Here is a 65,337-nt window from a genome sequence, read left to right on the forward strand (position 1 = left end):
AAAATAAAGCATTAGCAATATTATCACGAAAGATATTCATATCTCCATCTTCACCTCCTAATATATTTGTTGGAACCAAAGTCCCTAAATAAGGAAGGTCTTCGCTTGGAGGGGAAGCCAAAGGCTTCAGGGAGTGACACATGTTTAGAGGGTGAAATAATCTTAATTCCTCTGAACCCTCAGTTATAGTGTGACCCTATTTATAGCCCGTACTCAACCACTCCACGCCAAGATTTACAGTTTCACCCCCTCAACTGCCACATTCCTGATATATTCGGGGGCATTATGGTACTATCAAGTATATCTGCATAATTACAACTATACCCTGAGCGACTATGCGGGCTTCGACGTCCACCAGGCGTCTTCGCCTACACTGGAGGATGAAGTCACAGATCGACCTTCGGCCTTCGACCGAAGGCCCGTCAGAGCCTTCGCCTACTCTGGCGGGTGAAGTCGCGGATCGACCTTCGGCCTCTGACCGAAGGCCCGCCAGAGCCTTCGCTAGCATTTCCTGAAACACAACTGTAACATTCATCAGTGCTCAGCTACCGGCGGACTTCGACTTGCCATCCGAAGGGGTACGGGAGATCATCCCCCAACAGTAACCCCCTACAGGCAAGGTTCATCTTCGAGGGGCCGAGTCTATAAATTGGATGATATAGCTCAACGCCGTCCCCTTCAGCCCGTCGAAGGCTCGTGGGGGCTAGGTTAACTTTTTAGCAGATTGCCTCCTCATATTGTTCATTTTGACTATTGCTATTTTTATTTTTTGTTTGTATTTGTGTTGGTATGACCATCCTGCCCCTGCACAACCGTCGGATCAAGGACGATAAATGTCTTCGCTGTGCGCTAAAATGTCTTTTACGGTTACGGTTCAACTTTTGAGGCGTCTCGTTTCAACCACCATTACCCCTTGTTTTCACCGCTATAAATATGCTCCACGCGGTTGTTTTTTTATCACGTGAACTCGCTAAAGCTGTAGCTCTCGTACAAAGTCTCTCGCGGTCCCTTTGCTTCCGAAGCTCAGCGCGATGGCTCCGAAGGTCAAGGCAAACTGCCCGAAGACTTACTGGATTGGACAGTCTAAGGTGGATGACGAGGTACTGGGTGGGCTTGTAAAGGAGGGCTTGATCAGTGATGTGTTGAAGGTTAGGCTCCCGGGGAGTTGCGAGATGCCGGAGCCCGCAGATGACAAAGTGATCGTCTTCGATGACTACTTCCGTGCGTGTCTCCGCTTCCCATGCGACGAGAAGGTCACGAAGGTTTTGAAATTGTTTGAAGTCTACTTGCATTAGCTCACGCCAAACGCTATTGTACGGCTTGACCTATTCGCTTGGACAGCCCATTCCGAAGGAGCGAAGAAGTCAGCCAGGGCCTTCATCACCGCCCACCGGCTCCATCATCAGCCAAAGCCGGTCTTCGCCCGGAGTGTGCAGAGCGAAGCCCATTATGGATGCTTAAACTTTGCCTACCGCGCTGGCCTGACCACGCCAGCCGTGGTATACAAAAATAAGTGGCCGAAGGACTAGACACAGTGATGGTTCTACCACAAAGTGGACCGGGAAGATTTTCTTGTTTCCAAATGTGAAGAAGTGAAGGGTAACCACGCCCCGGATGTGCAGTTGAAGGCCTCTCAATGCCGGCACTTGAGGCCTTCGCCAGGTGTGCGAAGTATATGTCAACTCATGATCTTGTAGAAGAGTTCATGGCAGCCGGAGTATGGCCCCTTAGCTGGGACTGGAGCATCCCGGAGTATGGAGACAAATGGATAGAGGGGCTTTGCCGTCCTCACCCTGCTGTGCAAGGTTTCACATGTACTATCTTATCACGTTCCTAAGTGCATCTTGGCTGTCATTTGCTTACACTTCTTGCTCTGTGGCAGACCTAACCGTGGCCGAAGTCGAGGCCAAGGCTATGATGCTGCTCGGGAAGTTTACCCAGGGCGAAGTCCAACTATGCGATGAGCAAGGTCTCGGCCGATGGCTCAACCGGATTTTTGAGTTTCGGGGTCTTGGCTAGATGGATAGACCGAAAGTGAGCACACCCTTACCGGGTCGAAGTGGAGAGGGCTCCCCGGACACCGACATCGGCGGAGAACCACTGGCTGGCGGCCATAGGAAGCGAAGAAATGTGAACCCCTCGCCCAGGGGGGGGGGGCAAAAAGAAGAAAGCACTCGCCCTAAGGAAGAGACTTCATGAAGTGGCCTTCGACGAGCTTTGTGAGGAATTGACTCCCGAATGTTCACTGGGCCGCCGAGCTGTACCCCTCCGACAGGAACCACCGGAGGGGACACAGGACCCTCGCTCCTCATCGCCGAAGTCGTCCTTTTGCACGCTGTGGACCTTCCACACTAATTCTTAGCGACGACGAGGAGGAGCCTTCGGATCCGCATACAACTGTTGAGACAGCGGCTGGGGAAGCTGAGGTCGAAGGGGCCGAGAATATTGAGGCGGTAGTCGACTCGTCATCCTTCTCTTCATCCTCGAGTTCCTCGTCTGACAAGTCATTCGGTGGCCACAGAGGCATAGAGACGGAAGAGGAGTCTTCTCAACCCATGCCCCACCGTGGCGGGAAGGGGCTTATGAATCACGACGGCTTAATCGAAGCAAAGTCCATTGAAGCCGAAGCGTTCAAGATTTCATCGTTTGAGCCAGCTCGGGGGAGGTTAGTGACCCGAAGAAGATTTTTAGCACCTTCGTCCTACCCGAGATTGAGATTTCCCTCACGTGAAAGTCTGCTACCGAACTCATCGATGCTTTGGACGTGGCTATTGCAAAGGTATTTGTATATATTTTATTATGTTTATTTATTTATCACCGTGCTACATTGTTTCCTTTGTTACTCGTTCTCATACCCGCGTGCTGTCACAGGCTATGCTCATCTCGCGCGCTCAACACAAGCAGGAGAAGAATTTCAAAGCCCGCGCAAGGAATGTAGAGACGCAGAGGGACATGTTCTAGGCCCGGGCGGAAAACTAAAGCCCAAAAGCGCAAATTCGCACGTCAAGTGAGGGAGGCTGAGCTGCGCTTGCAGCGGCTTGAAAAGGAAGTGAGCTCCCTTCGCTCAGGGAAACAAAGCATTGATGAAGAGGTCACATGCCTTTGGCAAAATCTAATGGCATCCGAAGCTCAAATTTCGGAACTGCAAGCACTCTGCACCGCTGAAACAGCTAAAACTTAGCGGTTGCACAAAGAGCTAGGTGAGGCGAAGGCGCTATTCGAAGATGCCCTCACTATGCTTGGAGAGCTAGAGCCGAAGGTCGTTGCAGCCTGCGAAGCCATTAGCAATACCTTTGACGGGATCGGTGCTTCGGCCGTGCCTCCAACGCTTGATATTGTCGGGCTGGGTGGACTTATAGGATGGATCAGTGAAACCAGCAGAAGCTTTCTGCCTGTGGCCCAGTTGTATGGTGACTTCTGCACCATGGTCTCAGCCTGGAGTTTAGTGCAACCAATTGAAATGACCGGTTGTGACCATCATATCGCACTTCAAAAACACACCTTTAGTTACCCGACGGTCATGTCGACTTCGGCCGTGTCGAGGGCGTCGAAGGACATCGCGTGGTCATTCACCACTAATTATTGGTGTAAACATGGCCGCGAGCTCACCCGCTGGGAAGCGGAAATCAATCGCCAGCGAGTACGTGTTTTGCATATTATATATATATGTATATATATATTATATTTTTTTGGTCGTTTGCGCATTCATCAAACCTTTTTGCTACAGGCAAAGGCGAAGGAGGACCCTTCGGCTAAGGTGACGACCGCGACAGTCGAAGAACCCAGGAAGATGTGACGAAAAAGTGCGAAGCGTCGTGTTGAGTGAACATTTTGTTATCGACTGAGGCATTCTGTAATATATATATATATATATATATATATATATATATATATATATATAATTTTTTTGTGTGGTTAAATGTTTTGACTATCTTCGCTCCCTGCACAGGTCCTCCCCTCGGATACTGCGCAGGTAGTCGAAGATGCTGTTACCATCACTATGATGTTGGACAATTTTTTCATGTTTTGGTCTAGCTGGGACTCCTTCCACTGCCGCCATTCAGCTATCGATTTTGAGAGGTATTGGAGGGCGAAGTGTATGGCTTATGATGCGATGAATGCCAGATCCAAAGCGTTTTGAGAGTCTTTTAGCCCTTCGGTTTTAGATACCTGTAAGGCTGAGCGGGAGTCCCATCAGATTGTGCACGGAGACGTTGAGCCTCCACATATTCTCATCGACCCAAAGCCCAAGCCAGAAGACGACAACAGCAGGCTCCTGCCCCACCAATTTCAATTTTGTTACCGTCAGGGGCCTTCTACGCAAATAGTGTGACATACCGAAGGTGGGAGCACTCTACATGTATCTTCGTCCACCACTTCATCTTCTTACGTTGGATCCCCATTAGACCCAACGTTGTCTTTTCATGCCAGTCAAGGCATAGCCTTTCAATTTGGCTTTAGCCGATGGTATAAGGATTTTGTTGATCCTGGTGTTGATGATTTTGCGGAATAAAAGATGTTGAGACGATTACTATGTTTTGTTATTATACTTGTGCTTATTAAGTTGGGTCTTCGACAGCACCGCATGCAAAGAGTGATCTCGACAACGCCATCCCGTGCCTGACTTTAAAGTCTTAGGGACGTTTGGCAGCAACGCAAGCGAAGCATCGTTCGGGAAACACCATCCCCCTCCCCCCCCCCGACTTAGAGCCGTAGGAACCTTCGGCAGCAACGCAAGCGAAGCATCATTCAGAAAATGCCATCCCCCCCTCCCCGACTTTGAAGCCATAGGGACCTTCGGCAGTGGGGACTTTGTTCTTAATGGCCCGGTAGTGCATAACTTGATTTCGCATTGTAATTGCTATTTTTCTTCCGAAAGTTTGTTTCTCCTTCGGTGCGAGGGTAGGCACTCTTAGCCCCCGACATAGCCGAGAGGTGCGGCGCCTTCTTTTAGGTTGAGCAGAATTTCAGCTTATTTTTTTTTTCAAAGGTTTTTTTATCCTTCGGTGCGGGGGCATGCACTCTTAGCCCCCGACTTAGCCAAGAGGTGTGCCGCCTTCTTTTAGGTCGAGTAGCACTTTGGCTTTTTTTTTCTCTCAAAGGCTAGTTTATCCTTCGGTGCGGGGGCAGGAACTCTTAGCCCCCGACTTAGCCGATAGGCGTGCCGTCTACTTTTAAGTTGAGCAACACTTTGGCTTATTTTTTTTTCTCGAATGTTTGTTTATCTTTCCGTGCAGAGGCAGGCACTCTTAGCCCCCGACTTAGCCGAGAGATGCATCACCTTCTTTTAGGTTGAGCAACACTTCGACTTTTTTTTTCTCTCAAAGGTTTGTTTATCCTTCGATGCGGCGGCAGGAACTCTTATCCCCCGACTTAGCCAAGAGGTGTGCCGCCTTCTTTTAGGTCGAGCAGTATTTCGGCTTTTTTCTCTCTCGAAGGCTAGTTTATCCTTCGGTGCGGGGGCAGGCACTCTTAGCCCCCCGACTTAGCCAAGAGGTGTGTCGCCTGCTTTTAGGTCGAGCAACACTTCGGTTTTTTAATGATTACAGACAGTCATAACTCGATCGTAATTAATTTGCCATAGGGGTGAGGATGCCGCAGAAAGAATTTTTTACAATGTGGACAACTTCAAAGCAACCCATGATCGAAATTTCTCCGAGGGTTTAAGCCCATCCGAGATCGAAGGGTAAGGTGTCTTTCTTTGACACTTCGCATCTCGAGTTTTATAGCGGGTTCTTGGCGCGCTTCTCGTTGATTGGTGTGCTTCCTTGTTTCGAAGGCCTGCAACACTTGATGATGAGTTATGCATACTCAACAAAAGTACATGCTTTCTTGGGGGTATGTCTATATATATTAATATTTACAAATGTCGCTGCCTCGTTAAAAACCTCACGCCCTAACAAAGGGTTCCCCCTGTGAGGAAAAGAGTACAGCACCCGTACACTGTTTTGATTAAATGAAAAGAAAACAAACTTACATAAATGTTGCACTGGTTCGCGTGCTTCGCCCATTGATGCGAAGACTTCCTCGGTTACTACACATAGAACTTGCGAAGGTTGTCCGCGTTCCAAGTATGCGGGAGCTCATCACCCTCTATAGTAGCCAAGTGATAAGATCCGGGCCTTAACGACCTCTTCACTAAAAAGGGGCCGTCCCATTTACTTTGCAATTTTCCCATGGCTGAAGCATTGTTGATTCTTCGCAGTACCAAATCCCCAGGGGCGAAGTCCTTTGGGGGAACTTTCTTGTCTCTCCACCTTCTAGTCTCCTCCTGGTATTTGGTCAAGTTTTCGGCGACCTGCATTCTCATTTCCTTGAGCGCATATTTTGATGTCAATTCCTCACTTTGTGCTAATTCATTTGCGACTCGAAATGATCTATTTTTACACTCCTCTGGAGTCATTACCTCTTTGCCGAAGAGCAGACAAAATGGTGTGAAGCCAGTCGGTCTTGTTACCGTTGTTCTTACAGACCATAAGACCTTCGGCAACTCTTCCATCCACTTTCCTTTTGGCAAGCCTTGCAGACGTCTTGCGACACCGGCAAAAACAATGTCGTTTTCCCTTTCCATGGCTCCATTTGACTGTGGGTGATACGCAGACGCGAAGTGGACTTTGATTCCCATGTCTTCGCAGAATTGCCTGAATCCTTCACTATCAAATTGCGTGCCGTTATCAACGGTCACTTCGTGCGGGATTCCGAAGCGGCAGATGATGTTCTACCACAAGATTTTTTGGATATTTCTTGACGTTGTATTCACCAGCGGCATTGCCTCCACCCACTTGGAGAAATACTCTACTGCGATGACAGCGTAACGCAAGTTTCCCGGGGCGGCTGATAACTGGCCTACAATGTCAATTGCCCACCGTGCAAACGGCCAGATTGGTGGTATGAGCTGTGTCTTTGTTGAAGGCCTGTTTGATCCCTTCGCCAAGTACTGGCACTGCGTACAACTTCAGACTATATACTCCGCATCGCTGACCGCCTTTGGCCAAAAAAATCCTTGCCTGAATGCTTTTCCAACGAGGGCTCGGGTGCCTACGTGCGAGCCACACAGTCCTCCATGTATTTCTCTCAGCAAATTTTGCCCTTGTGCCTGGGATATACATTGCAGCATATGTGCATAGACTCCCATCTTGTACAAGTTGTCCCCCACAATTTTGTAGTTCCTGGCTCTTGGGGCTATGCGCTTCGCCTCAACATTATCTTCGGGCTCATAGTAGCCGCGAAGATAAGCCATTATGGGAGACTGCCAATCTTCGCTCTCAATTATAGCGACTGAGCCTTCCTTCTGCGAAGGGACCTCTACAGCTAGCCCCCTCAACATCTGATAGAACACATCTAGCGGTATTGGCAGATTTTGTGTCGCGGTCTTTGCGAGGTTATCTGCCTCGAAGTTGTCATTTCTTGATATACTCTTTACTGTGAATCCTAGGAGGTGCTTTTCCATGCCTCGAACAGCCACCATGTATTTAACAAGCTCTAGCTCTTTTGTCTGAAATGTCTTATCAATTTGGCTTGCTATTACTTTAGAGTCCGTCTTTATCAATACCCTTCGGGCGCCCAAAGCTCCCGCCTTGTGAAGGCAAAGGAGGACTGCTTCGTACTCCATGACGTTGTTTGTCGATCGAAACTCGAGTCTGGCAGCGTATCTCAACTTTACTCCTGAAGGCGAAGATAGTATTGCCGCCGCACCCGAAGCCCCCAGGCTCCGTCACAATATGCGATCCAGAGCGGGTCTAACGGTGCTTCTGCTGGAGCTTTGGCCTGCGGCGTCCAATCTGCTACGAAATCCGCTAATGCCTGAGACTTTATTGCTGTTCTTGCAACGAAAACTATCATGAATGGTGCGATCTCTGCAGCCCATTTTGCAATCCTCCCTGTAACCTCACGATTTTCAAACATGTCGTGAAGGGGTAGGGAGGTGGGCACTGACTCTGTACGCTAGTTGCCGGATGGCCGCAGCCATTTTTTGTAGGGGGCTTAGGCCGAGCTTGCCGTTGCATCCCTCTTTTGCTGAAACCATGGGTCATGCTGCTCCATAGCAGCAACAATTCTCAAGAACAATGGACGACTCATCCAAAACCTGGTAGGATGAACAATCATTATTACAGGTCGCTACCTGCATATGTGCTGCATATCGAATATGATTTTACCTACGCCGGAACAATATATCACCATACACTGGGTTATTGGCGAAGCAGTCACTGAATAGCCTAGCAGCACCTTCCTGGTGCCCACGGTCTATGACCGCGTGGCCCGGGATGGAGCCACGCTGACGGCTCCGACCCTGCGATGCAGCCTGTTCCTCCTCGATGGCGACGAGCAAAAGCAATTCATCCTCTTCGTCGCTCGAGTCCGACGAGAACATTAGCATACCTTTAGAGTCTGAAGAGCTCATTGTGTAAATGCAAGATAGGAAAGAAGTTTGCCTCTCACATATGGCGGCCGGCCCTTTTAATAGGGACTCGAATCTTCGCATGGAAGCCACCCGTGCCTAGCTTCCCCTGCAAGGAGAAGCACCCGTACACAATTCCATCCACGGGAAGACTCATGCCCAAGAAGCCATCTCCCATGTGCTTCCTGCCAACCATGACAACATTTGTGTCCACGACGACGGGGCCGAAACGGTACTGGTATTGAGCGGTTTTTTACAGTTTCATCGTCCAAATAAATTAGGTCCCATGCGTAGCGATCGTTTTGGTCCCCTTAAAAATAACATGTGCGGCGCACAAGTACCACATATACGTACCGTATCGTAAAAAATAGTGGTAGTTAAAAAGAATGATAGGATATTAGAAGTTTGTTGGGGAAGGAAACGGAGAAGGAAATGTTGTTGGAGTGCAGGAACCTGAAGGAAATGAATCCGAGAAGATAATCCTGTCGTGAAGGGATTTTGAAGTGGGTAGGGAAGAAAACCGTTGGGTTGGTCTTATACCGATCCACCAAAATCATCCTGCTGTCCAGTCATGGGAGGATATTTTCTTTTAGTTTTCATTCTCTCCTGGGCATGCTTACCTTTCACACATTAAGAGCAAGAACCACGGTGACTGAGGGATCAAATCTCCTAAAAAAACCCTTTGAAACCATATTGCAACCCGGTTTTGCTTCATCATCAAGCTGAGCCATCATATTGGTTTCACAAATATCCTGAGCGCCATTACCCTTCCTTCCACCAACCACATCTTTCTTCCCCTTGTCCTGCTCGGTGGAGCCACCACCAGACGAGTTCCCTGAACGTGAAATCCTCTGTGATCGATTCATTGCCAGATGCAGCTGCAACGCCAATTCCTCATCCAGCAATGCCGGATCACCACTTCCTCTCCCATCAGACCCATCGCCCCCAATGCCGGCGAGGGCAAGCACGTCCTTACCCCGCTTGGAAGCTGATTTCAGCTCCACAGCCTTCCTCACAGCGTTACCCCCAGCCACAGAGGTGGGATCCCTGGCGTAAGCCTCCAGATTCAGCCCCAAATTGGAGCCCCCGTTCTTAGATCTCAAGGTCGGGTAGCAATCTACAGAGAGGAAATTCTCCACATCGACGGGCTGGATCAGGGCCGTGCGGTGCTCCGCGGGAATGCAGGATTGGTGGACGCAGCGCTTGAAAAGTTCAATTGAGGACTACTTTTGTAATCTTTTGGTAAAGCTGTATGCGATTTTGCTCACTGTGAATGTTGTTTTTTTTGCTCTCGCACTATTCCAAGATGGTCACTGCTTTGTCTTTGTGTGTTTTCCACCACACTGGTATGAGATGTTCAAATGGGTCTATCTAACACATATCCATATAGGCATGATCTGGCTTAGTTTGGTAGGCTCATCAGTCACCGTACCATATCAGGCCAACTTAGGTACAATTACGAATCGGCGGCACGATGGGGTCCGGTGGAGGCACGGTATATGGACGGCCTAGCGGCATGATGGCACACGGTTGGCCTATCGGCATGGTTGAGCACGATCACTTCGCACTCCGGCGGTACTTCAAACATTAAAAAATAATAGCTATAAAATTAAAAAAAAATAGAGAAAATAAAAATAAAAATGAGCTTTATTCAATGGTTGACTCGTTAAAAATCTTTCTATAACCTATGGCTATGTTTCAAAAATTACATAGTTTCATTATAAACTTAGAATTTTGTTCGCAATGTTTAATATGTTTCCTTAAATGTTTCGTTTTATTTGTAGATCTAGTACCTAATTCATAGCTGGATATAGTACACTTAGCAAATCCTATATGTTCCTCATTAATTTCTCTAAAGAATGTTTTAAAATGTTGCCACACCCATGACCAAGCACACGATTTCACGGTCTTTTGATCCGTGAATTGAAATATGGAATTGATTTGTTGAAGTGGGCAAGCGCCTTTGGCTAGCAAGTAGAAAAGAAGAGATGGGTGGGTGATGGCTGATGGGAATGGGATCATGGGGAGTTTGGCATAGATGGAGGGTGGCAATTTATAGGCTAAGATGAGAGAGGGCGATGGGTCCTGGGTCGCTTTTGAAAAAAAAATAGAGAGACATAATTAATTCTAAAATGAGCTTTATTGATAGGTTGTCACATTACAAACTTTCAAGAGAGGCCGTCGCGACAAGGGTGGCACTCGGGGACCCCGACGGCGGCCGCGCCAGCGCCACCCTTATCGCGACGGCCTCCCTTGTAGCCGGTTGCTCCTCCCCAGTCGGGGGGGGGGGGGGGTTCGGGGCAGAGCCAGCCTGGGCTCTCGACTCAGGGATAGGGGAAGGCCACGGTTGCTCGGGAGACGTCCAGCCTCCTGGAGAGTCCTTGTGCAGCCTGGAACGAAAACAGATCAACACCCAGCCTAGAGACGAGCAAAACGAGCTCGAGGAAGAAAAGGGGGCTTACGTGGTTTTTGGCCCGCGGTACCGCCATCGGGACTGCGGGATCTAGAATTCTGGGGCCTTCGGTCTGGGTTCCGGCCTTCTCCTTTTCGGGGTAGGGCTCTGGCCCCCGGGCCGTTGTGAACTGGTCCCAGCATCCGCCCTGGAACCTGCTCCCGAGGGCTAGCCAGTTCGGCCGTCGGCCGTCGCGCTGCCAGCCGTCGGCCGAGGTTCTCGACGCAAGGATGACGGAGGTGATGGCGACGAAAGAGGACAAGGACAGTAGGGCGATGGGCGACCGGGGATGCTTCCCCTAGTCGCCCCGGCTTGGCGATCTGCCATTGTCAGCGGCAGCGCCCTGCCCTCCGTTGTCGTCTACCCTGGGAATATGCAGTGTCCCGGGGTCTCGGTGCCCCGTGCGATCCGTCGGCCCCTGGGCGTCAAAGGCCAGCATCGATTCCTGTAGAGTCGCCTGGCCCGGGTCTGAACAAAGCGCCAGGTCTTCGCGTGGCAGGACCGCCTGGGCAAGGTCTTCAACGTCGGTCACCACCTTGAGCAACACCGCCAGGGCCCCCTCGTCGAGGTTCCCGCCCTCGCCTATGCACGTCCTCATCACATCACGAGGCCCGGTGTACATCCAGCAGGACGAGCGTGTTCCCTCAAGGGGGCCAGCCGGCGGCATAGGAAGTCGGCGACCACCATTAGCGAGGTAAGCCCCGCTGAAAGTGCATCTAGGCCCCCTAAGTGGGTTTTAGCTTATTGATGACAAAATGATTAAGGATCTAATATGTTTATCTAAGTCATGAACAGGTCTTAGTCTAAATTGAGAAGATTTATGACGTTTGACACCCCTCAAAAAGAAAAGAGAAGTAATGAGGAGTACTCAATAGGATTTAAATTTTTCTATCTTTGAAATTGAGTCTACGATAGCCGCTCTATTAAGAGGGTTGCATTTGATTGCTTGTTTAGTGTCTCAATGCTCAAGATAACCTTTAGGACCAATAAGTTGAGAGACACACTCACCCACGGACACCAGGAAGTTAGACAGAAGTTCACTGGGTCCGGAGTCTCCGAGATAGACTCCGGCAGAAGGCGCTCGGTTCCGAATTTCTTTTTTCCCCGGAGTCTCCGGTGTTCACCGGATACTCCGGTGTTGGTGAGTTTTTAGGCCGGAGTCTCCGAGGGAGACTCCGCCAGAGGTCGCTCGGTTAAGCATTTATTTTTTGAAAAAAAGACCGGAGTCTCCGGTGTTCACCGGATACTCCGATAGGAGAAAATGTTTTTACCGGAGTCTCCGGAGACTCCGGCAAGGGTGGCTCGGTTAGTATTTATTCTTTTATTAAAAAGACCGGAGTCTCCGGTGTTCACCGGATACTCCGGTACCTGGAGAAGCCAGAGGGTCCGGCAAGTCTCCGGACTTTGTCTAAGTGGTAGCCCTGTCAGGACCGGAGACTCCGGTATTCATCGGAGACTCCGGCAACTTAACAGAACCGTTACGGCTAGTTCTGACACAGTTCTGTGACCGTTCTGATGCCGTTTTGGATTTTAGACCGGATACTTCGGTGTTCACCGGATACTCCAGGTTAGGTGTGTCAGAACAGTAACGGCTAGTTTTTTAGAGTGAGCTATATATACTTCCACACCCCCTAGCATTAATTGATTGCTGTTGCTGCTGAGCTCTACACTCATAAAGCCTTCCAAGAGCATTCAAAGTCCCTCCAAACATCTCTAGTGCTTAGTTTTATGCAAATTTAGTGAGATTGTGTTTGGAGTGAAGTTAAGACACTTGAGCATTGAGTTCTTCATCAAGCATTCGCTGTGATCATTTCTCTTGGAGCCTTGTGCTCCTAGACGGCAAGGTGTCACCCGTAGAGCACCCAATCTTTATGGAGTGCCACGGGAAGTTTGTAATCGACATCAATTTGATTAAAGAAATTCTAGCTTGATTTTTGTGGTCGCTAGAAGAGGATAGGGTTAGAAAAGACCCGGCTCTTTGTGAGCTCCTCAACATAGACGTAGGCACTTCTTTGTGAGGTGGCCGAACTCCGGGATAATTCCTTGTGTCTTCATTTGTGCAATTTACTTAAATTGTGTAGCTTTGAGATTTATCATACAATTAGTCTTAGTGATCATCTTGCTAGTAACTATTGTTGTTTAAGCTTTGTGCTATCAAGTAGAATTAGTATCTACTTTTAGTTTCTAGCTGTTCTCGTTAATTCTTAGTTGTTCTCGAGATCTTGTATAGACCGGAGACTCCGGACTAGACCGGATACTTCGGACCAGACCAGAGTATCCGGCATCTGTTTAATCCGCTGTTTAGTTTTATTTTTCAGAAAAGCCTATTCACCCCCCCCCCCTCTAGGAACTTTTAAGTACATTCACCCGCCCAGCGAGGTCTTCGATGCGGTTCAGCACTGGGCGCAGACGGGCATCCTCCTCGGGGGCGGACTCCCAAACCCGTTTGTTGGGCTCCGCCGGTGATCGGGGCAGCAGAAGGCGGTCATAGGGGCTGACGTCGATGTAGACCCAGTCCAAGCGCCAGTCGTCCCACTTGCTGAGCAGCACCTGCTGGATGTAGGTGTCGCCGGCACCCTCTCGTAGGAGGAAATTGCAGCAGCCCACAACCTCCACATCGTCCGACCCCTTCTTCTTCCCGGCCGCTCGGAGGATGAAGAAGTGCCGAAAGAGCGCCATAGATGACGACACCCCTATGAACATCTCGCAGAGGTGGGCGAAGACCGCCAGGATCACCACCGAATTCGGGCTCAGGTGGGCCAACTGGACGACGTAAGTGTCCAGCACTTGCATGAAGAACGTTGAAAACGGCGGCACCAGACTGGCAGCCACGAAGGAGGCAAAGATGACGATCTGCCCGGGCCCACGCGGGGTGGGTGGATGGGTGGCCGGCGTCACCACCGATGCTCCCCGCTGGCCAGCCCTGACCATAAGCTTCCGCACCTTCTCCACGCCCTCCTCGTTCAAAAGGCGGGATTTTGGCATAATGCCACCGATGTTCGACGCTACCCGACGGTTGCCTCTTGCCCTTGGCATTTTCAGAGGTGGGAAGTGCGCTGGAGGTGGCTGGAGTCAGAGTGCACTGAAGGCTGAAGAGAAGTCTCCCAATGCTCAAGAATAACAACGGCAAGAATGGTGATTGAGGAAGGTAATGGTCCATTGCCTCTCCCCTTTTCTATCGCTGGGAGTTCAAACGCCTTATTCCTTGGTGCAATAAGTGAGGCACGCCTTCCTCGATCCTCGCAGAGGCCTGGGGTGTCTCCCGCCTCATCATCGTCTTCCTCGAAATTCGAAAGGGCACGCGCCCTTTCGGCTCCTCCTTGGGTTATACCAAGAGCTTGGGTCTAAAAGTTGCAATGCCCGCAAAGACTTAGGCACCGAGCGACAGAAAGCCATATGGCACCAATGCTGTGATCGGCCTCGAAGAAATAGGGCCTCACCCTTAGTCTCTGGACCATCACCTGCCGATGGGCCCGGGGGCTGCTGTCGGTGATATGGGATCCAGGGGTTCCCGAGTCCTGAGGCCAGAACAGCGCAGTGCCACATGGAGCCGCCTACCCTCGGGGACCATCTCCCCGAGGGCCCCAGGGAAGCCAGGTCCGGGAGCGGGTGCTCGGGGCCAAGAACAGTTGGTCCCCGAGTACTCAGAGCGCCCTGAGGACCCGAGAAGAGCCAGGTCCGGGAGTGGGCGCTCGGGGCTAAGAGTAGTTGGTCCCCGAGTACCCAAAGCGCCCTGAGGACCTGAGAAGAGCCAGGTCCAGGAGTGGGCGCTCGGGGCCAAGGCCAGTTGGTCCCCGAGTACCCAGAGTGTCCCAAGGACCCGGGAAGAGCAAGGTCTGGGACTGGGCGCTCGGAGAAAAGAACAGTTGGTCCCCGAGTCCCAGAGTGCCCCGAGGACCCGAGGGAAGCAAGGTCCGGGGCTGGGCGCTCGGGGCCAAGAACAGTTGGTCCCCGAGCACCCAGAGAGCCCCGAGCACCCGGCAAGCCCCATGCCGGTGGACCCCGTAGGGACTCCACGATGAGGTGTCGGTCGGTGGGAGACCCGATGCTGCATTTAATGGGGAGCGTGGCCGGTCACATCCAACCACTCTCCCCCACACCTGCCGTACTGAATACGCTAGTCCCTGCCGCCGCCTGGCAGGAAGGTGTGGGCACAATTAATGCAGCGGGTCCCATCGCATGTCCCCTCGCGAGGCCCATAAAGAAAGATGGCCTGAAGATATCTTCGATGGGCTTGAGGCTTATCGCTTATCGTCCTGTTGCATCAGACCGTGTCAGACCTACTCTGACCAGACGGGCATGAGAAGGTACTCAGAGGCTGGCCGGTGGGCGCCCCTGAAGACCGATGGGACCGTCCGAGGGATGTATTTTCAACCCTCTGTAACATCAACTGTAGACCCATGAATGGTCGCTTTCCATTTATTGTTTACGGGAACTTGGGCTCTCGTTCTGGGCACCTCCTGGAGGGCCTCCCCCGGTAGATAAAAGGGGGGGAGGGAGCACCTTGTAATAGAGGGGCAAAAGATACAAAGAGGGACCGGGTAACACAGCTGATAGAAGAGCAGAAGCTAGAGATAGAAAAAAGGATCTGGAGATCGATAGAGATCCAGAGAAAGGCATTCGAAGAGCATTGATAACATACTAGACACACAGGAGTAGGGTATTACGTCTCCGTGCGGCCTGAACCTGTTTAAACCCTTGGTGCATTCATTACTACTAGCCAACAACGATTCATCCCACCTAAGTCCCACACGCATTAACCCCACGTACGAGGTAGTTCCAGGACCAGCCCCCGGCCGAATCTCAAAGGGGGTCCCTCAGGATCCCTGCTTGCGGTGTTCATCCACCGACACAAACCTTTCTAGCAGAGAGGGGCGAATTGGACTGCTAAAAAATTTATTCATACCGAATTCTATAATAAGTAGCAAACTTAGCTTAGATGAATTGAAATACGACTACACAATCAAACTAGATAGAAGCATGAAAACCATGTAAGCTAGAACACAAAATAAATATGAAAAGTAAAGCTTGTAAGTAGGTAAAATGTTCAAATATAAATACAGGAAGTAGGGAGATGGACAAAAAAAAAACACCGATTTTTTACCGAAGTATCGAAAAGTTGGCACTCCCTTCTAGTCCACGTTGTAGCATCCACAAAGGATATCGCTCTCCTTTGAGTCACAAAGTCTCAAGTGCTTACTCATGATTGTCAATTCTCCATCTCCGGATTTGCGGACATCAAACCAAGCACATAGCTCTTCTTGGGGCTCCCATAAGAACTCCAAGAGCTCACCGAGACACCTCCAATCACCAAATATCGGCTAGGTATTACCAACTAACAAGAGTAATAAATCAATAGCTTCACTTGATCAAGATAAGCCTAGACTACAGCTAGATATACCCTTGCTACTCTTCAAGCACTAAAGATGTCCTTAACCTTCAATTAAGAACTTTGGAATTCACTTAAGTGCACTCTCTTGCTTCTTGATGACACACACAGTGTATGAGCTCTTCTGGGGTCGTAAGTAAGCCAACTAAAACCAAGTGAGTGGGTATTTATATGCTAGAGATCCAAATATAACTGTTGCCTAACAACCCACTTTTTCTGTTAACACCGGATGATCTGGTGAGTATCTCCTCACAATCACCAAACAATCCAGTGAGTACAACTTTCAAAATCACATTGTGATAGCTGTCATTAGCCGTTACTGCTAATAATAGTCTGGTAGGTATCCAGTGAGCACACCTTTAACACCGGACTATCTGGTCAGTTGACCTCTAATTTTTAAACAATTGCAACCTTCTCTGAAAAATTGCTCCGGTGCTTGTTTTGTCCATCACCGGGCTATCCAGTGAACTCAACAATTTTAAACTGTCCGAAGCAATTTCTCTACAAAAATTAGTCTGGTGATTCCTCTTTGCCTTTACTAGACAATCCGGTGAGTGTAGCTTCTTCTGGAACCAAAAATTTCTCTTTGCAAGAAAAGCTCTGGTGCTCTCATGGGGGTAACACCAGACAATCTGGTGCAACACTTCAAAAATTTCAGGACACATGCCACCAAAATGGTTCCGGTGATGCCTGCATGTTAATCATTGGACCAGCTCGCAACTGATGACCCGTACACTGAAAAAGGAATGAGAACATCCTAGCGTTGTTCTCCTTGTTTGTCTAAAGCGCTGCAAACATGGTCTGTTGTTGCTGCTAGAGTGACTGCATGACCATCATTTGCTGCTCTGCTGGCGAAGCATATAAGCCTGAAGCTTCGCTTGCATCTCTGCCTAGGCTGCCATTTGCAGCTACATCATCATCTGTTGCTGCTGCATCTGCTGAAGAACGAGGGTAAACTCTGAAGGTGGTGCAGCAGGAGATAAAGAAGGTGTCATCTCAGGTGCTGAAGAGAGTGGAACTGAGGTCTTCAGTGCAGCCTAAGAAGAACCTCCTGCCTCGGTGTCATGAGACCTAGCGACTAGAGGGAAGTACTCGACATCCTCCGAGTCTAGTCACTATCGTTGTCTATGTCAAAGAGGGCATCAGGGAGCTCTGCCTCAGCCTCTACTAGGGTATAAGGGGAAACCACTCATGGATCGTCACAAATCTAAGTTTTCTTTTTATATTTGGTGACTTGTAAGAGGTCAAGTCACGCAAACGGATCCCTCCCTGGGGCTGAGGCTGCTCTATCTGCTCTGGCTAAAACTGTTCCTCCTCCTCCTCCTCTAGCTCTGGCTCCCGATGAACCCTCTTCTGGCTGCCTATTGACCAGAAGGCGTCACACCCATCCCCGTGGCAAAACGGGTGCGGGTGGACCGACGAGGAGGTGAAGCGACGTCTCTGAGCTCAAAACCTCATTGAGCGTCTGTTGTATCTACCACTACAATGGCATGATCAATCTTTTTCTGAGCCTTTTACTTCTTCTTCAGCTACTCAACAGCCTTGCCCTTGCCATTATCATTGTGCTCATGACCCATCTGACGGATACAATGATGATAACAAGGTAAGAGAGCACTTCGGGTTTTAAGGATTTAAAATGAGATTACGTGAAATTGAACCCTAAGCATGAAATTGATATGAATTGGGATGAACAGGCTATGGATTTGAGATAGAGACATTGGAAATTGACCAACTTCAAGAAATTGACTTCAAATTTCAACAAATTTATCAGATTTGGCATGAATTTGAGGTAAATTTGCACAAATTCGCTCAAATTTTGAAAGAATTTATCGATTCAAGCACAAACTTTAATCGACATGACCCTAACTCAGAACAATTTAAAGGATTTGCAATACATTGTAGAAAATTTGCACCGAATTGATCCAAATTTGATGAAATTTGTATCTAGGGTTTGCAAAATTGAGGAATCTGCCGAATATGTGTTCACCATAGTGAAATTGAGAGAGAGGTCGATGGTGAGAGAGGAGCTCGATAGCTGGCGGCACTGGACAGTGGCGGTGGTGGCTCTGGGCTTGGCAACGGCTGCTCAGGGTGGCGTGGCTACTACGATGGAGCGGTGGTGAGCTGACGGCAGTGAACGGTGGTGAGGGCGCAAGGTGCACGGGCGGCGACAACGAGTGGCGATCTGGGCAGCATGGAAGCACATCGATGATGGCGAGAGGTGAGGGTGTACGAGCGGCACTGATCGGGAACAGAGAAGAGAGCCGACCGAGAAGAGCACTTATATGACAGGTGGGTCTCACAAAATTTGCATGCACCGAAAGGTCTGGTGAAGCTTAGACGTAGCTCCGGACAAGGCACTGGACAAAAATTTGCAGAGAGCCTTTCAACCTTTAGTCAAAACCAAACTCAAGCATTGGATGGTCCAGTGTGATTACACTGAACACCGGACAAACTCTCGAAGAATTTTCAAAACTCAACAACGGATACTTCGGTGACACTACATTGACCATCAGACTAAATCTCAGACCTTTTGATTTTCACTGCCACTGACTGAATACTGAAAGGTCCAGTCCAGAACACTTTGCCAACACCGGACCTTTTTCTGAGTGAAATTCCATTTGCAAACACCGGATTAACCGTTGATTCTAAACTGATCACTGGACACATGCACCGGACCTTTACATAGGAAAGATGATTTGGTAGAACTAAAGACCAGATGATCCGTTGAAAAGAAAGGAAGGAGCACCAGATCATCCGATGAGAAGGAAAAACTCACTGTTGAACTAAAATTTCTCACTAAGTCCAAACTTCGAACAAACACACAACAAAAATACATGTTTGGAATTGTTTGAGTGAAATCCTTACCCTCTCAAACACTCATTTGCAAATAGTTACCAAAGCAGCTATAACATATATAATTTTTCAAAAGACAATAAAAACCAAATAAAAAGGAGGGAGAAAACTCCAAGGAAATATATAAGTCATATTTCCTATAAACTTAAATATTAAGACTTTAAATTCATTAGGACATGACTCAATAGGCATTAAGCACTTACGTCTACCTAATCACACTTACTAAGGTGTATGTTTACATCAAGAGCAAACACACAATCTCAAAGAGTGATATCCTCCTTTGTTACTCCATCGTCGATTTTATTTCTATCTCCATCCTTTCTCAGCTCTCTATATGTAGAATACTCAACCGCTCATCACCATCATATGCAGAACTTCTAGAAAGGGATGGCACCACCAACCACCAATCCGGCCCAGGTGCCAGAAGGAGTTGTAGTGTCGTCGTCGAACATTGAAGAAGGTAGCCTAAGCCACTACCTCAATCTAGACCAAATAAATGCGAGGCGATGAGGTAATTCATAAGTTGAAGAATGCATATTTTTGACATATTATTGTATAGGTTCTTAATATCTTTTTTTTCTTATACGCAAATGCCTGATGCTCCTGAGGGTCATGACAATGAGCAATCCCAGGAGTGACATCATGCCCGAGGTCCCTCAAAGATGCTTACATGACGATTTGTGATCACGGATATCTCACCAGCAGGGAAGTCAACTATACCAAAGAGAATTCTAGGACCATACAAGTCAGTCTGTGGTATAGCTATTAAGGATCATGTGTCCATCAGCTACAAATTGTAGACTGGCGAACGAGGTGATCCGCACATGGTTCCTGATTCAATCAAGAATGACACCTTGTGACCTAAGATATTAGAGAGGTTCAAGTTCCCTATAGAGACAGATATGAACGTAGTTAAGCATAAGGTGCTAATGTTTATGGGCCTTTCATTTAAGAATTAGAAGGGCACACTGAAAAAAACCTATGTGCAGAAAGGTACAATGCTAGATTTTAGCAAATGGCTGCAATTGGAAGATCATTGGTAAGCCTTTGTGAAGTACAAGTTGTCGGAAGAAGCACAGAGGTTGAGTGAGGTGAACAAAGCAAACTTGAAGAAGAACCTCTATACCCACAAAGTCGGTAGTCGTGGGTACGTGAGGAAAGAACGACAGTGGCAACAATAGCTAGATGAACTATGAGAGAGAGGTGTTAAACCTCAGACGGATGGCTGGAGCGAACGATTTATGCGCTTCCTTCTTGGGAGGGGTGCTACTTGTCTGATGGAAGCTTATGTTGTACGACCTCCAAAGACCAGGAAGTGATGCAAACTCTTGCAAAAAAGCTTGTGAAAGCTCACGAACAGTCTACACAAGGCTCTTTCAAGCAAGACAAGGATAGAGACGATCTCACCTTGGCACTGGGAAACAAGAAGCACGATGGTCACACACGGGGCGTTGGGTGATGGGTTGGAGATATGGATTCCTAGGTAACGTTGACAGTTACAAGAGTCGAAAGAGATCCCAAGCAGAGCGAGATACAGAACGAGAGGCACAACCAGCTAGGATGATGGAAATGCTTGAACAAGTGCTGCAAAAGGAGAGAGAACATACAGAGGAAAAGATAGCATAAACAATACAGCAAGCCCTCTTATGTCAACGGGGCGCCATTGTGAGTGAACAGAAATGGCCGGCAGCATCTCCTAATGTTGCGCGCTCCAGCCCTGATGGTCGTCAGAGTAGCTGTGCATCCGTGGGAGTTCCGGGAGCTAACCCCATCACTTATCCCATGGACCTTATAACAGTACAAAGACCATATGAACTACATATTGATGCTAGAAACATTACCATCAAGGTGGCTTCCAGCGTGGCTTATCCCCGTGGCTCCTATGAACATTTGCACGGACGTCCAATACCAGAGAGCTACACCGTGGTCGAAGTAGATGAGGCAGTTGACCAGTATCATTATGTTGAGGTGGACTACCCCGCAGAGGAGGGGGTGAACACTATAGAAGAGAACGAGCACACATTCATCGCGTGAGAGACTAGCCTGTCAGCTATGCACTATAGAGGAGCAAGAAATAGTGTCTCGTAAGCGTGTCTAGGAGAAGGACGACGAGAGGCTGGCCCGTCAGTGTCCTATGGATGAGCATGAGAGGGTGGCCCATCAATGCGCTACGGAGGAGACCAAAGGCTCAAACCATAGTGGCGTTCAGACGTCCGACTTTGATGTCTTTGACACATCGGTGAGCCTGGTGCATAGGCAACACTACGGTTGATCAAGCGTGGTTGAGTCTTTCGCTCCACCGCCATCGGCCCCTTGGCATCCCTAGACGTACACATGCCATCAGCCATCCGTGCGGAGACACGATCCTCATTGCTGGAGAGGTAGAGTGATGCTGAACTAGCCCAACTCGACTAACTTTTTAGGGGGGGTGACCTGTGAGAACTATTATGTATATATGTGTGTTTATCGATTCCCAACACCTTCATTGTACGACATGAATTACTATGTATTAGTGAAGGTGCCTTCATTATATATTTACATTAAATATATATCTCATTGTATGCATATATTGAGAGGGAGAGAGACGGAGAGATCGAGGAGCGAGAGGAAGGACGGAGAGGATAGAGAGAGGGAGGACAGGGAGGAGAGGGGAGGGAGACAGGAGAGGCAAAACACTACCGGCTGAAGGCTCCAGCGGACAGTGATACCTTGGGAATCACTACCGGTTGAAACCACTAGTCAACAATGATTCCCAGGCATCACTGCCAGCTGAAACACTTTCACGGCCGGTCCTCCATGCCAGTAGTGATAGTCCCTAATTATCACTGCCCGTTACCCACTACTGACTTCAAAATCGGCAGTGAAGTGGGTTTTGGATCCAGCAATGATGGGGGGTTCTGCAGTAATGCACGAGGAGCCTACTTCAAGCCATAGATGGACTTGACAAGGCGACAGACGTGGTCATGAATGGACAAGTTGATGAAGCTAGATGGTTCCTCATAATAGACAGCCTTGGAGAGAGATTCATGGAGAAAGGAACTGTTGACGGGCCAGACACTTGCAGCCGCAAGGGAGAGCACAGTCCAAACCGTAGCGGTTTTGACAACTTGACTAAAGGTCTTGCCATAGTCGACGTCCGGTTGCTGGGAGAACCCACAAAGGACCCAACATGTCTTGTAGCAGTCGACGGAGCCGACGGGCTTGAATTTGTGCCGGTACACCCATTTACCTTAAACGACATTGGCATCGCATAGACGAGGGACAAGTTCCTACATGTTGTTGCCTGCAAAGCTGAAAATTCATCAATCATCACGGAAGGCCAATTGGCAACCTTAAGAGCCATGTGATAGCTCTTAGGAATGGGAGAGAGCCATTCTACGTGAAGGTTGAGCCAAATCACCGGCTTACGGATGCCTGCTTTGCCACAGTTTAGCATGCGATGTTCATTAGCAATAGGAGCAATAGGAGCAACAGGAGGAGGCGTGTGTGCGGTAAGAGCAGCAGGCACAGGCGGTATTGCAGATGCGGATATGAGTGGCTGAGCAGGCATGAGCATGGCATGCATTGCATGCGCTGGAGGGAATGGGAGCGGCTCAGTGGGTGTTGGCGTGGTGTGCACTGCAGTCACAGGGGGGGTTGGGGGTTGGAGCAACTCAGTGGGCGTGAGCGTGTGTGCATGGGCGTGCGGCAGGGTAACGAGCATGGCAAGTGGCACGGGCGCAGCGCGTGGTGTAGATTGGAAGGGCCACTGAGGAGCGACTGTTGAGCTAGAAAGAAGAACGAGATCATCCAAAAAGTAAAATTTAGAGGGAGAAGGTGGTGATTTTTCTGTGAAGAGAAAGGAATTCTCGTCGAACACAATGTGATGAGAGATGATTATGCGATTGGTGGAGAGGCCAAGACACTGGTAACTCTGATGATTGGAGGGGTAACCGAGGAACACAAAAGAGGTGGACCAAGGAGCGAGTTTGTGGAGGGCAGTGGTGGAAAGGTTAGAGTAGCAACAGCGTCTGAAAACTCGAAGATGATCAAATGAAGGGGAAGAGCCAAAAAGAGCTTTGTGAGGAGTTTTGGAGCATATTGATTTTGTGGGATGAAGGTTGAGTAGATGGGTGGCAGTGTGGAGAGCTTCTACCTAATAAATCGGTGGCACACTCACATGGAAAAGAAGTGAGCGGATGATCTTATTGGTAGAGCGAATAATACATTCGGCTTTGCCATTTTGCCAATGAGATGTATGGGCAAGACATGTGAAGGAAAGTGCCAAAAGAGAGAAGAAAGAGACGTGCAGTGGTGCTGTCGAAAATTCATGACCATTATCACATTGTAAGGATTGGACAGTGGTTGAGACAAAGAGGAAATGTCCACACATAGTGACTATAGTTGTCGAGAATGACGAGATAATACTTGTAACCAAAAACATTAGGTAGAGGGGATGTCCATAGGTCGCAGTGGAGAAGCTCAAAGGGATGAGTAGTGCGAGAGGTGGAGACATCAAAGGGAAGACGAATGTGTTTGCCAAGTTGACAAGCATGGCATAAAGATTCATTGATTGACTTTTTATTACATGGAATAGAAAAGGCACTTGCTAAGTGCGACAAAGCTTGGCTATTGGGATCTCCTAAGCAGTGATGCCACAATGTCGAAGATGACGTCGTGGCTAGGAAGCATGCGTTGTAGATGGTGGAAGGAATGGGTGCAAGTCGCCCTGGGTGTTGCACGTGATGATCTCGTTCTTGGTGCGAAGATCCTTCACAGAAAGACTGAAAGGATCAAATTCAATGGAACAATGATTATCATAAGTAAATTGGCGCACAAAAATAAATTTTTTGATAATACTAGGAGTGACCAGAACAATGTTTAAAGAAAATCAACGTGCTAGGGTGTAAAAAGAAGTGAAGCCAGAGTGGGCAACGAGAATAAAAGAGCCATTGCCAATAATGACATGAAGTGAGATTACTGGGATCGGAAGTCATGTGCGCATATGCGCCAGAATCCATGTACCAATTATTAGTAGTTGGAGGAGTCAACAACATGGTGCTAAAATGGTTCAACAGCTACTGCTGGTCAAAAGTGTATGTTGGTATGGAGTAGCTTAGGGAAGGAGTTGACACATTGGGAGGCGAGGGCGCGAAAGCATGGAACGCCAGCGTTGGGGGCTGTCCGAGAACTCCCTGGCCAGTGGGGCGAGGTATCGAGGACCATGGGTCAGGCCATATCTAAATGGACCCTGCCCATGGGTTCTAGAGAGACTGCAGGGGCGCCTTGCTAGAGGAGTTTGTGCCACTGGAGCCGTTGTTCCGATTGCCGCGGTTGCCATTGTTGTGGCTACGGTTGCGGTTAAAGTTGCCGCCATTGCCATAGTTCCCATTGGCATTGCTGTACGAGTGGCCACAATGGGTGTAGTTGCTGTCGGAGCCAGCGGATGAGGAGTTTTTGTTGCCACTGTTGGGGGAGTGATTGGCAACCAACACGGAGGCCAAAGGAGTGTTAGAGCTCTTTGTCTTCAATTTCTCAAGCATGAGCGCGGAGCAAACCTTGTGGAACGAAGGAACGGGATGTTGCATGGAGAGAAGCGTCCGCGTGTGGGAGAAGTGAGAGTTTAGCCTATGTATGGTCTTGAGGATGAGGCTCCGATCAGCAATGACGGTGCCGATGGTGGTGAGGTCATCAACGAGGGCCTTCTGCCGTCGACGATACTTGACGATGGATGATGTCCCTTGCATTAGGCTGTGGAACTCCTGCTCGAGGTAGATGGCACGTGTCTCAGTGTTGTCATGGAAGAGGCCCTCGATACGCATCTAGAGGGTGTACGTGGACGCGAAGGAGTCCAGAGGTCGAAGGAAACAGAGTTATAGAGCCACAACCGAACGAGGGCATCCAGATGAAGCCAGGCCGCATCGGGAGCGGTGTTGAAAGCCAGCACACGGATGTGGTCATCGAGCGTGTATTTTTGGAGAGCGAACTCGAACAACCCACGCCATGGAGAGTAGTTAATGGAGGAGAGATCAAGAGTGATGGGGACTAGAGTTTTGACGCTGGTGACGGTGACGGCGGCGACAAGGGCCTAGAGAGGCGTAGGCGGCAGTGTCTTCCTTTGTTGTGGCAGTAGCCTCCGCAAGCGCTAAGGTGTTGGAGCGTCAATGAAGAGGATCGGAATGCTAAACTGATACATAAAGGCGATCAGAATTGTCACACTTGTTGATTTCATTAGAGTCTATTAGCATATATGCAGTACAAGATGACTCGGTTAGAAAACTGAGTTATTACGTACCAAAAATATAGCCGGACAGATCGGTAACAAATCAAGCAAATTCACCTGGCCTTCCGTTGTTTCCTGGCGCTAATCACGAATGCTGCACGGGCACAGTTACGTGACATGCATGACACTGTTTACCTGGCGCGCATATTTAGTTTAACAATTAACAATTGGAGTTATCCCCTCCAATTATTGACCATCTTCCTTTCTTTCCATTCTTCCTAGGAGCTTCGCCCACCACGATCGCGAGTTTGGCTCATCCTTGTCCGCGCCTTCGGAACTTAACGAGGCAGAAATTTTCCAGAATTATTTTCATTTGGGTCTGTAGCTTCTTCTGTTTTCTTATCAAAATTTTAGTTCCTTTTCTTCAGTTTGATCTTCCATGATGCGCATCGAGTAAATAAAGGCCGTGAAGCAGACAGCGTGTGACCTTGGATCACAAAAGGTGTTCGTTGCTCTACTGTTTTCTTGTGAGCAGAAGTTTCAGGTTTGTCGGCCTCTGGCCACTGCTTCTAGTACAGAATTCGGTGCCCCGAGCACATGCGCCAATCTGTCACTCTGTCAGCGAATGACCGGACAACTAGAAAGCAGATGGTCTATGGCCTCTGGCTCTCGGCTCCACCCCAGGGTCTCAGCAGCCTGGCACGTTTCTGCTGACAAGCTACAAAATGCCAGTGGATATTTCTTTCCAAGTGTCTCTGTGCAGATGCAGTCATCCTAATCTCCTGCAATATATTTATGCGTTAGCCTCCTACCTGGAGGTGGCGCAAATATTTCATATGGTTAATCCTACTTCCACGAGTCAATGCCGGGATGAGAAAATCGGTTCGATGAACATACCATAAACAGTTTTCATAAACAGTACCCGTGACTTTCCTGTGCTAAGTCAGAAGAACCGGACGTCAATGGCATGTTATTGCTCTGTCAGAATTTCTCTGTTTATTTTTCTTACAGTAGCATTAGGAGCTCATGCCAAACTTAAGGTGCCTTGAATTTTCAGATTGGATTCTTGCGTGGTGCATGCGCTTTATAACACTAGTGGGAGTATATGATTAAGCCAATCTATCCGTTGTCCACAGGTTTTGCGGAACTAATATAATACATTAGTGTTGGTGTTGCACTGCACAGCCAAACGTTTCCAGATCACATGCACCTTATAGCAACTCCAACAGTACATCTATATTTCACCATCTATATCCTCATATGAATTACCATCTATAAAGATTCCTTCTCTATAATACTCCACCACTCCAACAGCACATCTATATTTCACCCTCTATATTCTCTCTCTTATTTTTTAATACTCGTAACGACTATATTTTTGTAACGGCTATATTTCTAACGGCTATTTCTCCAACGGCTATTTCTCCAACGGCTATTTTTTCAATGGTTATTTTTCCAACGGTTATTTTTCCAATGGCTATTTTTTTATATCTATATATGCAAGTCCATTTTTTCAGAAGTGAAAATAAATAAATCTGCACAACATCTGATGACTGGAACCGATAATAGATAAGCAAATGAGAGACATGCCAGGAAAAAAGAAGGAATTAGGCTAGCAATACAAGGGAAGACAATAATTATCAGCACGGATATGGAATGAGCAAAAAGTCATAAACATGATTGCACGATCACTTTGTAATACTTAAGTGTTCACGACCTTAGGTAACTGCTAAATCAATTGCGTATTAAAATATACAGTCAGATTAGAATCTGAAAACTAAATTAGATAGAATCCTTCACAAATAGTCCACACAACTTATAGTTCGCACAACAAATAGTTCATACCACAATGCAAATAGCACAACTAAAAAACATAATAATCTCAACCCGATGCGTTGTATTGTCGAGCAATGATCTCACCCTGCAAGCTCATATAATATTGTTGTTGTGGCCCACTCATACCACTAATATCTATGTTCATAATCCTCTCTTCATCATGCTTTCTCTGTTGATCTAGCTTTTATTGTTCTAGTGCTACCTTCTTTCTTTCTATTTTCTGCTTACTTTCTTCAAGTGCAATCATCTTTTCTTCCATTGCAAGTGCTCTCTCATAGCGAGCATCTTTCTTGGCCTCTTTCTTGTCTTCCCTCTCAATCTTTTTTGACCACACTTTATCCAATGCTAACATGACAGCACTACCATCTGAAGAGGCAGAACTTTTACCTCGTCGTAATCGTTCTTTCTCGACCTTCTTACCAATTGGTCTTCTTAATGGATCATGTTCAGGAGTACAAGCCTCAACTTCATCATCGTTGGAGGTCGTACCTGGAGATGAAGTACCCGGACTTGCATTGGAGGTCGTCTTTTGTTTTTTCTGAGATAATCTAGAAGTCCACTTTGGATGGTGCTCTAAGATTCTCCAGCAATGCAATAATCCAAATGATCTCCCTTTAGTATCTTCCGCTTGGTACAAAGTACATGTCTGAACAATCTGCAAGTGAAGATGTCTTATTAAACTTGCATACAACATATAAAGCTGTAAGAAAATTAAAGAGATAGGTGCATACCCTGTCTTGCGCTGTCATACCGCTTTTTCTTCTATTCTGAATCCAGTCATAACATCCACAAAACTTGTTAACCTGTATATCACATTCTTAATGAACTGAATAGGGAATATATGGCACAATATTTACAAAAATATATAGAGTAGCTAAACACAGTACTACACATTCATGGAGTATTCAGAGACTTGAATTTCAGAGCACAGAAAAGAAAGTACATTTGCTATCTTAGATAGTATGCAGGCAGCTTGTTTCTTTTTTGTTTTTTCAGGAAGCAGCTATCAATGACACAGGGAAAGAGAAATCATTCGTTGTCTGAAATTCGTTTTGGCAATATTGCTCCATCTGACGGGGAGACAGAATGAACGGAATATTGCTACTATTGGCAATGTACATTAACCTTTTTCCTACGAAATTTCAACACTGCTCAGCCAAAGCACATCAACTGGAAGTCTAGTTTCCCTGTTCAAATGCATTACCTCAAACGGCAAAACAAATCTGAACAATGAACATATGAAAAATTAACCCAGAAGGAAAGCAAAACAGAGGAAGAAACCACATCCCGGTAATTTGCTAACCTTACTGGAGAGAAGAAACACATGAATTGGTTTGATTCGGGCATCAAGTGGCCAGATCTGGGGAGGGGAAGGACCGAAGGAGCGGGAGTTTGATGGGGGCCGAACCTGTAGGAGAAATCGTTGGCGGATGGAGCGGCAACGGCACACCCGTAGCAGGAGAAAGCTCGCGGGGGCTCACAGGCAGCACGCCGGAGCTTCTGGTCCTCTGCCGGATGCGTATTTTTCCACCTACCGCTCTCCTCTCGCGACGAGGTGGAATGGGTAGCTGGTCAACGGGGAAGGGGAGGGAGGAAGGGGAGGAAGGCGGGAGTGAAGCGGCGGTTGCTCGATGGTGGCCGGGAGCACACGCTACATTTGGCGTGCGGTGAGGGTGTGATTTGGAGGGTCTGGTAAAATGGCGTGTGTGACAGCGTGTCCGTTGGAGCGTGATTTTTACGTAGCTCACGTTATTTTGGCTACGGAGGGTGTGATAGCGTGGCTCTTGGAGTTGCTCTTACTAAATTCAACCACCTCAGCGTGTTCGGATACCCACAGGTTCCACCGTTTTGCTGCAAATTTTGTGATCTGAATTGTCAATTAATTCGTATCACCAGGGGTTTTTTTTTTTTCTTTCGACGGTTTTACGATCCTGATCTTCGATATCGTCCTCTCTTCCCAAGCCAGTGTCGTGAAGAACAATTAATAAATTTGCAGAGCAGCCAGCAGGCACAGCACAGCTGAATCACGAACAGTATTTGGGGTTGGTCTCACGAAAAGAACACAGCATTCACTTCATTATTACGTTTTATTTCCATGCTCCCGTGCCGGACGATACGCGGCTCATAGACACGGCTTATTCATGTACCAGCTCGTACGTAGCCTCGCGCGCGGTAGGCACCAAGAACCGGACGCGCCTGCCCGGCCTCAGCGGCTGCGAGGTGCTCAGATGGAGATGCTGTTGGGGATGCCCTTGGCGGTGAGCCCGGCGGCGGCGCCCTTGTGGTCGGAGGTGTTTGGGTACAGCAGCATGTACGGGAACTCAGCGGGGCCGTTGCGGTTCTTGAGTTGCGGGTCGCGGTTCGCGCCCACCACCTTGCCCTCGATCTCCACCAGCCGGTCGCTGAACCGTTTGAACGCCTCCAGCGCCCTGGCGTCCGAGGTCCAATGCGGCGTGTCGCGCTGCCCGAGGTACACCTCGTCGGAGGAGTGCTTGGACAGCACCTCCAGCAGCGAGATGCCGATGATGGTCTGGATCTGGCTCGTGATGGTGTGGATGAAGGCCAGCTCCGGGTCGCGCCCCAGCTCCGCGTACGCCTCGGTCCCGGGCTCCGGCATGGGCCGACGGCTCACCGTCGGACGGTTAGGGAGGTACCCCGCGTACGGGTACTGCCCGAAGTTGACGGCCGCGTGCAGCGCCGACGCGATCCAGATGATGGTCGTGCAGGCGCTGGCCAGCTCCGACACGGCCTGCATCTTGGGCCACCACGGCGCGTCCTTGAGGTCGCCGTGCCCGACCTCGCGCACCTCTTTCCACCACTCCTGCAGCTCCGCGTCGCCCTGAAGCACGGCGTCGCTCGGGTAGTAGATCGCCAGGTACTCGCTCACCCACTGCTCGATCGCGTGCCAGATCGCCAGCCCGTCACTCGCGTACGGGTAGTCCTCGATCAGCAGCCGCACCTTGTACGGGCTCGACGGGTCCGCCACCGCCACGCCTCTGCATTCACGATTCATCAGCACGTACCAGCGATTAATAACGGTTCTTGATGCACGTCGACGTTCTTGATTCTAGCAGTGATCGATGCTTCTTACCTCTTGATGAGGTCGGCGGGAAGGCCCTGCTCGGTGAAGTTCCAGCTCTTGTACACGACGGAGGACATCCCCAGGGCGTACTTGGCCGGGAAGACGGTCATCTCGAAGATGCCGCCGCCGTTGATGAGCGTCTGCCGCGCCAGCGCGTTGATGGTCATCGTGTCGCGGTAGTGCGGGTGGAGGAGCTTGTGCACGGGGTGCGTCACGCTCAGCTGCCGATTCGTCGCGATCACGAACGGCTCCATCACCGCGTGTGTGTTCAGCCTGAGATCGATCGATTAATTCATTTCAGGATTAACTCGTTGTAAATTCACGTTCACGTCCAAGGAGACAGTACTGTTGTCAGTCGGTCCGTACCAGTGGCTGATGAGCTGGTGCCAGCCGGAGTCGTTGACGGCGACGTAGGCCTTGGCGAGCTGCCACACCCAGGCCTCGATGCCGCTCGACGACGGCGTGTAGACCTTGCTCTTGGCCGTGGTCAGGCCGCCCTGGATGTGCGGCTCGCTCAGCTCGATGGCGAGCGGCGCCAAGCTTCCGTCGCCGCGCAGGAAGAAGAGCGTTCTGGTGGCGTAGATGAAGTTGCCCTCCAGGTTGTTGACGTCGATCAGGAACGGCATGAACCGGTCGTGGTGGTCCAGGATGTAGAGCCTGTTGCCGTCCAGCGCCTGCTGCACGGTGAGGCCCTCGAGGTTCTTCTCGATGTGCCCCGCCGTGATGGTGCTGGTCTGGTCGCCGTACTTGCTGGGATCAAGCGTGCTTTTAGGTGGGAACTCCTGCAACCGACCGATCGAACAGAGAGAGTTGTGCATCAGGCGCATTTCATTTCAGGCTGGTGAAGCCATCCATTCATGCACGCTAGCATGCATCTTTGCAAAGAGTATAATTCTATCACCGTGAGGCGCGTGATCATCATCGGGTTGACGCCGGCGAGCACCTCCCGCGCGAACTCCTCGTCGGTCCTCCACGCATCCTTGTCCTCTGTTTTGCACACGCAACAATTAATCAGCTTGATTTTCGAGCAACCTCTCACTTGCACGTCCGTGACAGATGATTCATGCCTTTGATGATCTGCGGGATGGGGAGCTTGAGCAGGTAGTCGCCGCCGGCGGGGAGGAGATCCTTGACGAGCTGGAGCGGGAAGAGCCTGCGCATCTCCTCGAGGGCGGGGATATTGGGCAGCTTGAGCCCGCCCTCGTAGAGGTTGATGATGTCCTGGAACGAGTCGAACTCGCCGGGGGTTGTGTCCACGTACGTGCGCACCGCCGGCACGATGCCCTGCGTGATGGCCTTGATCGAGTACCCCAAAAAGTCCGACATCTTGAGGTGCCCGAACCGCTCGTCCCGCGGCACGTAGATCTGCTCCAACAGCGACAGCCGGCTCTCCGAGCTCGGGTCTGCATCAAGTCAAAGTCAGTCAACTCTGCAACAAGGACTCTGGCTGACAGTGGGCCCAGCTGACAGCGCAGTCAGCAAGATGGGCCCTGCTGACGGTGCGGGTATCTGGACCCACATGTCCTGGGAAGTGGAAATCCATTGCAGAGGGGAGAGGCGCGCACCGGTTTTTGTGTGCTTGCGGCCGGTGCGGCAGCGGCGAGGGTACGGGTGGTCCGCGGAGCCGCCGAGGACGGGGCGCGGGTTGCCGCGGTCGGGCTCGCCGAGGTCGTTGTAGACGTCGTAGCGGTACACGCGGTCGTGCTCCTGGTAGGGGCCCTGCTGATCGTCGCCGCGGAGGTTGCGGAGCTCGTCGTCGCGGTACGGCTTCAGCGCCGCCGGCATCTGGCTCGGCAGGTACGTCTGCGTCGTTTTGGTACAAAATTAAGGCGAAATCAAAATGTTGAGTGACTTTTGGCAAATAATCCTGATTGATTGATTTTTCTCAAAATATAAGCACATGTTAACAGCTGATTTGCTACCACTCAGCTTGTTTGAGATTTTGAGTTATTCCACAACTAAGACTTGACCAGACAAACTCGATCGTCATCATTCTCTAGATTTTTACCATGTCAAAGTAAACTTGAGTGCATTGGCATCCATCTTTATAAAAGTTCCTCGGGGCGATGGAACGAGGTCGTCGACGTGCACCATGAGCTGATGAGCCCATGACTCACGTGAACCCATATGCCTCTCTGTGTCAGAAGACCATTCTAGTAGTAGTCGCACATCACTCCCTTACCTACCGTTGCAGTTACACACTAGTAGCACCAGTTCATTAAAAATCTTCTTCACCGAACCATATCCTTTCCTACCTACGCCAATTAACATAGAAGACTGTACTAATAATGAATGATAATCCTTAAAAAAATCGGCCACTTGCCAATCACTGACAAGACTCATGATCATGGACGAAGACAAGAAGCGACCGATGGAGACTTACATCGTTGGCGAAGAAGACGCGGTTGTAGCGGTACTTGGCGACGGGGTAGACCCATGAGTTGGCGACGAAGGTGACGGTGCCGCGGCCGGGGACGTCGTCGAGGGTGATGGTCTTGAGTAAGAACTCGGCGTTGTGGTAGTTCTTGACGATGACGGCGCCCGGCACACCCAGCTTCTCCACCTCCCAGTCGAAGGTCACGCCGAACTTGGACTCGCCGGTCGTCAGCGACGGCAAGCTCGTCAGCCACTGCTCCAGGTTCGCCTCCGCGCCCACCCTGCCGCGGTTGCCGTTGTCTGCACACACGCGTTCCGCCGAGATTAGTTGGGTGCTTAACTGATAAAGAATCTAGTTCGAAGTAAATAATTTCGGATCTCTTGCTTTTGAGCTGCTACTGTGTCCTTTTTTACTTTATCGGAAGCATCCAGTGCTCTGCACCCGAGCTCGCTGTCCTTTTCTCGGTGTTGCTCTCTCTTCTTTCCATGTCCCGTCAAAGCTATGACCGAACTAGCCATGGCCGCCCACACAGTGCTTTGTATGGGGGAAATGGCACACACAGAAAGAACTTAAAAGAAACCGAGAACTTGAGAGATCGAGGGGAGAGACACGGGGAGCGTCCTGTGCTTACTGGGGTCGACGAGGGTGGAGCTGATGAGCTGGCAGGTGACGCCCTTGCCGAGGAATTCGCTGATGCCGTCGATAATGGTGGCGCCGAAGTCGTTGAGGTCGAGCACGTTCTTGCGCATGAGCACCACCGTGCCCTTAATCCGCGCATGCTTGTTCGCCCCCGTCAGCTCGCCGATGATCCCTCCAATCATCTTCACCCCCAACTAGCTAGAGCAGGTATTTACTACTATCGCGTTCGTTGGTGTGGATGGATGCGTGTGAGAGCAGGCAGAGCGAGCCGGGAATTTATAGCGCGCGAGGGAATGGAGCTGAAATACTGCCTCGTGTTGTGCGTGCAGTCCTGCCGGGCTCGTGACACTGCTGGATTGAGATCCTCTGCATTGACTTCTCCAATACGCTGCATTAAGTGAATACGTATCGTCTGATTAAAAACGGAGAGTTTAGATCATGCGCTACAGTAATATAAGAACAGTAGGTCATGTCGCTACAATAGATGTATCGCTGTTGCTGCAGTATTTACTACAATAATAACGATTAATTCATACAAGCTACTGTAGTTATTGACTTATTACACTGTTTACACAATGATTATTTGTATTAATCGTAATTAAGGTAAATGATCCGTGCCCGACACTGCTCGGCGCAGCGCGGCCCCCCCCCCCGTACGTTCCGGTCCCCCAGCTTGCATCGTCCCGCATTGCGCTGCGCAGCGTGTTTGCATGTGCGAGTACGAGCGGTAGCTTCGCGGTGGGCGTCTCTGAACGTGAAACTCGTGCGCCGACGACGCGGTGGACCGCGCGCGCGGGTGGGATTTGGAAGCGTCCGCAGGCTGCCGCGCGGGAGATGGAATGGATATAAATTTTATAGGATTTGGTATTATAAAAGATTATCTCTGAAACATATTTTTTTTAAATTTAATTGTTAGGTCACGAGATAAATGGTATGGATAGATCTCATAAGATTTTTTCTGTACCAATTCTGAAGAATTTACTTCTCGGTAGATGGGGGCGTCAAAGAAAGGCTCGCTTGCACACCATATTATTTACGGTCTACCGGTGTACTACGTGCGAAGAAGATGCACGGATGGAGCCGCGACGCGTTTTCGTGTATTTTGACCTTTGCTCAAATAATCAGCTTATACTGTCCATGTGTTGCAAGCATCTCTTCCGTCAAACGAACAAAATGCTCAAGTCAGAATGATCAGGCTTTGAAACGTCTCTGAGAAGAGTTGAATAGCTCTTACCTATTGAGCTGCATCTGTTGCAGTCTTCTCCTATGCTTTGCACCTTTTATTTTGGTTCTTCTTTTTCAATTTTCTACTTCTTTTCTACTCTGTAAATTGGCTTTCGCTTTTAGTTTTATGAAACAGATTAGATCCTGCGCCCAGTTCCAAAACAAAAAATGTTGCAAGCATCTATCTTATTTATGGGACGACCGGGATATCGATTAATTTTGTTCCTAATCTAGAATGAGTAGCTTGCATTTTGCTATCGTTACTTACCAACAAACCAGGGCGATAGGATTTTCTGATAATCAAGTCATCAAGGTGTCAATTAATTGGTGGTTACATCTTCCAACTGCTCGTCTTTTAATTGCCGAATATTGTAGTGTATGACGTGGTTGCCCCAAGGATACTTACTTAGCTTAATAAAGAAAGTTTTATTCCAAGTGAATAAGTTCCGGTCTCCGCACCGAGGTGCACGCAGCCTACATACATCAGCTAAAACTATGACAAAGGAAGCAATCAAATATTCATAGTACTTCAAAGTTCTTCCCTCGCAAGAAATTTTAAAAAACAAAACACTCGATCGATAAGTTGAAGCTGCCAAAGTAGGCAGAATTAATTTATGGCCTGGTTGAAAATGTGATTTCCCCCCCTCCTTTTGAATCCTAGGTAAGTTTGTTCGATTGTTTCCTGCAAAATTTCTATGCAAAAAATGGCGGGCCCTAACTACCAAAATAAGGGCATATACAATCGGTTCGGAACAGCTTTATACAATCAGTTTTTGAATTGACTGCATTCAAGCAATTGTAGTAACTAGATATTATTACAGTTGGGTCCAAAACCAATTACAATACTCATTAAATATTGCGTATATTATCATTTCACCTATACACTTAGATGACTTTAAATAAAAAATGCCAACTACAAAGTTATAAAACTTATCGAGAGCAATATTTTTATATAAAAATTATCTCCATGTCACTCCATATAAAAAGTTATAAATCTCTGAAAATAAGCTATAAATATTAATTATGAAAATATTATCCGTAACGGCTCGTGATAGAAATTGTTCGGGACATTATCCCTAACGGTTCCTATTTGGAATTGTGCACTACTATAGAAAAAAGTTATCACTGTCGGTTCAAAACCGATAATGATACTAGTAGTATCATTGCTAGTAATAGAGTTATCATTATCGATTTATGTTACAAACCGGCAGTGTTAGCTAGTCCCAAATATGATGTTTTTGGGAATAAAAAAATTGAGCTCGACTTATGTGGGAGTCGATTCATTGAATTTAGAAAATTACACGCCCAAATAGTCTGTGGGACTCGGACCCGCAACTTACCCCTCGCGTAAAGCTTCCTCACTATCTCACCTCACAATTTTAGCTAATGGGTATGGGGTAATTATTTTTTTTAACTTTTTCTACATAAATATTTGTACGATTATTTGGGTATTTATATGGCTTCAAATAAAAATGATATCCACTGCAAAGTTGTAGATCTTATCAAGAGATATAATTTGTATATAAAGTTTGTCTCCATTCGACACCATATAAAAAGAGTAAATATCACAAAACTATACTTTTCCTCTCCTATTTTACAAAACCACACTTACTTTGCATTATTTTATCACAAAACTACACTTCTTTTGTTTAACTCTCACAAAACTATATTTTTTCTCATATTTCATAAACCACACTTACTTTGCATCACATTATCACAAAACTATACCTTTTTGTTTAACTATCATAAAATTATATTTTTTCCTCCTATTTCACAAAATCACATTTACTTTGCATCACTTTATCACAAAACTACACTTCTATTACTGTGAACAAATCTGATAAGGTAGGGTCACATGTCATATTTACATGCTTCAATCCTCACCGTTTGCTGACATAACTGACTACGTAATATCATAATTACTTGCCAAGTTAGCAGATCCTGCATAGCCTTTAGCCTACTTCTCTTGGAAGCTACCATCTAGCACGAGTTGAATTCGTGTACGTGAAAAATTGGCATTTTGTGGGGGTTGGTGTGGCACCATTTAGTCGCTCAAAGGTCATATAGAATTTGCTAACTTGGCAAACAATTGTCACATGACGTAGTCGACCACATCAGTAAACAGTGGGAGCTGAAGCCTGTAAGTATGACGCGTGAGCCCATCTTGTCAAATATGTTCATAATAATAGAAAGTGTACTTTTCTGATAAAGTGATGCAAAGTAAGTGTGATTTTATAAAATAGGAGGAGAAACACGTAGTTTTGTGATAGTTGAATCAAAAGAAGGTAGTTTTGTGATAAAGTGATGCAAAATAAGTGTGGTTTTGTGAAATAGGAGGGAAAAAGTGTAGTTATGTGATAGTTAAATAAAAAAAGTGTGGTTTTGTGATTAAGCTATGCAAAGTGAGATTTTTTAAAATAGGAGGGAAATGTGCATTTATATAATAGTTAAACAAAATAATGTAGTTTTATGATAATCACTCTATAAAAAAGTTATGAATTTTTAAAAATCAATTCGTGCACTGTTCGGTAAAACAACTATAACTTTTGTATATTAAGTCTGACTTCGACATTTGACTTTTACTTTCGAAGCTAACAAAGAGGCACATAAGAAGAAAAAAAATACCCCTAAAATGGCTTAGAAGACTAACATGACTTCTGAAGTTTTTGTCAAAAATTGACTTTCTGTAATTTGCTCAAATTTTTTAGAAACATAGTGCTACATCTGAAAGTCAGTGCTGCACAGACGTTTCATCAATCCGAGTTACAAAACTCACGATAAAAATATTTTAAGTTTCACTTTTCAACTTTGTAGCCCTGTGTGTGGCATTTTCAATCTTACCTACTAGTGTTATACCAGATCCGACAGTTTACTTTGTACTCTAGTGCGTGTTTTTTTTCTTTAACAATTTTGTAGAATTAGTTTCTGATGTTAAAAAAGAGTTTTTTTTACTATGGAACCATGACCTCATCCTTCGTACGAAACTTTCTTATCATCTTACATCACAGTTTTAGTTGATAGGTATAGGGTAATTTATTCTTGTGACTTTTACTGCACAAATCTTTAGAGAATTATTTAGGTTTTTATATTGCTTCAAATAAAAATATTATCAACTACAAAGTTGCGTCGAGTGATACAATTTGCATATAAAGGTTGTCTCCATTCGACTCTATATGAAAATATTATGAATTTTTAAAAATGTGTTGTATTTTATTGTCACGGGCGGTTTATAGCTAGAACCGGTAGAGAGTATCACTACCAGCTTTTTAATTGAACTAGCAGTAGTACTTGATTATAGTGTTGTTTTTTCCCAGATTAGCCATTAATCTTGATTTTTTTAAAGAACCAACAATGATATTTTGTCACTATCGATTATTTTCAAATCAGTTATAAAAGAAAGATAGGGATGGCACTTTCTATAATAATGATGAGAGATATTTATTACCTCTCAGGTTCTAGTTATATAGGTTTTCTATCGCGGCTTTCAGCTAGAACAGTGAGATAGAAAAAACCTCATATGGGTTTTTTTTTCAATAACGTGACAAAATATTCAACGTTAGTTCACGTGGCACGGTAGCAGAACCTGATTAGGATACGAGTACGACAACAGAAGTAGCGACTTGTAAATCTCCTAGTAGACTTCGATATATTTTCTGCACCAGCTCGGAGTAAACTATAAGAGACAAATGAAATATCATAAGCAGAACGCGATGCACGCATCGCCGTGTCAGGATACTGCGACAAAAAAGCAGTTTACTTCATTTATAAGCTAAAACTATCGCCAAACAAAGTATCAGATGCTCGAGTAGTACTCCATATATAAGTTCTCCACAATGTCAAGTATTAGTAAGGTATTCCATATCTATAGCTATATCGTACGAAAAAAAGAACACTAGATCAATCAATATATAAGTTCAAGCCGCCAATGTAGGTAGAACACAAGACCAGTTAAGAATTAAGGCCGGCAATAGAAAAGAAACGAAACTGAGCCAACAGCCTTTTTTTTACTGAAAGAAAGAGCCATGCATGTACGTATCACATATCAGTATCAGAATTAAGAAATGGTCCTAGAGAAAGCGACATCGCTTGTCGGCTTGTGTTAGGCGATCAGGATAGGAAAATGGTCCTAGAGTCCAACAAAAATCAAAACACCAAGACCAAATTACTTCCTCCCATAAAAAATAATATACTTTTTTAAAAAAATCAAATTTGATATGTTTTTTATTAACATTTAATTAAATTATAATAATATCTACTATATAAAAAATATACAACTAGGTTCACAATTTAAAATGATTTTATACTATACACATTTTATAGTTATAAATGATATATTTTTTGAGAAAACTTTAATCAAAATTCAATTTCAAAGACCAAGCCAAAAAATACACATATTATTTTTAAACAGAGCAAATAGTATAGATCACTGATAGGCCTGAAATGTGGGCCCTCGATAGCTTTCAAGGTCGCCAAACTTTATCCGATCTATGATCGACGCAGCCAGACATGGGTGGACGAGAACCATGTTACGTTACACGTACGTAGCCCTCATTTGAATCATCTTCAAAGTTATGTGTTCTCCGTACGAGTAGTGGCAACTAAATTGTCGTTACATGAAAATATTTGACGCCGGCCATATATTGTTGACCCAGGAGAGTTTGGAACACTAGCGGGGATCTAGAACTAAAATTAACCTATAAGGAAGATGTTGTTCTATATTACTCCCTATGATAAAAAATATATACTTGAACATCATATATACAGTATCTTACCAGTGTCGGTTCAACAGTAGCTATTACTAAAAAGGTATCAATACCGGTTCTTAAACTATCGTGTGTGAACAACGACTGAGTAGCTAAGAACCGGTACTTATAGTCACTATCAGTATCGGTTATTAGATAGAATCGGTACTGATAATGGTAGTATTAGTATCGATTCTAGCTATGAATCGGCACTAATATAGTCATTATCAGTGCCAGTTTATGACTAGAACTGACACTGATAATCAGAATCAGTGTCAGTTCTAACTATAAACTGCCACTGATAGTAAATATTGGTATTGGTTCTAGCCACGAACCGTCACTGATGATTGCTACTGTCATAATTTATTTTAAAAAATTCATAATTTTTTCACACAAAGTCATACGAGAAAAAAAATTATATAAAAATTATAGCTCTCGGTGAGATGTACAACTTTGTAGTTGAAACTTTTTAATTTGAGGTCATTTAAATTCCCAAATAATTATAACAAAGTTGCAACAGTAGTCAGATGGATACAAACTTTATATCAACATTGTAGAACTCAACGAGAACAACTTTGTAGTTGACAACTTTTTCATTTGAGATCATTTAGATGTCTAAATAGCCATTCAAACGTTCAATCAGAAAATGTCAAAAGGATTTATTTTGCTACTATACTCATGAATAGACGATAGCTGAGATGTTTGAAGGGTCGCGCGCGCATACCTACTCTGAGGTCATGAGTTTGAGTCCTGGTTGCCGCATGCCAGCAAATATTGCGTGACTTTGCGAATGATGGACGTGGTCGGGTGAGCAGCCTCTAGTCAGGTGCATCTGGTCGCGAAAAACATATTTTGAAGCTTTTTTTTGCCTGAAAAACATTGAATCGGGACCGACTACTACTGTCGGTTAGTAGCTCTAACTGACACTGATAGTCCACTATCAGTGACTATTAGTGCCAAGTAATCAGTATTGGTTCAAAATCCGTCACTGATGGCGATTTTGAACTGACACTGATGAGGGTTCTGTAGCAGTGATATTATGTTTTGATATAATCTCCAATGTGTAATTTGACCACTATTTTCCTTTAGAATATATATGTGACGATAGGTCGTAAAAAATATATTTAGTATATATTCTATAAATTCGGGGTAGCAACAGGTCGGGTCCGGACTAGATGAAGCGAGAATGCACCTGACCCGAAACATGAAACTTGACTTGGACCCAAAACAAAAACTAGGTGCAACCCGCCCTTGGCCCTAGCGGGGACCCGAGACCCGACGAGGGACCTGTAACCAAAAACCTCCGCTTCCTGCACCCATCCTCTTCACCCACTCCTGGAACCCGCCCCTCCCAACGGCATCACCGTGGGCGGCATAGTGCCTCGTCGGGGTGCATGATGAGGCAGTGCCTGACGACGACATGGTTGCGGTGGCAGTCTAGAGCGACGGGGTGGTGACGGTGGGCAACGTTGCGCCTCGTTGGGGTGTGGTACGAGACGGTGCTAGACGACGCCTTGGCCTATGGTCGTGGTGGTGGTCCGGAGTGACATGCTGGTGGCGGTGGGCGACACAGAGGCGTTATGCCTCGTTGGAGTGCGGGACAAGGCGGTGCTCGACAGCGTCGTGGCCATGGTGGCAGTCCAGAGCGACAAGGCAGTGGTGATGGGCGGTGCGGCAGCGCTGCGCCTCATTGGGGTGTGGGATGAGGTGACGCTCAATGGCGCCATGGCCGTAGTGGTGGTCCGGAGTGATGAGACGTTGGCGGTGGGTGGCATGATGGTGCTGCACCTCGTCGGGGTGCAGAATGAGGCGGCACGCGACGTTGTCGTGGCCGTGGTGGCGATCCAGAGGAACAAGGTGGTGGCGGTGGGCGACCTTGTGCCTCATCGAGGTGCGGGACGAGGCGGCACCCGACAGCATCGTGGCTGTGGTGGCGGCTTGGTGCGATGACCAGTGGGGCGATGGTGGTGGGCGGCGCGACGGCCCATGGAGCATGGAGTCATGGATAGGAGTTTGGAGCATGGGGTTAGCCCATGGAGCGTGGAGTCCATGGGCTATGGGCTACTGAAGTAGTACTAGGCTTTCCTTAATTTAGATCCCATGGGGCACCCACGGGGATATAAAGCCTTGGCCTCAAACCCGTTTCGGGTCAGGGCCCCTACCTGATGGCCCCGTGGGGCGAATTCTGCACCCGAACCCACCCTCGTCGGGTCTGAAATCCACGAGGCCCCAACCCAGCCTGTTACCTCTCTTACTATAAATGTTGTATATCTATAAGGGATGTATGATGATTATACATATCTTACTCGATTCAGTTTACATCGTGATCACCACAGAGGAAGATATGGAGATAAAATAAAAAGAAGATAATCGTAACGAATAGGGAAGCTATCCTCTACTCAGAAAGGGTTTCTAGATATCCGGGAGATCAACAGTTTGGAAAGATTACACCCGAAAGAGTGGGTGCCATAGTCGCTGAAAAGCAGGCTTATGAGAAGCACACCAATGATACACTTGATGTTAGCTGTCTCATGCTTGCCACAATGAACTCTGAGCTTCAAAAGTAATATGACAATACGGATGCTTACAATATGATTGTGGGACTCCGTGGCATATTTGAGAACCAAGATAGGGTTGAGAGATTCAACACCTCAAAGTCGTTGTTTGTGTGTAGGTTGGCAGAAGGTAGCCCAGTCAATCCACATGTGATCAAGATGATTTGTTACATTGAAAGTCTAGAAAAACTCTTAGCCCAGAGTTGGCTACTGATGTGATTCTCCAGTCGCTCCCTACGAGCTTCGAGTTGTTCATCCGAACTTTCATATGAATAGCATGGAGAAAAGCATGGCTGAATTGTATGGGATGCTAAAGACTGCTAAGGAAAGCATTAAGAAAAGCTCTAGTCATGTGATAATGGTTCAAAATGATAGTAAGAGAAAGAATTCGGATGAGATCTCAAGCTCCTAGCCTAAACCTATTGGAAAGTCCAAGGCTATCCCTGCTACTAATGATGCTTGCCACCACTACCATAAGCCTAGCCATTGGCGGAGGAACTATAAGCTATACTTGGAAGAACTCAAGAAGAAGAAGGGAAGTAAGACTTCCACTTCAGATATATTGAAATTAATCTTACTACTCATCCTAACGATTCATGGATATTTGATACTGGTGCAATGATTCATACTTGCAAATCGTTGCAGACACTAAGAAGGACTAGAAATATTGCAAGAGGCAAGGTGGATGTTCATGTTGTCAATGGAGCAAAAGTTGTTACGATGGCTATTGGCACTTACTCCATGTCATTACCCTCAGGATTAGTTTTAGAATTAAATAATTGTTATTATGTTCCGGCCTTGGGCAGAAACATTATTTATTCTTCATGTTTAGAAGAAGATAGTGGTTTTAAAGTCATAATAAATAACAAGTGTTGTTCAATTTATTTAAATAACATGTTCTATAGTCACTGTCCATTGCTGAATGGACTCTATATTTTAGATATTAAGGATGTTTCTGTCTATAACATTAATGCAAAGAGGCTTCAGCCTAATGATTTGAATCCCACTTATGTTTACCATTGTCTCTTGGGTTATATAAATAAGAGGCACATGGAGAAGCTCTATAAAGATGGTCTCCTAGCTTCATTTGATTTTGAATTATTTGATCCATGCGAATCTTATTTACTTGGCAAGATGACTAAGACATCTTTCACAAGTCAAAGTGAGAGAGCGAATGAATTGATAGCCCTTGTACGTATATCTATATGTGAACCAATGAGTTCTACAACCAGAGGTGGTTTTCAATACTTCATTACTTTCACCGACGATTTTAGTAGATATGGTTACATGAGGCACATGTTTGAATCCTTTGAAAAGTTCAAAGAGTTCTAGAATAAGGTACAAAATCAAATGGGCAAGACAATTAAATTTCTATGATCAGATCGTGGAGGTGAATATTTAAGCCATGGGTTTGGTGATCAGCTAAAGTAATGTGGAATCGTTCCACAGTGGACTCCGCCAGGAATGTCTCAATGGGATGGGGTATTCGAACAAAGGAACCGAACTTTATTAGACATGGTCATATACATGATGAGTCAATCTGATCTTCCATTGTCCTTCTGGGGATACGCTCTAGAAACTGTTGTGTTTAAATTAAGCAGGGTTCCATCTAAAGTTGTAGAGAAGACATCGTATGAGATATGGACTGGGAAACGTCTCGTGTTATCTTTTCTTATGATACGGGGTTGTGAGGCTTATGTAAAACATTTGATGTCTGATAAGCTTAATTCCAAATCTGTTAAATGCTTCTTTGTGGGGTATCCTAGAGAAACCAAATGATATTAGTTCTATCATCGGGAAGAAGGCAAAGTGTTTGTCATCCGGAATGGTGTCTGTTTGGAGAAAGAGTTTATCTCAAAGAGAGTTAGTGGGAGCACAGTGCAACTCAAAGAAATTCAGGAACCATCGGAAAGCGTTTTAGCTCCTACTGAATTTCAACAGGATATGTAAGATGATGTAGAACCTGTTGTTGAGCCACCAGCCCCATTCAGGTCTGAAAGGGCATGTCGCGCAACTGAATAGTTCACGCTCCTAACCACGAGGCAGCACGATATATTATTGTTGGACAATGATTGTTGGACAATGATGATCCCAAGAACTATACAGAAGCAATGGTGGGACCGAACTCTAAGAAATGGCTTGGAGCCATGAGATCCGAATTAGAATCCATACGAGTGAATTAAGTTTAGAACTTGGTTGATCCATCTGATGGTGTAAAAACCATTGAGTGTAAATGGGTTTTTAAGAAAAAGATAGATATGGATGGAAACGTTCATATCTATAAGGCACGATTGGTGGCTAAAGGTTTCAAGCAAATTCAAAATATTGATTATGATGTTTTGTCCATCGTAATGCTAAAGTCTATTCGGATCCTCCTAGCGATTGCTGCATATTTTGACTATAAAATTTGGCAAATGGATGTTAAAACAGCTTTCCTTAGTGGAAACCTAAATGAGGAAGTGTACATGACACAGGCTGAAGGTTTTGTTGATGCGAAAAATACTGGGAAGATATGCAAGCTTCAAAAGTTCATCTATGGGCTGAAGCAAGCATCTTGGAGTTGGAACCTTCGTTTTGATGAAATAGTTAAAGGGTTTGGCTTTATCAAGAACGAAGAAAAACCTTGTGTTTATAAAAAGGCTAGTGGGAGCATACTTGTGTTTCTGGTCTTATATGTAGATGATATATTGTTGATCGAGAATGATATTCCAATACATATTGGATCTATCATGTATGTCATGCTTTGTACGCACCTAGATGTCTCCTATGCTCTGAGTGTTGCTAGCAGTACCAATCAAACCTAGATGAAGCTCACTAGGTAGCAACCAAGAATATCCTAAAGTACATCAGAAGAACTAAGGATATGTTCCTGATCTATAGAGGTGAAGATGAGCTCATTGTAAATGGTTACACTGATGCTAGCTTTTAAATCGACAAGGACGATTTCATATCACAGTTTGAATTTGTGTTTTGCCTTAATAGAGGCAGTCGTCGTCTAGGCGTGACTTCTTGTTTTCCGTACGATTCGTGCTAATATTGGCATTCTCGGGCAAATTGACATATCTCTATCATCATGTACATGAAACATCTATCGTCGAATCTCGAAAGGAGAATTGGTGGTGAGTTGGAAAAGTTCCACACTAGAAACGGTTGCCGATTCAACGACGGAGGCCGAGTACATAGCAGCTTCTGAAGCTGCAAAAAAGGCTGTTTGGATCAAAAAAAATTGTTTCTAGGTTGGGTGTGATCTCTAGTGCATCTATTCTAATGGACCTCTATTGTGATAATAGTGGAGTTATTGTACAAGCCAAGGAGCCTAGGTCGTACCAGAAGTCCAAGCACATAGTACGGCACTATCACCTCATCCGAGATATCATAGATAGAGGTGACGTAAAGATATGCAAGGTGCACACAGATTCGAATATTGCTGATTCGTTAATGAAGCCTCTCTCGTAGCCCAAGCATGAGGCACACTTGAGCTCTATGGTATTAGATTCTTGCATGATTGAGTCGTGTGCATGTGAGAGATGCCTATGTTTATGTGCTTTTGAATAATTATTTAGTTGGTTCCTTGAATAATTATCATTTACATTGATCGGCAAGTATGTGACTTATTTGTGAAACTCTTTGTTGTATTATGATGTTAATTCTAAATTATCCCTAATCTCGTATCATTATATGGGACAAGAATGATTCATAGATTAGCGAATTGATTGATAGATGATCATGTTTCACGGATCATAGATATGGAGATATCAAATCAATAATGTGGACACATGTTAGAGAACATGGTGTGGGATTGACACACCTTGAGACACTGTTGAGATGTTATTTATTGTGCTATCAGTTGTAATCTCGAATGGTGTACCTACAGAATCATTTGACCTGAGATCATCATTAATTCTCAGAATGTGAAGTAACACACTTAGGGACTTCCAAACGCTACTCTGTAATTGGCTAGTTATAAAGGTAGCTTTCAGGTATGATATGAAACATGTCTTGGGATGTAAGCGATCAAGATAGAATTTACCCATCCTAGATAATGGGAGAGATATCTCTAGACTCCTCGATATGGATGGATTAAGAAAGTGCATGGTCATACCAATATGATTAAAGAGTTAATCACAAGATAGTAATCCACTACGAGATCGAGTGAATGGTTGATCTATCACAAAGGTGATACGTATCTCGCCTTGAGCTTGATTGATATCGTATGGTAAAAGGATTGGTGCAGGAGTATATCAAAGTTCAGCAGATATGATCTTTGTGTACATTCGGGAGTCAATATATCATGTTAGGTACAACTATTGACTTGCAATTTGGAAATGGTTTCTGGGTAGCGGCCGTTTACATATGAACCTAACAGGTCGCACACTTAAAGTGATGGAATTTAAAACTTGTATGATCGACTCTAATACAAGTGGGAGATTGTTGGTGATATACCCTAGAAGCGATCGTATATGCAGATTGGATCTATAAGTGGGATTTAATATGATTAAATATCTATTAGAATTTAGAGTCATGATAGACTTTAACGCAATTAAATGCCTATTAGTATGCTCTATATAAGTAGAGACATGGGCCGTGGGTGCATAGATTCGACCATCAAAACCCTAGCCGTCATCTCTTCTCAAACTCCCTACGAAACCCTAGCCAGGCATGGTGCTAGCATACTGATGTATGACATTTAATCTATGTACATGTGGATACTATAGAGCCACTGCTACCATTGCTGCAGTGTTGATCTGTGACAAGGACACTACGATAAAATCGACTACTTTCTCTTCATGGTTGACGAGGCAGTCGACGTGATCGACTACTTTCGCTTCATGGTCGTGGAGTTGCTTGGAGCTTGGAGCTGGTCGGAGAGCTGCCCCTTCTGCATTGACATGCACAACATTGGATCTGTCTACTTCAACTCTTCTTACACTGTGCTGCACGTCTTGTGTTAACGATCTGATATTCTACTCGTATGATTTCTTAGTTGAACGCGATAGAGAAAATTTTGTTTTACGTTAGTATAGTCTATCAGTTCACCAACACAACACATGTAATACCACTTGAGACAGGATTTCCTCCGATTTCAAGAGACCGGGGGGGGGGGCTTGTTGCATCCAGTTTTGAAGTTGAGGGATCAAACTTAAACTACGAAAATAGTTGAAGAACTAATAGTGGAGTTTTTTCCCCTACTATACCGGAGTCGATTTCTCTTTTCCCAACACCGTAAGATATCTAAAGCATGCATCCGTGTTGGGTGATGGGTCTAGCTAGCTATATTGTATGATTGCAATTCGAGATCAAACATCACACTGCAAACTTCCCAAATCACGCGCGCGCACATGCAAATTCGACCGAGACGACCAAAGCGGTGACCCGACCAAGAAGACATGTGAGAGGCACGACGAGGTATTTGCTTGCGCACATCAAGGCACGTCGAGCTAACCAGCGGAGTTAATCTATAATCAACCCGACGATTTAGACCGGCACAGCTCAAAGCTTTATGTTTCGATTTTGAGGTTGTAAGATATAATAAAGTGATTTAAATCATTATTTTCAGTTAAAATAGAAGTAAGATGGTTAATTCAAATATTTTTAGTGCATCTATAACTCTATCTCTCTAAATTTTTGAGCTAGTATTATCTAGCTCCAAGATTACATTGGAAGTAGCCTAACTCACCGGTCTATTCATAATGTCCCATAATAAACGAAGCACAAGTGACATTTAGTCTTAGATTCATATGTTATAGACTATCTCTTACTTAAGAGGCTATCTTTCTCTCTCCTTGACCCTTCATATCATCAAAAATCTAGTTGGCAACTATTATAACACTACTATAGAAAATATCATTATTGTTGATTTAAAATTAACATCATTACCGATTTTTAAATTGTTAGTGAATAAGCGCCAGTAGTAATTATAGATTACCACCGTCGGTTCCAAAAACAGTAATGATTGATATAATTTATCATTAATGGGGTTTTATCTTATTTCGCTCGATTTATATACTTATCACTGCCGGTTCTAATTACAAATCGGTAGTGATAAAAAAACAAATATTTATATATTAATTTAAATAAAATTAGTATTCCTAATGATCCTAAACAGGCCCTTAATTACTGGTGACCGGCGCTGGATTCACTAACTTACTTGGAGGCTTTTTCTGCGAGGACATTAATTTGCCGGTGGATTATTTGATCGATCGATCGACCTTGGATATATCACACATGTAACAGGCATGTCACGTTCTCAATGATCGATCGACATGATAGAGCTCTTGTCCTCCATTATTGTCCTGCTTACGATGGCCACCCATGCATGCACATGCCCTGTCGTATCTTGCAGCTATGTTCGTACGTGTTTTTTTTTTCTCAGAAAAATGGCGAGATGGCTGCATTAACACCTTTCATCTAGCACTAGCTCACATGTCGAAACCCAGCTAGTAGCTACCCATAGCCATAGGTTTACCCTACGAATGCCACCTTTTATCACGTGTGTAGCGAAAATTATGATTGTGATTTTAGTAATTAATAAAAATATAGTTATTAGGAATAACATGTTTGTCAAGAATATAGTAGATTTTATGGATGTAATACATTAAGAAATCATCAAAATCGGGATAAAGTTTGAAAGAATTAAAAAAGTCCCAGAATAAATAATCACACCGAATAGTCCGGTACTCTAGTATTAGATGAAGGGCGCAATGGCGATACTGTTGGAGATGCTCCAATGTCACTTCAGATCTTGCTTCGTGTCCAACCTGTACTATTTGCTATTCTTTTGGGAGAGATCCATGACCATGCATGCGCTCTAGGATACAAGGTTTAGCATGTTTATTTTAGTCGAAGATTGTGGAAAATATTTTTTAAATTATGAATTATAAGAACCTAAATTTTACAATCTACATAAGCTAGTGGAAGATAGATTACTGGATTTCTATAATTTAAGGATTTTGTAGGATCGAGAACGACGATTAGAAAGGGGTGAATAGACGTCTCACTAATTCTTGGATAGTATTTTTCTATGTTCTCACCTAACATACCTCGAAATAAAGAGTGGAAGCAAGAAATCTAGAGAAATAAGAGAAAATTATATTGATCATGAAAAGACCATGGCTCCATTTGATGGATCCGAACACTAGGTTCCATGCGAAACCAATCCAAATATCATCGCTCACTAAATCTTGCAATTTGATTGAAAAACACTTAAATCCAAAGAAATAATAACCAGATGAAAAAAGTCTCCAAATTGATGAATCTATAGGATAACGATGGTTTAAAACCAACTCATATGTGATTTTTATCCTTGTAGCAACAAGAAGAACAACTTCAACCAGGTGAAAAATTTCAGTTCAACAACAAAAACGAAAATTACCATAAACACCAAATAACTTGCAAACAAAGTAACAAAGCCAATAGACGAAATCTAGAAGGAGATAAACACAAGCACGGAAGAAACCAAGAACTTCATTACGAGTAGAGGAACACCTTATTTTCAATGGATTACAAAGTATTTTTATTTACAAAAAGCTCTAAGCTAATACACAGACTAAGCTCTTATTTTCTTCTCTTCTAAAACCCTAGCACACTACTCAAATGGTTGGCTCAAATGGCTCAACTAGCCCTCCCCTCTATTTATAGTCTAGGTTCCTTGAACCCTAAGTTTCCTATGTTATTTTCAAAATATCTCTCTTCTAATACACTCATGCATACCACCAAGGTTATTTTTATTCATATTTTGCCTTCATGACCTTGCTTCGTCTCGACGTAAGCTTCGCGATGATGCCATATGCACTTCATACTTTTTCACGATTTTGAGACCAAATCACGAAATCACCTCGCACGCTTCTCAAAGCGTGACTTACCACCAATTGCTTACACTTTAAGCAAGACACTCGATATCGACGCGTGTATTCCATCTTGGGATCTCTACCGTTATCAAGTCTCTCCTGCTCGATCCCTTGGATCGCTTTATCACTTATACCGGCATCCCTTTCGCTTGACTTTATCAACATGCCGTATTCATCCACCTTCCCGTGCCTTGCTTGCCCTTCATGTGTACAGCTAGAATTAGCCTTGACTTCACTCGCCCTCCTCGATCGTCAGGCACCAAACACCCTACTTAGCCTCGATCATCCAACCGTCGACCGTTAAGTTGTATCCATTACCTACACATAACAAGACAAACACACACGTTTCTCTAATTCCATCTTGTCATAATAAAAAATCATGCATAAACAAGCTCATACAAACCAAACTCAACTCAATTTAGACATTGTCAATAATTTAGACATTGTCAATTTAAACATATAAACTAAGGTACATATCAACTTGATTTCTCAGACTGGATTGTTAAAAGTTAGATTGCACAATTTGCGTATTTGTTTCAGCTTGCAGATTGTGACCGGCCCTAACATTTTCTAAGTTATTAGATTGACCTAAAATTTTAAAAAATAAACAAAAGAATCACATCTACTTAATTAAATTAAAAAAATAAAGTATTAACATAGAATTACCTATTAAATATCTATTTGCGTGCACATGCGTGTGTATCCTGTGTACCCACATGAGTATCAATGGGATCTCCTGTGGTTGTCGGATGGCGAGACGGAGCCACGCGCGCCCGTCCAACCGGGCAAGCTATAGCTCGCAGATGGTTGGTAACAAAACTCAAGAGTCTCAAACTGCGTGTGCAAGTCTTCACCAACGAGCGAGGGGGCAAAAGGTAGAGAAGAGGAGGAAGAGGTTGAAACATATAATGGCACAGAGGGTTTACCGGATGCATTGGGCTATTTTGTTTCTAATAGTTATTGTATATGTTTGGAGAACTGCTATACTTACGACCCAGCCGCCGGACCGATGGTTCTGACGTACTGTAGCCAAGGTACTGTAGCAGGAACTATTGAATCAACACGGAGTCGAAACCCCGTCGGACGGCCTGTCGTATGCATAGCATTTGCGATATGTTTGATATCCTGCATGCAGTTCCAGGGGACGAAGCGTTGACGAAAGACACCAGAGGTTAGGGAATGTACTGACATTAGCTATTTATAATAGTTGCCAACTAGATTTCTGATGATGCGGAGAATAAGGAGAGAGAAAGATTTTGTCTTGAGTGAGAAATCGTCTATATAACATACATGAATCTAAAGTTAAATGTCTCTTATGTTTTATTCATTACGGACAGTATAAATAAATGTCTATGTAATAAATATCTTAGAGGATGTCTATCTACTTTTACATCACATATACAATAGTATAGAAATAAGATATTCGATACATAATTGCTTCCACATCTCAAAATATAAGCTCATATTCAATTTTTTATTGCTTCTCATTGGTTTGCTTGTTTCATAAAACACATTAACATAGACATTAAACATCCCAATGCATTTTTAAGCTTGTTTTTTATATTATGCCCAGCTTATATCTCTAGGAAGATACTATCTCTCTGTCTCTCTTCTTTAATTTATTGCTTGCTCACCGCAAATCCTATGTGGTCGTTATTAAATGTCTAAGATACTGTTCATTGTGGAGTATTGGGAATAGCTTTATAGGAGTTATCTTTAAGGCCACTCCTAATACATTATTTTTTAGTGATGTCTAAGAGAAGAGTAAGAAATTATCGTTAAGACCACTCTCATTACTTTATTTCTTAGGGGATGTCTAAGATGAGAGAGAGAGTAACAAATTGGTGTGAAGAAATAAGCTTCCGACATATGTATGTGTGCTGCTAGTTTTTTAGTCTCTCAAGATAATTAATTATCTCACAAGAAGATGTCTTCCATCTAGGATTGCTCAAAGAGCTATTTCTTTCATAAGAAACATGTTTATTCTCTCTCATCTTTAAATTACTTGTCATATCAAGTTTTTGCTTAGCTGAATTTAGTAAAAGTGAGCATAGAAATGGAAAACTAATTAATATCTAAGAAACAGCAATGCGGGACCACTGGGAGACACCCAATAAACAATCTTCTAATGTATGCATGTGTGTGGAATAGGATCAAGGAGGGCCCCCAATTGTAGTAAACAATCTTCTAGTTTCTTGAGGTCTCTCAATTGTAGGATCAAGAAAACTGACTAGAGAAGGTGAATAGACGGTTCTAAAAATTCTTGTAAGATTTAACTAGTTCTAATGCGGAACTAAAATAATCGATTACAACACATATAAAACCTTCAAATCTATGTCTCAAAAAAGTGAACATTCTATGTCTATGTCAAGGTTCCCAACCTAGGATGACAAGTAAGCAATTATAATTCTAGGAATGTAAATTGCACAAAGTCAATAAGCTTAAGTAGACAAACTACAAAGGAAACAACGAATTTTTACCGTGGTCTCGGAGACTTGCCGATCTCACCTAATTCACGTTGAGGTGTGTTGAAGCCTCTAATCGCTCCTCTATAAAGTCATCGATTCTCACACCAAGATAGACTTGATCTTGAGTCGGGTTAGTCCAATGAATCACTCACTACCTCGATTCCACTAGAGTTGCACTTTAAAACTCCGGTAAGAGGTGCACAAAACCTCTCACAATCACCACTTGAAGGGCTCAACGGTGCCACCACCTCAAAACCGTCTAGGAGGCGGCAACCTCTAAGAGTAATAAGTTGATGATGCTTGCTTGAAGGCTCACTAGTGCCACAAAGCTCATACAATACTAAACAATACACAAAATGCTCTCACACTCTCAAATATGCAACCACTAAGCCAAGAGAGGGAGATGAGAATTCCAAGTGCTCAAGAGATCAGAATGGATGAGCTAGAGCTTGGCCTTAGACCAACAAGGGGACTATTTATAGTCTACAAGTCAAAATATATCTGTTACAAAAAATTCTGACACTTCTACTCCCCTAGCAGTCAGACCGCAGTACATATAGAGGTCAAACCGTCATTAGCCCAATGGCTACTTCAAAGTAATAATTGCTCTGGTTCTAAACCACTTTTGAACTGCTATTCAGACTGCTGATGGTCATGGTCAGACCGCAAGCCCTAAATAGAGACTCCAAACTCTCTATTCGCTACGACGGTTAGACCGGCATGGCCACGGTCGGACCGCAAGCAAGAACAGAGAGTTCAAACTCTTTGTTCGCTATGGTGGCAAGATCGGCATGACCACTATTAGACCGTGCGACCATATTACTTGGGACCTTACCCTTGCATAGATGGTGGTCAGACCGTCGACCCTTGGTGGTCAGACTGCCAGGCACACAAAACGCACAAAGGGTAGGTTTTTCAGGATTCTCTCAAAATGAATTTCTCATTCTAGATGAAATGCAAGTTTGACCAATATGGCACTTTTGATACCTCAAGTAAGCGAGCATCAACCCCTCTTAATAGTATAATATTTATTCTATCAATCCGGTGATTTTTCTTCTCTAATCACCATTGACCGGTCAAAAGAAAATGCTCTACAGTTTATACATTTGCCATGAGCCATCTTGTCAAACTTGACAAACACATCATCTAAGTTTCGATGTTTCTTATAGCTCTTCTAGACTTGTCATCAATGCTTCACTTGAGCTTGATGACGATATTCAACCTTGCTTCTCATGCACCAAGCATAGAAAACTTTTCTTTTTACATCATCTTTATCTGATTCATCACCAAGACATTAACCACAAGCATCAAACGCATAATTTGTCCACTAAGTTTGTCTTGATCCTGCTCTTCCAATTCGGCATGCTGAATATCTTAATTCAATGCTTTCCTTTATATGGAACCTAACCACATTCACTCAAGCACATAGTAATTTGGTTAGTCCATAAAAACTTAATTTACAAACTCATATCTTTAGTCACTTAATCTGCATAAGTGATTTAGCCTTCACGCTTATTGTTAATCTTTTTTGAGCTTCTCCTTCATCTCATGAGCATCACCTAGAACTCAATGACTTCGATGCATCTTGTGAGGAACCGTCCAAACAATATTTTAATTAATCATTAGGAGGATCATTATTCACAATTACGACCTCAGTGATTAACCAGAATACCATTCCGGTAATCCCGGCACATATTCTGTGCCCGAGATCGGAACACATGCCTTTCCAACATGTACATCGTAACATAGCTTAAGAAAGAACGAGTAATTAAAGTTATAATACAAGTTCTTAAGTATGCAACCATTTGTAACAGTTTACACAGAGAAAAACTACGCAGCGGAAGATTAAAACCTTAACAACAACAAAAGACAAGTGGAGCCATATGCTCTTAAGCTCCACCCCAAAAGCTATGCCTCACCAGAGTAGGATGCACTACTCTTCCCCACCAGCTGCATCGGTCTGCACGAAGTAGCCAAATACCGTCTCACCCTCACCAGCAGAACCTGAAAAAGCAGCGTGAGTACGAAGGTACTCACAAGACTTAATCCATATATGGCACATATAAATAGCACGACTCCAAGGATCATGCATTGAGCTATTAGCAAGATAAATGCCACAGGGTTAAGTAAAATATATGCGGTCAGCAATCTGGACACCTACGTGTGAGCATCTATACTTAACTAAAAAAATACCTTTCTACCCTACAATCCACAACTTGAGCATGTATGTATAGGAACCATAGTATCTCATCAACAATATCCACCGACTATTTCCATCATACCATAGCCTTATCTCACATTCGTAAACTCTATGAACGATGTAAATTGAATAGAAGCATGCTCATGACCGAGAGCACGGTATTTTGAAATATTTTTGCACCCTGTAGGGGTAGAACTTTACCCACATGACTCGAGGACCATTCGGCTTATGCTACTCATAAAAGTACATACAAGGGGGTACTCATGTCAACCTTTCTCATACCCGGAACCATCACTTGTGAAGCCCCTATGGCACCAGGGTTACCGCAAGCAAGTCTCGGCCATGCTCCGGCTCCCCGATACCTTGCTTCTCCTATTCTTTTTTCTCTTACGCATCATAGAGCCGCAAGGTAAGTGTCGGCATGGTATATGATAATCTCCTTACCTTACCATTAGATCAGTATGTGGTGAGTATGAAAAGTGCTAGAGCTAACTACACCGACAGACGGTCTTAAACAATGCAAAGCGGTCTATGGCATTTGGGCTCCTCTCTCGAACTACCTAGAGGACTCCTTCTGGGCAGAAGATACCCTTAACACCGCCCACATCTCGTCTCAATCTCACATCTCAACCATCCATTTCAACCTTATTTTTGTATTATGAACAGTGATTAAGCCCTAGACTCGCGAACAATAGCAGCACCGTCGCTCGACTTCTACTGAGGACTTAAGCATTGCTAAGCATGTCGAATAATCCTTGAAGCTATACACCAACTATATCATCAAGGCTACAAGGATAAGGATTCACCAATAAGTCAAGGTAGAGACAATGCATCAACATAGGTTCTACATAAAGCATAATTTATCAATTTAGACTCCATTCAATTTGAACAAAGGGTGCAGTATGCTTAGATACTTGCCTTTCTACTCCAAGGTCTATCTGATGCTACCTGAGAATCACCTAGAGATCATTCATCTTGATACATTTCTCTTGATCACATGCATTCCTTAATGGATTCATGCTCACACTACTACAGAAAAGGACATCACTGCCAGTTCAAAAATATTATTACTACCGGTTATTGAACCAACAGTGATTAAGCGGCATTGATAATCTATGATTATCACTGCTAGTTATAGAATCGATAGTGATAAGTCAAGTATCACTGTCGGTTTACGTAATTAATTGACAGTGATAGTTGGACTATCACTGCCGGTCCACTACATGAACTGGCAGTGATAATCCCCCACCCCCGTCGAGTACAACTATTGTCAGCAATAGCATATTCAAAAAATAGCACATGTACATACATAATTCATCACATATGTTTTTACCTCAATACATTTCATTCACAAATCACATATATACATACACGATTAACGTGTTATTCACAAATGTGCTTGGTTGGTAGGGACAGATAGCTTAAACTCTCTAACTCACAATTTATTTCAAAAATCTCATAGTTCACTTGAAACATTCATGCAATCAAAACAAATGACTGGTTCAACCTCTCTTGCTACCCGAAGTTGTCAAACTCGTCAAGTCCCGAGTGCTCATTGAAGGAAGCGCTTTATATGCCGCTCATAAAACTTGCCTTGTGGACTTATCACTTCATCATTGATGAATCCGATAAGTTATTCTTGAATGGTGTTGATGTAATGTTGCAGAAGTTTACTTGTGTTCAACTTGATTACCTGGCATTAGAACAATTGAAGAAATCAATCCTACAGAACACGTGTAGAAACTGAGAAGCTCACATCAATATGTATATACATACCTCTACGTCATGTTGAAGCACCTTGTCACCGGTGAATGTGTGCACGCACTCACATACATAGAAGCCATATAAATCATTGTCATGTTCTTGCCTGTTACACTGGAAAATATATGAAACAGCGGCATGCAGCTAGTCATTTAGTAGGAATTTGCGACATGAATATCACGTAGATACCAAAAAGTTGGTTCGGACAGTGAAGGTCTTCTGGTATGGACAAAATTGAACATTGTCCTTATAGTATCGTGCCAATGCCCTGTGCATGATTATGAATAATATTACTAGACTTATATTCAATCAAATAGAAGATTACTAGAGAAAATAATGAGATGATCGACCTAACCTATTTAGCAAGTCTATTATAAGTTGAAATTGTGTTTGTGGTCTCCTTTATGAGTCAAATACAACGATCTTGCTCATGTTAGGCTTGATGACAAGGAGAATCCAATGAACCCCCCCCCCCTCTCTCTCTCTTCTCTATATATATATATACACACACACCCACACACACACACACACACACACATACATACACACACATCAGGTTGCGCATAAAAGAGTAGAACGAGCATGTAAAGAAACACATACATAAAGGTGTAGGGTAAAAGTATGTATGTCTTGTATTGTAGCTTGACCATAGACTTCCACGCAAAGATCTTAGTTTTGTGTGGTTTCTCTCCGACAAGCTTTTCATTGATAAGTGCTTGGTATAGGAATCCTACTTTGTAAATACACTATTTTCTACATTTTTATACATTCATCATACATAAGAAATAAGTTAGAGATGCAATTAAATAGTAGAAGAATGTAAATCTAAGACACATGCAGTGTCTAGCAACTCAAGATAGATTGGTTAAGGGCGTCTAGCTAGTAAACGTTGTAAAGTTCCTTGAACTACAACCACAATATGTTGGGGCCGTTGTGGAAATCTTCATCTTTGAACCTGGCACCCATCATTTCTCTAGCCATTTTCGTCTCCGTATGTACCACTGATGGAATTTTTGCATTTGATATCACAGGTTAACCATCACATCTGGTTTTACCAATGGTTTTGCTAACTCAAACTGTCATCTAAGCTCTGGAAAGGCAATGTTGTCATCCGGACCAAAAATTTGGTCTTGTGTAAGTCCGGTTCAACAACAAACTATTTGATCGAGTCCTCCTTCTGGTAAGGCTTCTCCTTGATGCGCTCATAAACCGATTTCAGCTTTGGATCTGACACTCCTACCTTTTTTTGTTTTGCCATGGATATAAAAAAACTTCTGCGCTGCACGATTGATTGGATCCTTCATCTTAGGCTAAGCCGACTTGAAGTGTGCAGTTACACTAGTGTTAACTGTCCGCCTCAATTCCTCAGGAGTTAGTTCTGACAGTTGAGCAGGTGCTGACATTTGAGGTGGCACCAACTTCTTAGATGAAATTGTTTCGTAGATAAAAATGATTTCTAAGATGAAATCAACTTGTTAGACATTGCAGGTGTTGGCGGGCGGAGGACTCGGACCTCTTGATGGTGCAGGTGCTAGTGGTGAAGGACGCAGACCACTTGTTGGTGTAGGTGCAGGTGCAGGTGGTGGAGGACTTGAACCTCTTATTGGTGCAGGTGGTGCCGACGGAGGGGTTGGAGATCTTCTGTCTGGAGGCGACTCAGGGGTCGGAGATCTTCTGGGTCAAGAGAGGTATCCATGTGAGTCCATCTCCTCTTCTTCATCATCTATGTCTTCGCCAAATAATATGTAGCACTTGTGCCATATAGCAAAAATACCAATATTTGCTCCCAGTTTCTTCTACCCTATCTCTCCAGCGATATCCATGTCCATTTTGCAGTACCCGAGTAGTACAGTATCCACCTAGACCCTAGTGTATCCCGGTGGTACTGAGCAATTGTTGAACTGAGCCCTGGCTTGCACGAGCCAAACCAAGCCCAGAGCCACCTTAGTGGTAATGTTCATAGTGGGCGCACACGACAAGCTTGCACTCTGTAGTGTCTTTGATATCGTCCATAGATAACGACATAAATCATCTTCAGGAATGTCCATGGACGCGCATGCACTCCGATGAGCACCAGGGCTGTGGAGAACAACAACATTATCTTGTAGTTCCTACTAGCTGATGGCTTCTTGTATGGTTTGACGTAATTTGGCATCCATCGTTTGTCTCTCTTGTTGGAGTTCTCCATGTACAGGAGCCAAGATATCTTGCATTTCTTGTTTACTTCTCTTTCAACTCCAATAAGTTGGAGTATTTTTGGAAGGAGTATTTCCAAGGACTGAAACCTTGTCCTCACATACGGCCAGGGTGCTTCTTGTTTCCCCGTGCCAATGTTAGCTCGTCCTTCTCTCTATCTACCTTAAAAGAGCCTTGGAAATTCTAGGCGTGGGCATCCGCGATACTTTATGTCACCTCTTGATCTTTTTTGTTTCTGAAGCATAGTTAGCCTTCATCCAAAAGAGTCACCCCCTTGCATACAAATAGTGTTTAGCTCCTGGAATCCACTGAGTCATGACAGGTGTAACACCGCTTCGGTTAGTTCTTCTTCCTTCTTCTCCCAGTAGGGTAAGTTCTTCATGTAGCCGCACATGCATAGTCTGTGATGGTAAACATTCTTTACGGAGTTAGCCTTGTTTGCCTCACTTTGCTTAATTGATTCCTCTGACTGCTTATACTGCATGAACTCATTCCAATATTCTTACATACCTTTGAAATTATTAAATGAGTTGGCCATTAAAGTCAATGCATGGGCCTTCACTAACTAAAGGTTGCACCCTGCAGGAAGCTCGAACTTATCTATCAACTTCTCCCACAAAAGGTTCTTCATGTCATTAGGAATGACCCACTGGTTATTTGGGTGGCTCTCCAACTTCTATAGTCTATTGGGAAATGATCCCTAACAAGAACCCCACATGTTGTCTTATACGACCCCAATACATGCGAAGGCTTCAAAGGCTCCCTGACTTCGTCAACCTCCGTGATAACAAAACATCCTATAGGCAACTTGCTGGGACATCGGCCATGCCTTCTTTGTATTTGGGATGTTTGACCATCTGTACCATTAGTCAAGCTTTGAACCTCTGTCTGAACCTCGGTCTGAGCCTCTAGATCATTTGGGTGATCTAAGTTGAGGTACTCACTCAGGCTACCACTGCTTCTTAGGCTCTCATTTCTTGTCTATTCCATATTTGCGTACCCATCTCCATCCGAGGCTACACACTAGTCTGAGGAGGGAAAATTTGGTTTTGGAGGTGCCATTCCTACATACAAATTGATTTCCATCTGATTGATTTCTTCATGATAGCAAAAAAATACATTTATGAAAACTAAGACCAAGGAGTCATACCACAACGTTCTTCGTAAGCATTTTGATGCATCATCCACAATAGATCTCCAAAAGATAGTTATGTTATGTATTGTTAATGTTGGTGAAGCGTTTTGCGTTCATTTCGCTCAAACATATCATTTAAATATACATAAGCGAAAATGTCATATAAAGAGTCTTTTTCTTTTCTTATTTTCAGCTTAGACTAAGTTCTGACTACAAGTTCTTGCATACGTATTTTTTTCGGACTAAAGACTACATGATTTTTTAGACTACAGTCTAAATTTTTTTTCAGACTATAGACTATAGCTCGGTCGAAGCCCACAAAGAGAAGAGACCAAACTCGAAATCCTTCAACCGAAGGAGAGGCAACCGGGCTGCCGGGAAATCGGGGCAGCGGACAGGCAGCGGGGCGGCGGAGCACCATACCTGTGGGTGTTGGGGCACCGGGGTGAGTGTCGAGGCGGCGACGGGAGTTGAATAGTTTGGGTCTTGTGGCTAGGGGTTGGGGCGCCAAATTTATACTGATAAGTATCACTGCCAGTTATAGTATACAATCAGTAGTGATACCCCAACATCATTGTCGGTTGTTTTATAGCACCAGCAGTGATACTTATCACTGATGGTTATAAAATACAACAGGTAGAGACATTTAGATGTATTTTTTAAGTTTATTCATGTAGTTTATTAAATCATAGTATTTACATTAAATCGTGTTCTTAATATTTTGCAGAGTATTTCTTTACGGTATTTATATAGTTTATTTAAATAGTAGTTACATTGAAGCATATGTATCCTTCAATATTAATTAATATGAAACAACATGCCATTAATTAATACAAATTTAAGCAAATCCTTAATGAATATATCAAAGTTTTTTTCCAGTTAATGATTGGACCTTCATTATGATTACAAAATCTGTAAGTAGCTTTCTCAGTGTCTTCTATTTGACTTAGGTCGATATTCTCTCCAAAAGGACGGAGGTCGTTGAATTTATTGTAATCTTCCTCATTGAAGACATTTTTAATTCCAAAAATCCTTCTTTTTCCTTGAAGAACCACATGGCGCTGCTTATCAGTCGGGTCCTTTACATAAAAGACTTGTGTAACATCATTGACAAGTACAAATGGTTCTTCTCTGTAACCGACATGCTTGAGGTCCATGGTAGTCATACTGTATATGTTGACGTTCACTCCTCTTGAGAGTTTGACCCATTAAAGAGGAACAATCAACGGTCCATACCAGAGCACCCATTGCCATTGCTATCGTAGGCATTGATACGTACACCGCTATTTTGGTTGGTGCTCTTGTCATCATGTACTCTCATATAAAATATATATCTATTGATGTCGTATCTTTGGAATGTCATAATTGTAGTTGACAATCCATGAGTAAGCAGTTTCAACTGAGCATCCTTTGCATCCTTACCATCATGTGTCTACATAACCAATCGCCAAAATGATTTATGTGTTCTCTCGTGGTCCAATCCTCTGACTTTGTCGGAGTTTTGGTGTGTAGCATGTTCACATGCATATTGACATATGGGCCCACTATAACTGATTGTTGCAGAACTGCGAAGTGTGCTTGAGTGAAGTAAACACGATCGGTTGTACAGACTGATTTCACACCTATCGTCCATATCCCTTGTAGCTCCCCTTCATGGTGAGATACAAATATGCAAATCGGTTTGAGATTCATGTACTCAACATAGAACTCATTGACCGCCTCGGTTCCCCACTCTGTGGCAATGCAACCTTCCGGATAACCTCAATTATGAACATATTTCTTCAGAAATACCATCAATCTCTTGAAAGGGTACATCTGATGATGAAACACGGGGCCAAAAATATTTTTGTCTCTTACGATGTGAATCACGAGATGTGTCATGATATCAAAAAAAGATGGAGGGAAACACATTTCAAGCCGGCATAGAGTATGGACCACGCCATCCTATAGCTTTTCTAGTTTTAACAGATCGATGACCTTCTCTGAGATCATGTTGAAGAATGAACACAACTTTATAATCAGGTCTCGGACTTTCTTTAGCAAAACACCCCTTATTAAAACTGCAAGCAACTATGTCATCATCATATGGCAGTCATGAGATTTCATGCCAACTAATTTCAAATCTTTCATTGACACTAATCTATTTACGTTGGCAGAGTATCATGATAGAACTTTGACTTCATGCAAGCAATGACACAAGCTACATTTCTCTTCCTTGCTTAGAGTATAGCAGGTTGTAGGAAGCCGCTTTCTCCCATTGTCCAATTCTTCATGATGTAGATCCTTCCTGAGTTTCATATCTTTTAGGTCTATGTGTGCTTAGAGTCTATCTTTTGTTTTCCTAGTATATCTAATAAGGTACCAATCAAGATGTTAAATAAGTTTTTCTCGATGTACATGACGTCGAGTGTGTATCGAACCTCCAGGTCCTTTCAACAAGGTAGGTCCCAAAATATTTATCTCTTTTTTCACATAAGAGCTACTTTTCGACTCGGGAATTTTGTAATGCCTCTCCCATTTCCATGAAACTCTAATATTCCTTACCATCTCAAATACCCATTTTCCTATGCGAATTTTTGGAGCTTGACCAGTCCCCTTTGTCCTGTCAAAAGCCCTTGCCTTGATGCAATACGGGTGATCTGGGCAAAGAAACCTATGGTGATGCATATAAACCATTTTTTGATAGTTCTTCAGCCACCGGCCCATTGTATCTTCCAAGCACTGGACATATCCATTGTATCATTTAACTGACTTTCTTGATTACCAAGAGCATTCCAATTTTGGATTGTTATGAACAATATTATGCGTACGGTGAAGTTCTCATGTTTATACTCATCCCATGCCCATACACCATCGTCCCACATTATAAGAAGATCTTCAACTAATGGTTTCAGGTACACATCGATGTCATTTCTAGTTGGACTTGGCCCTTCGATCAGAAACATTATCATAAGGTACTTTCGCTTCATACACATATAAGGTGGAAGGTGGTAGATACATAGAGTCACGGAATAAGTGCTATGACTACTACTCATGCTACTGAAAGGATTCATCACATCTATACTTAACCTGAACCTTATGTTCCTCATGTCGTGTGCGAATGTCTTCTTGTATTTTTTGTCGATGTTCCTCCATTACATGCCATTAGTGAGGTGTCTGAGCATTCTGTATTTCTTGCACTCTTCGGTGTGCCATTGCATCAACTAGGCATGTATTTTGTTCACAAATAATCGCTTCAAATGAGGGATTATAGGGAAATACCACACTACCTTAGCAAGGGGTCTTTTCTACTTACTGTTCACCCCCACATCATCATTATTGTTGCGCCACTTGTACCGTGATGCTCTGCACACCCGACATGTATCCAATTCTGCAAAATCTTTGCGATATAGTATGCAACCATTTGGACATCAATATATTTTCTCTAATTCTAAACCCAACAGGTATATAACATGCTTAGCCTGGTACATGGGAACATGTGCAACATGTTCCCCTTTGGTAGCAAGTCACCCAAGAAACTGAACAACTCGTTGAATCTCTTATCCGACCAACTTTGCTAGCATTCAATTGCAACAGTGTCAGCACCGTATGCAGTTTTGTGTGCTCATCCTTACAGTTTGAGAACAAGGGTGTTTTAGAATCCTCTACCATACACCAGAACTTTCGATGTTGTCTCTCACTAGTGAAGTCCCCCTCCCCATCATACAACATCTAATCTATATCATCTTCATCGTCGTGGACCAAAGTATCTTAGAACTCCGGCATATCATTGTCTTCAGCAGCCATCCTATTGTTGCCTCTATCTTCTTCGACAGTGGGTTGTCCTTAATGTTCAAACACCTCATCTACACCGTATTTGGTCCAACGTGTATAACCAGGCTTGAAACCCCTCTGAAGCAAGTATGCACAGATCTGCTCTATGCTTGAAAACTACTCCTAAATTCTTGCCATCATTGCATAAACAACATATATAGTCATCATAATTAATTGACTTGTACGCCACGGCAATGCTTAAAAAAGCTTCCATGGCATTAAAGAAACTCTGGGCTGCTACGTACATCCATATTCGGTCAATCTGCAATTTTATCAATTATTATAAATCTATTGCATTAATATGAAACAACAATCAATTTAATTAATTATAATCAACAAAATATATTATAATGCTAAATAATTATAAATAAATTCATACGTAGAACATGAAAACCCAACATTGATCATCTTAAATTCACTAAGTCAATTGGAGTTCTAGCTCCTTCAATATTCATCATCGTGGAACAAGCAACTATTTTCAACATCTAGAGTAATCTAATAAATATATCTAAGTACAAATAAAATGCAGATAAACCTAATTACCTAGATAATGTATACCTAAAATCAATTAGCTTAAATTCACTAAGTCACTTGGAGCTCTAGCTCCTTCAAAATTCATCATCATGGAACAAGCATGGATTTCAAAAATCAAAAGCAATCTAGCAAGTAAATCTAAGTACAAATGAAACGTAGATGAACTTACTAACCTTGGAGCACATAGATCATGTGCATTCCACCAAATTTTGAAGTCTCATCGCGCAAGCTTGCTGTAAAGAGCCACCGCGCGCCAAGCAGAGCCGCTGAGCATAACAGAGCTCCTCTATTCTACTCAGGCTCGGGGGCAGAACCATTATATACTGTGACACATCATTGCTGGTTCATGATATTCGACAGTGATAAAGAATTATCACTGCCGGTCCATGACACCAACCAGTAGTGATGCAATGCTGCTAGTTCTTGTAACCAACCGGTAGTTATAATACAGGTATCATTGTCAGTCTATTATGCAAACTGGAAGTGTTGTATCACTGCTGGTTTGTAATAAAAACTTTCAATGATAGTGCTTTTCACTGTCGGTTCTCAACGGCTCACTAATTGATCAGTGGTTGGACCTTATGAAGCGGAAATGATACCTTACCACTGCTGGTTATTTTTGAACCTGCAGTAAAGAGGGGGCGCGGATATCTCTTTCTATAGTAGTGTCAATCCTCCATGTATCACCTATGGACCAACTTACTAATAATTCTCAATACATTTGTTAGTCTATAGTTATTAACATTAATTACTAAAACCACATTTTAGGGTTAGATACACTTTCACCAATACAATTAATTGTCTCATATTCGTTTATGACCTTAAAGAGTTAGTTTCTTCCATAAGAAAGAAGCTTATTCTCTCTTCTCTTTAAATTACTTCCGCATCATCTTTTTGCCTAGTTGGACATCTAATTAGAGCATGTACAATTGGGTGCTTAGAGGAGGTGCTTATGAAAAAAAAAAACTGGATTTTTTTTCTCAGCTGCACCGGCACAGGTGCTTAGTCGTAGGATAAGATGCTTACTTAAGCACTATTGCTTATATAATCTAACAAGATAGTTAACCATATTTAAACCTTATAGTCACTACTAAAAAACTATTTCCAGAGGCAGGTGTTAACCCATTTTCATAGGCGTTTAGCCACCTGTCTCTAGTCGAAGGCCTGTGGAAAATGACAATTTCCACAGGCGCAAATGATACCAACTGTGGAAATTTATTGCCAGAGGCGGTTCACTTAAGTAACTGCTTGTGAAAATAGGTTTCCACAAGCGGTTAAGCGGACCGTCTGTGATAATCGGTCCTCAAGTCAACATTTTTTTGCCCAAAAAAGCAAAAACAAAAAATTTAGACTGATCAGGCACCCCTATGGCTGTGACGTCATAAGTCACAAGTCACACGATTTTTCATGCAAAATACACACGCATGTGGTTCTTGGTACTCAAACTCAGAACCTCTCAGCTCGCGTGAAGCCTTCTTATCACCTCACCAGAAAACAACTATTGATACTGGTAGCATATGCATTTCTTTAGATATCTTCTATCTAGAACTTCAAATGATTATTTGGGCATCTAAAAAATTTCAAATGAAAAAAATCAACTACAAAGTTGTAGATCTCGTAGAGGGCTACAA

At 44.4% G+C, this 65,337-nt stretch overlaps 3 protein-coding genes across 3 annotated transcripts; all 3 read right to left on the reverse strand.

The window, feature by feature from the left end:
• Nucleotides 1-9,021: 9,021 nt before the first annotated feature.
• Nucleotides 9,022-13,835, reverse strand: LOC133914584 (uncharacterized). Its single transcript, XM_062357662.1, has 2 exons — nt 13,401-13,835; nt 9,022-9,621 (listed from the first exon to the last, which is right to left on the reverse strand). The coding sequence occupies exons 1-2, from the start codon at nt 13,833-13,835 to the stop codon at nt 9,022-9,024; spliced, it is 1,035 nt and encodes a 344-aa protein (XP_062213646.1).
• Nucleotides 13,836-24,338: 10,503 nt separating this feature from the next.
• LOC133914585 (uncharacterized) lies at nt 24,339-24,896 on the reverse strand. Its single transcript, XM_062357663.1, has one exon. It carries the CDS (start codon nt 24,894-24,896, stop codon nt 24,339-24,341), a length of 558 nt encoding a protein of 185 aa, XP_062213647.1.
• A 4,257-nt stretch (nt 24,897-29,153) lies between these two features.
• On the reverse strand, nt 29,154-33,550 carry LOC133915658 (putative linoleate 9S-lipoxygenase 3). Its single transcript, XM_062358895.1, has 8 exons — nt 33,224-33,550; nt 32,599-32,891; nt 31,781-32,018; nt 31,283-31,618; nt 31,117-31,202; nt 30,582-30,997; nt 30,225-30,488; nt 29,154-30,129 (listed from the first exon to the last, which is right to left on the reverse strand). The coding sequence occupies exons 1-8, from the start codon at nt 33,411-33,413 to the stop codon at nt 29,358-29,360; spliced, it is 2,595 nt and encodes an 864-aa protein (XP_062214879.1). The 5' UTR covers nt 33,414-33,550; the 3' UTR covers nt 29,154-29,357.
• Between the last annotated feature and the right edge of the window lie 31,787 nt (nt 33,551-65,337).

The sequence above is a fragment of the Phragmites australis genome, chromosome 4, assembly GCF_958298935.1.
Source record: "Phragmites australis chromosome 4, lpPhrAust1.1, whole genome shotgun sequence".
Lineage (NCBI taxonomy): Eukaryota > Viridiplantae > Streptophyta > Magnoliopsida > Poales > Poaceae > Phragmites > Phragmites australis.

What these genes read in the sequence shown, in the direction of transcription:
- LOC133914584 (XM_062357662.1), bottom strand. Translation starts at nt 13,835, where the DNA reads ATGCCAAAATCCCGCCTTTTGAACGAGGAGGGCGTGGAGAAGGTGCGG. An exon ending in GCGACACCTACATCCAGCAG is followed by an intron (nt 9,622 to 13,400) that starts GTGCTGCTCAGC and finishes TTACAAAAGTAG; the next exon opens with TCCTCAATTGAACTTTTCAA.
- LOC133914585 (XM_062357663.1), bottom strand. Translation starts at nt 24,896, where the DNA reads ATGCGTATCGAGGGCCTCTTCCATGACAACACTGAGACACGTGCCATC.
- LOC133915658 (XM_062358895.1), bottom strand. Translation starts at nt 33,413, where the DNA reads ATGATTGGAGGGATCATCGGCGAGCTGACGGGGGCGAACAAGCATGCG. An exon ending in CTCCACCCTCGTCGACCCCA is followed by an intron (nt 32,892 to 33,223) that starts GTAAGCACAGGA and finishes GCGTGTGTGCAG; the next exon opens with ACAACGGCAACCGCGGCAGG. An exon ending in CCGCAAGCACACAAAAACCG is followed by an intron (nt 31,619 to 31,780) that starts GTGCGCGCCTCT and finishes GACTTGATGCAG; the next exon opens with ACCCGAGCTCGGAGAGCCGG.